Source organism: Diadema antillarum, unplaced genomic scaffold (genome assembly GCF_040938485.1).
Source record: "Diadema antillarum isolate AM-2024a unplaced genomic scaffold, OU_Dant_1.0 seq00002130_RagTag, whole genome shotgun sequence".
Classification (NCBI taxonomy): Eukaryota; Metazoa; Echinodermata; class Echinoidea; order Diadematoida; family Diadematidae; genus Diadema; species Diadema antillarum.
The window spans coordinates 2936-75024 of NW_027272770.1; the positions used below are offsets into that span (position 1 = coordinate 2936).

Genomic DNA, 72089 nt, shown 5'->3' on the forward strand with positions numbered 1-72089 from the left:
ACCACATCAGCTTCAAAGTACCCCAAGTATGGGATTTCTGTCCCGTTGGCTGCGTTGAGGGTGAGCCAGTTGATTTTAGTCAGGTCTGACTCCGGAAAAGATTGCTGGAAACACTCGGCTGTGATAGTCGTCACTTGGGATCCTGTATCTACCACAGCCAAAAGTCCTACCCCGTTAAGTGTTACCTTGATTATGGGGCATTCTGAACATTTTTTTTTTTGTGTGTGTGTGTTCTCTCTTTACGTGAGCCGTCCTCCCGTCCTCCAAAATCTGCACCCAGGGCTCGGCTCCAAGCCCTGGGTGAGGTTAGTTTCCAGAAAGGGGGAACTGCTGGGCAGCTCCTGGTGTTCGCCGTGACTTGGCAGGCAGTTGCTGAGGTCGGGTAGGTAGTTCTGGGGCTGCGTAGGCAGGTGGTGTCCTGATGCCTGGTGTGGCATGTGCTTAAAGGGTGGCATCTGGCATATTCTTGCGTAATGTCCATATTGTCTGCAGCGGTAGCATTGTACATCACGCATGTCCACTGGAGGCCGACGTCCCGCAGTACTTTGCTTTCTCTCTTCCAGCTTAGTTAATCTGAGATTGAAAGCTTCCTGCTGGACTCTCATCTTCTCCAGAACATGTCTGGCTTCGAGTGGCTGCTGTAAGCCCTTCAACCATCGGGCTCATTCCGAGAGATGCCGCCACTGGGATGCTCCTCCTCGTCAGTCTGGCGAAGGGAGGTTTTGGTCTCCTTCCTCCATTTCCACCGTCCAGTCACCCCCCTCTAGATACGCGTTGACGTAGTGGATGGCGTCCTCCTTCTGAAGTCTCCTCAGCTTAATACCAGCTCGTATGTCTTCAACAAAGTCCCTCACTGATGTCCCGTCTTAGCCGTTGAATGGCCTGATTTTTTCTCCTTTGGTGGAAAGTACACCTTCCTGCTCCTCAGTTCTGTTGTCAGTCTCTCTAGCTTCCCCTGCAACTCCTCCACAGTGACCATCTTCCTCCCCTCTTTTGTGTCGTATTCTACAAATATTCACTCCTAAGCCAAGAGAACAGAATTCTCAGTTGAGATTGAAAAGCTGTACCCCATCCGTACTACCAAATATAAGGGTACGCAAATCAATGATGGCTTGAAGCATTAACCTGGGTTACACAGCCCTGTCGGGTGTAAGTTATTTCATAAATGTTTCGCTAACAAAAGAGGGCAGAAGATATACCACACGTACGCTTAGTAACCTGAAAAGCATAAAATAAACAGTCTAGTAACAATGCGTACAAAACGCAAAAATACCTGCACGTATGGTAGGTGCAAGTTCCCGACTAGAAAGTTATATTTTAAGTATGAAACAATCCTCAAACTGTTACACGTCAAACCACAGTTACGCGTTATACACTTTAACCCTAAAAAGGCCGGGGGGGGGGGTTGAATCCCCCCCCCCCGACATTTTTCGCGACTACTCCGCCGCGCGAAATCTTTTGACCGCGCCGTTCGCTGACTTTTTACTTTCAAGTCTCGCGCATCTTTTGACACCATTTTCGCGAAAATCGCGCATACCGTTACGACGCTGCATAACGTTTTATATATGCCTGTCAGACCGAAAATGGCTCAAAAACGTGATTTTGTGTATAAAGTCTATGCAAATGGAGTTTTCTCTTCTTATTTATAAAGATATGATTATTTTCACTTTTTTAAGCTGAAACTAATTAATTTTAGCATAATTCTGCTCGAAATAGGTTCTGTCATAAATTTTGCGGAAAAAAATGATAAAACAAAAGGTCGAAAAAACAAGGAAATACATAAGAAATTCATATAACAAGAAAATACATAAGAAATTGATTTTGATCCCAAATTTTTTTCTCAAGTACATTGTTAGGAATGCTACAAAGAATGTTTTCACCAAAAAGTATGATTCTAGGAGCTTTAATTTCTGATTTAGAGCAAAATGTATGATTTTATGCATATATTAGCATAATTAATTATTATGACGAAAATTTCCATTTCTTTATGTATAGCTTGGTAGATTACGCCACAGGTAATGCACGTGCCAAATTTCATGGCGATTACGCGATCGACGGCCGAGATCTCGGGGGGGGGGGGGGGTGGTTGAATCAACCCCTCCCGGCCACAGAACACCCAAAAAAAAAGCCCGGCCTGGTTAGGGTTAAAGGGGATGGCTAGTAACTGATCAGTGGGAATGCTGGGGGATGATTGTTCCAGTCCTTGTGGGATTCATTTAAGAGTACATTATATATCTATTGTTGTGTGAAAATTATTTGCTTCATAATGGTCTCATATTCAAGTAATGTGCAGTTCAATGTTTCCAGGTTAGCATGCCTGTACAGTGTCGGGGCGATCGTTAACGGCCCCGTTAACGATCGCCGCATTCCCACTGATTCCCACTGATCAGTTACTAGCCATCCCCTTTAACACTTACAAATATCTAAAATTCCACAAGTATCTGAACTTTCAGTAATTCAAAGAGTACGACAGGGTCAGAAGTAGGAGGAGGAAGAAAGGCTGAAAGCAAAGAAGAAGAAGGAAAAGAAAAATAGAAGGAAAGAAGTATAAGAAGAAAAAGAAAAGAAAGAAAAGAGGAAGAATAAGAAGGAAAAGAAGAAGAATGGGGGACAGGAAAAGGAGGGAGAATAGATGTATCAAGCAATAACAGGTATGGCACAAACTATCGTGCGCTCATATAAACACAAATGAATTTGCACTATATACAAGCCTACATTCTACACCACTCGAAATAAGATTATTATCACTCATGTCTTAATGTATGTCCACAACTACAAATATCAGCACTATCTGTGTGAGTACTTGGATATGACTCCCAAGTTTCATGCACTTTTGTGATAATGTTTTGTATTATTCAATAGTGATGTACATATCTTATTTTGCGGAAATAAAATCCATCAATCAATCAATGACCATGAGCAAAGGATTGACTTTGTACTAGTACCTATAAATACACACTATTAAATGTGATTCTGCCTGACACGTGGCTCAGCTGTTGCAAAAATAAGTGCCGAGATTTGACAAACCAATCTTAAAAAATAACATGTGTTCTACTTCTAGTAATCCTTAACATATTTACATAACATTGACCTATCAGCCTGCCAATACACAATTGGATATGTTTACACCTACTACCTTGATCTGCGACCTGTCCATACTTGGTATGCTCTACCTATATACAGTCACGTTCAGCCTCGAACTGACCGTGTCTAAGAATGACTATACTCCTGATCTTTAACATTCAAACACTTCAAAATAGGCATTTTATACATCAGTACACAGCAGCAATACCCACTCTACCCACAATAACACACAAAAATCATGAACCAGCAATATTTATCATAACATACAGGTTATATAATGGTGGTAGGATGCCTCCTTCCAGATACAGCTGTAACCTTTTATCAAATGCTTTCTTTCTTACTGACACTGTTCCAGGATTTCCACACTTATGGCGTATGCTAGTCTTTTGGTAATAGCTACCCCTACATACAATAATGAAACAATCAAATACCAACAAAAACTTTGCATTCTTACCTCGGGGAAGAGGACAATTGGGAACTTGTTGTGGCTTGGTTCAATGGCTGTGACAAAGTGCCGCGGCAGTCACTTTGGTAGATGGCAGCTGTCTTGGGGTCAATCTACACGTACCTATCGGAGGGGTTACCAAGTGGTAGTTGGGTGACTCAAGGGGGAGGTTGAAGATGGGGGGGGGGGGGGGGTTCTCACTCACAGTTCTTCTCCTATGTAGGCCTACTACACATAGGAATGGGAGGGGGTCAAATTAGAATTATTTGAATTGAATTAAAATGATAAATGCAATTATAATTTGTTCCAAAATCGTTAATGCTTGAATCATTTTTGTGATTGGGTGGAATTAGTTGGACTTAAGTGTCCATTCCCTTACACAGTAATAATTCGAAGGGTAGCAAACTAAATGGCCACAAAACGCATGGTAGCCTCGGGGTAGCCTCGGGGTAGCTTCGGGTGAAGAATCTTCCTCTGAGAAGACGCAACACAGTGGACAGCCTCGGGGTAGCCGCGGAGTAACCTCGGGGTAGCCTCGGGCGAAATCTTACCCTGTGATCGACTAGGGTATAGACGCGGGGTAGCCTCGGGCGAACCGCATGAGGCTACCCCGCGATGGTGTCTGTTAAGCTCGCGGGGTGAATCTTCCCCGAGGCGTCACGTGACCAGCGCTAAGTCAGGTCATCAGCGCTGCGCCACACGAATCATACGAACTCTCCCTATGTATTTTTCTTCAGATTACTTGGATACGCCCTCAAAAAACAACAACAACAACAACAACAACAACAACAACAACAACAACTTCCAAACCAAGATTCTGGTTGTGACCTCATCTGTCAATCATTGCTAAAGTACAAGGGGCGATCACACATCGCCGGTTTAGATGGCGGTTCATGGCAGTTCGGCAATTCGCCGTGCTCCGCCAAAGACCGTGTTCACACCGTACACAAACCCTAATCATCCGTCACTCATCCGCCATAAACCCCGAGAACCGCGGGGAACCGCCAGAAAAATTAAGCATGTTTAATTTTTCGTGGCGGTCTTGGCGGCTTGAAATGGACGGTGTTCAAAACGCCAATCACCGTGTAGAGAACAGCATCCTCCGTGTTTGCACCGCAAGATCTGTGATGATATCGTGTTGACACCGCCATAACTTTTCATGCAAAAACAAATGTTGAACTTAAAGAGAATAATGCCTCCTGCGACACTTCGTGGCGGAGCAATGATAAAATAGATTAAAACAAAGCAAAGATGAACCCATGATACAAGATCGGGTAAATATATTGAATGATAAAGTTTCATTTTTTCTTAACACATAGAGTAGCAACGAAAGTTTAATGTTCAAAAAGTTGGTAGGTATGTTGAATAGTACATCAGTTACATTCAAGGGCGTACCGACGGGGGTGTTTTGGGTGTTCAAACACCCCCTTTGCCAAAATGGGGGTGTTTGAGGTGTTCAAACACCTCCCATGGGCAAAAGGGAGGTGTTTGAGCTATTCAACACCCCTCTTCAGCAATGTTTAGATGTTGACAAACAAAAACTGTCTTTACCGCTTTTATTTCCGTTTTGAATTCCCCCTTTCCTTTCTTTTGCGTTCATTTTCTCTCTCACTCTTCCTTGTTTTATCTTAATGTTTGTGTGGATGATACATTATGGAGTTACATAATATTATACGCACTAAAGAACTCGTGTACAGTACGTGTTAATACTACGTTACTGCACCGCGCGCGAAGCTGACGGGCAAACAGTAGACATCGATCCCTGCTTTGCTTTCTGACCGAATCGCGAAGATACATTGCACATAATGTTCACCGTTTACCGTACCGTACGCGGTACCGTAAATTGTGTATGATGCATAATATTATGTGTGTACAATGCATGCTGCGCTGCAGCCTATTATAAGCACATTGCATGCTAAGTTAGTAGTAAGCAAATAATCAACGTTGGTGAAGGTGATGGGACAAACTATCACTTCCGAGGCGATCTGGATGTAGCTATCTTTCCGAAGCGCAGCTGAGGAAAGATAGCGTACACATTCAGATCGCCGAGGAAGTGATAGTTTGTCTCATTGCCTGAAACTAAAAGTTGATTATTTGCATTATATTCCACGTCTAGGGTCCTAGAAATTCCCATTTTATTCCACATCTGAAACCATTTTAGCTGTCTTTAGGTATCCTTAGGGATTAGGCTACGTGTGCGCGTAGATGACAAAACAATGACTTTGCTGCGCGCACCGTGCGGCACCGAAGTGAAAGTGCGTTGCACTGTGTACTATCAAATGACCTAGGTCACATGATAGTCCACAGTGCAACGCACTTTTATTTCGCGCGTACTCATCTTGCGTTAGGACTGTGTGGACTGTGTGGAGATCAGCGAAACAAATGGGACTATCAACATAGAGTGTAACGAACTTTTCTTCTCAGGTGATGTGATGGGCAAAACTACGCTTTATCACGTGATCAGCTCTTGACCAATCCTATAGCAAGATTCTTAGTATGTGGAATATAATTGATATAATTGAAGAACTAGGTCACTTGATAGTACACAGTTCAACGCACTTTCCCTTCAGTGTCGCGCGATGCGCGCAGCAAATTCATTGTTTTGTCATCAATAAAGACAGCTGTTTGTGTTGCTGATCTCTGGCAGTCCATACAGTCTTAACGCGAGATGAGTACGCGCGAAATAAAAGTGCGTTGCACTGTGGACTATCATTTAACTAGGTCACTTGATAGTACATAGTGCAACGCACTTTCACTTCAGTGCCGAGCGGTGCGCGTAGCAAATTCATTGTTTTGTCATCTACGCGCACACGTCGTAGCCTAAGTCCTAAGGCAGGGCTCGACACTAACGGTGGCCCGGTGGCCCGGGGCCACCAAAAATGAAAGTCGGGCCACCAAAATTTTTTGAAAAGTATGTCAATAAATTCGTAACTTTTTGCGCCGGAAATTAGCAGTTAAATTTGTTCAAAGGATGGATGAAAAGGACTGAATGAATGCCTGAGAGTGAGTGTTGCAAGTTTGTTGAAGTTTATTTATGAGTAGATATGTCCAACTTCTAATTCTTATTATCATAAATCTTAAATATTTGACTCATTAAAAAAAAAAAGGACTTTTAATGTTTTTTATGTTTGTTTTTTCGGGACACCAAATTTTTCTCTCGGGCCACCAAAAATTAGAAATTTAGGATTTTGGTAGCCCCATCGGGCCACCAAACAAAAAAGTTAGTGTCGAGCCATGCCTAAGGATACCTAAAGACAGCTAAAACTGTTTCAGACGTGGAATAAAATGGGAATTTCTAGGACCCTTGATGTGGAATATAAAGCAAAAAATCAACTTTTAGTTTCAGGCAATGAGACAAACTATCACTTCCTCGGCGATCTGAATGTGTACGCTATCTTTCCTCAGCTGCGCTTCGGAAAGATAGCTACATCCAGATCGCCTCGGAAGTGATAGTTTGGCCCATCACCTTCACCAACGTTGATTATTTGCTTACTATACCAACAGTGGCGTATCTAGGGGAGGGGGGGGGGGGGCAAGGGGGGCACGTGAAAAAAAGAGAAAAAAATAGTAGAAGAAAAAAAAACCCTCGCCCGGACGGGGGGAAGGAGAATGGGGGGGGGGGGGGGGCAGAAAACCAAATCAACCAAGATAAAAACAAAACATGAATTCCTTGTTTTGTAATGCTGAAATATAAAAATTTTCGGCTCGCTCGCTGAGCCCGCTCGCCAAAATTTATCCCCCCAAAAAATAAGAAGAACAAAACGTAAAAACTCGCTCGTAGTAATTTAGAGTATTTTTTCAAGTCCTTAGTTTGTTGGCATAAATCGTTATCTATGAAGCCGTCACTATGTCACTATATCTTGATTAGAATTGTAAGATTTAATAACCAAAAAATGACAAGAATTCCGTGTTTTGTAAGGTGAAATACAAAAATTGTCGGCTCGCTCGATGCGCTCGCTCGCCAAAATTTATCAAAATTTATCAGATTCTATATCACCCTAAAAAAAAACCCTTTTAAGTGCTCGAAAAAGCATATCAAGTGGACTTTTTTTAAGTCCCTATGTACCGGGATGGGATTGGGGTTGAACACTGTTGGTATAAATCGTTATCTATAAGACCGTCACTATATCTTGATTAGAATTGTCATTCGAAGATTTAATAACCAAAAATGACAAGAATTCCATGTTTTGTAGGCTGAAATACAAAAATTTTCGGCTCGCTCGCTGCACTCGCTCGCCAAAATTCTTCAATATCTATTACATTTAAATCACCCTCAAAAGACCCCTTCTAAGTGCTTGAAAAAGCATATCATGTGGACTTTTTTAAAGTCCCTACCGGGATGGGATTGGACACTGTTGGTATAAATCGTTATCTATAAGGCCGTCACTATATATTGATTAGAATTGTAATTCGAAGATTTAATAACCAAAAATGACAAGAATTCCATGTTATGTATAAAGCTTTAATATAAAAATTTTCGGCTCGCTTGCTGCGCTCACTCGCCAAAATATATCAAAATTTAGGGTTGCCTATTACATTTAAATCACCCTCAAAAGACCCCTCTTAAGTGCTTCAAAAAGCATATCATGAGGACTTTTTTAAAGTCCCTACCGGGATGGGGTTGGGGTTGAACACTTTTTCAGAAATTGGGGGCGCAATTTTCGCGCTTGCCCCGGGCGCCGTTTTCCCTAGATACGCCACTGACTATACCAAGTACAGTCAGTATAGTAGCCTACTGGAAGCAGCAAGCTCTGGAAGCTCTGGGAGTAGCAAGTTACTTGCTACTCAATGTAATTAGTAATAGCACATGGACTTGGTAATCTTTAGTAATAGCAGATATGAATTGTTTCAATGACTGAAAGTTAAAACTGAAAGATAACTGAGTGTGAGTCTACAAATTGTGGTTGGATGACTTTATTGCGCCTAAAATTCACTACATATCTAGGTCTAGGAACAGTGGCGTAACTACGGGGGGCATGGGGGGGCATGGGGTTGCCCCCCTCCCCTCCCCCCCCCCCAATCCGCTGGTAAAAAAAAAGAAAAAAAAAGGGGGAAAAAGAAAAAAACCTACGAAAATGGTAATTCAAGGGTTAGTAAACTGCTTTTGAAATCGACATGAAAGGATGATCAAGAAAAAAAAAGAAGATATTTTTCTAAGATTTCTTTTAACCATATAATTAAAGAGGTATAACATTGTTCAAAAAGCCCGGAGACGACAAAAGATTGTGATTCAGTGTGATTCCTGGTTGGCATTTTGAATACAAGCAGGATGTGCGCAGTGTACTCAGAATATCGGAATGGCAAAAAGAGTCGCTGCAATGTTGCGCAATGTGATGTTTGATAGATTGTACACATTTGCTATCAAAGCTTGATCATTGATTTTGCAGTGTTGCTTTACATACTAGTCTATATTAAAATGCCTTGCATTGCCAATAATAAGACTTGACCTTGGCTATTTCCTAACTTTTCCATCTATATGAAACAAACACACTCACAGACACAAACAAATTAGGGGATGCTCCATATAAAGTGCAGATTTTGGACATCCTTCTCCCGCTTGGTCACTTCGACGCCCCCTCGCTGGTCATATTATCTCCCCCAATCATGAACATAAACCGACACCCTTGACTACCAGTGGCGGATCCAGGGGGCGCACCGGGCGCCCCCTCCCTCCAATGCGAAAAAAATATACATGTAGCTACAAACGACAGTTTTTGGACGGTAAAATGTCAAAATTTTCAAGCTCGCTCGCTTCGCTCGCTCGCATTTAACAGTTATATGCCATTCTCCTGATGTTACTGCCAGTAATTGCCAGCAGTTGCGCCCGGTGCGCCCCCTCAACTTAATTTCCAAAGCGAAAAAATATAGCTACAAACGGCAGTTTTGGGACTGTAATGTCAAAATTTTCAAGCTCGCTCGCTTCGCTCGCTCGCATTTAATCGTTATGCAATTTTCCTGATGTTGCTGTCAGTAATTGCCACCAGTTGCGCCCGGTGCGCCCCCTCAACTTAATTTCCAAAGCGAAAAAATAAAGCTACAAACGGCAGTTTTGGGACTGTAAAATGTCACAATTTTCAAGCTCGCTCGCTTCGCTCGCTCGCATTAATCGTAATGCAATTCTCCTGATGTTGCTGTCAGTAATTGCCAGCAGTTGCGCCAGGTGCGCCCCCTCCCCTTAATTTCTAAAGCGAAAAAATATAGCTATACAAACGGCAGCTTGGGGACTGTAAAATGTCAAAATTTTCAAGCTCGCTCGCTTCGCTCGCTCGCATGTAATCGTTATGCAATTCTCCTGATGTTACTGTCAGTAATTGTAATTGCCACCAGTTGCGCCCGGTGCGCTCCCTCCCCTTAATTTCTAAAGCGAAAAAATATAGCTACAAACGGCAGTTTTGGGACTGTAAAATGTCAAAATTTTCAAGCTCGCTCGCTCCGCTCGCTCGCATTTATTGTACAGTTATGCAATTCTGATGTTGCTTCCATGAGGTGCTCCCCCCCCCCCAATGTCTTGACCCACGGTACGCCACCCCCTTAATTTCCAAAGCAAATATATATATATATATATATATATATACATATATTATTATATATAGCTACAAACGGCAGTTTTGGGATTGTAAAATGTCAAAATTTTCAAGCTCGCTCGCTCCGCTCGCTCGCATTTATTGTACAGTTATGCAACCACGGTACGCCACCCCCTTAATTTCCAAAGCAAATATATATATATATATATATATATATACATATATTATTATATATAGCTACAAACGGCAGTTTTGGGATTGTAAAATGTCAAAATTTTCAAGCTCGCTCGCTCCGCTCGCTCGCATTTATTGTACAGTTATGCAATTCTGATGTTGCTTCCATGAGGTGCTCCCCCCCCAAATGTCTTGACCCACGGTACGCCACTGAACACCCCCCTCTAAAAAATCCTGGGTACGCCTATGGTTACATTAAAAGGTGTGTTCATAATTTTGTTAAAGCTTAACAGCTTAAAAGATGGCCAGCTACGCGAACCTGTAAGTTATACACAGAAGACTTATGTAAATATGTTGGGTTCTGCTGTCGTGATTATGTATGCCTTTTTGTAAGACTGCATGTTGACACAGATATGTTGAAACTTAAGAGAGTAGAGGGAAAAGCGATGCTGAAACTTGAAAAAAAAATTACACCATTAATACGTGAACCTGTAAATAAACAGGAAACTATTTAGATATACTGTATTCTTCTTTGACATGTATGTCTCTTTATAAACTGCTGTTAGAGATATGTGAAAACTTAATTAAGAAAGATTAAAAAAAGAGATGTTGAAACAAGTAAGTACTTGTACATCACTTGATACATGTATATAAACCTGCAAATGAACAAGAAACTTTGTAAACTATGTTGGATTCTGCTTTGACATGTATGTCTTTTTAATGACAGTCAATACAGATATTTCAAAAGTTAAAAGAGAGAGAAAAAAGCGTGTTGAAACAACAATTGCTTATTGCATCACTTATGTCAATCTGTAAATACACAGGGGGATACAACGTTTCGCAATTTCTTTTAAATTGTGTTTACCTAACAAAGCAATACGCTCCTTGTTGTAACCCAATGAAGACGAGTGAAAGGGCTCTGATTGCATCCAACTACAGGGGCTTGGTATGGACTCCTCCACCTTTCGGGGAGATCCGTGTCACTACCGCGCCAATCCGCGTTAGCGACGTGTTCAAAACGTGTTGAGAACGTAGTCACATCGCGTTTAAATGCTTTCCGCCATCGTTGGGACACGCGGTTTGAGAACCACCATGAACCGCCATCGAAACCGGCGATGTGTTATCGCCCTTGAACATTGGAATGCACCCTCCCCGAGACCGAGCACATAGTCCATGGGCCAAGACCCGAAAAATGGGTTGTTGGTACCATCTGTGGTGGCACAACCTTTTTGGTGTCAGTTTGTTTGTCGGGCATAGATATGCTTATCAAGCTATGATAGCATTTCCAAATGAGTAGCTTAGTCATGATAAATGAATTTTTAATCAATTTGGTCTCGTTTTTATATCCCTATACTTCTGAATCGAAACTAAACCGCTATACAAAGAAGAGCACTGCCCTCTGTATGTCCACAGGTGTTCTGTTGTAAACGCGGTGCGCTTAGTCTTTATTCAAGGCAGCGAAGGGAATATCCAAAGAGTTATGATGTCCACAGCTGTCACGCGGTGCGCTTAGTCTTTATCTAGACCAATGTACCGTTATCATATCTAAAGTTCCTCATAAAAGGGATTATCTATACTGTTTTTATACTACCCTATCAACAAATACATCAGTTTTAAACAAACATCACTCTGTTCATTTACAATAATGTATCGTAGTGTACCGGTACATTGTTTTTGCATTATCTTATATTGTTGGAGGGAAATAAAGCGACATTGGCGTGGTATCAGCGTTTTCACCGTAGCGTTTTCGCCGGAAAATGATAAATAATTGAAAGATACGGTAAAATTCACGAGGAATTGCTTTTGTTGTTGTTGTTGTTGTTTTTAGATAAAAGGATATACACTGTATCATACGCTTTGGATACTCCCTTCGCCGTCTAGAATAGAGACTAAGCGCTGTGGACATCATAACCTTTGGATATTCCCTTCGCTGCCTTGAATAAAGACTAAGCGCACCGCGTTTACAACAGAACACCTGTGAACATAAAGAAGACAGTGCTCTTCTTTGTATAGCGGTTGGTCTCTATTCAGAAGTATAGGGATATAACAACAAGACCAAATTGGTTAAAAATTCATTTACTATGACTAAGCTACTCATTTGGAAATGCTATCATAGCTTGATAAGCATATCTATGCACGACAAACAAAATGACACCAAAAAGGTTTTGCCACCTCAGATGGTACCAATATCTGTCCTGGCCCATGGACTAACAACTTGCATGTTCCCTCGCCATGTCTTTTGTTAGTCACATTAATATTACAGAAACATGCATGTCATACTGAGTCGAGTGCATTTCAATGTCTGCAGTGTTAAACATATCAGTACTTTAGCAATGATTGACAGATGAGGTCACAACCAGAATCTTGGTTTGGAAGGTTTTTCTGTGGGCGTATCCAAGTAGTGTGAAGAAAAATAGAAGAAAAATCATTAAAAAATATATGGAATAGAGCTGTTTCTAGATATTTGTTTCATCGCAAAAGTGATGTTGAGGGTATCATGAATCAACCTGCATTTGTATATCATAAAACATTTCATTTTCAGCGTATATGTAATGTGACTGGCCAAGGAGAGTGTATCCTCCCCGGAGAAGATTTTCGAGCAATGCCTGTTTAAACGGGGCACTCGGCATTTAACCCGTGTTTTATGGAATCTGTGGAATGTAATCTTCGCCGGCGATAAGACGGGGCTATTGAGAACGTTCCTCCCCGGAGAAGGTTTTCGAGCAATGCCTGACAAAACGGGGCACTCGGCATTTAACCCGTGTTTGAAAGAATCTGTGGAATGTCATCTTCGCCAGCGAACACCCGGGCGCGCCCAGGGAGAAAGTCTATTATAGTCCATGGGCCAAGACCCGAAAAATGCGTTATTGGTACCACCTGAGGTGGCAAAACCATTTTGGTGTCATTTTGTTTGTCGGGCATAGATATGCTTATCAAGCTATGATAGCATTTCCAAATGAGTAGAAGCTTAGTCATAATAAATGGATTTTTAACCAATTTGGCCTCGTTTTTATATCCCTATACTTCCGAATCGAAACTAACCGTTATACAAAGAAGATCACTGTCTTCTGTATGTCCACAGGTGTTCTGTTGTAAATGCGGTGCTCTTGGTCTTTATTCAAGGCAGCGAAGGGAATATCCAAAGGGTTATGATGTCCATAGTTGTCACGCGGTGCGCTTAGTCTTTATCTAGACCAATGTGCCGTTATCATATCTAAAGTTCCTAATAAAAGGGATGATCTATACTGTTTTATACTACCCTCTCAACAAACACATCAGTTTTAAACAAAAATCACTCTGTTCATTTACAATATTATTCATCATAATGTATTGTAGTGTACCGGTACATTGTTTTTGCATTATCTCTCATTGTTGGATGGAAATAAAGCGACATTGGCGTGGTATTACTGTTTTCACCGTAGCGTTTTCACCGGAAAATGATAAATAATTGAAAAATATTTACGAGAAATTGTTTTTTTTTAAAGGTTGTTTTTAGATAAAGGGATATACAATGTATCATAAGCTTTATATAATCCCTTCACCGTCTTGAATTAAGACTAAGCGCTACGGACATCATAACCTTTGAATATTTCCTTCGCTGCCTTGAAGAAAGACTAAGCGCACCGCGTTTACAACAGAACACCTGTGAACATAAAGAAGACAGTGCTCTTCTTTGTATAGCGGTTGGTCTCTATTCAGAAGTATAGGGATATAACAACGAGACCAAATTGGTTTAAAATTCATTTATTATGACTAAGCTACTCATTTGGAAATGCTATCATAGCTCGATAAGCATATCTACGCCCGACAAACAAAATGACACCAAAAAGGTTTTGCCACCTCTGGTGGTACCAATATCTGGCCTGGCCCATGGACTATTAAGACGGGGCTCTATAGTAACATTGTCCCTTTCACCGAGCTAACAAAAAACTTGATTTATCCATATTTAAAGCCATGACAATAAATTCATCTGAAAATCATTTAAGTCAGGCCCATAGCAAATATTGGTTCGGGGGAGGGGGGGGGGGGGAGGGAGGGAGGTCTGAGGTCATGAAAACGGGCCTTTGATATTGGTGGTCAAAAGGGGGTTAAAGAGTCGATGTTAATAAGCCAGTTCGGAGTTAGCTCATGTGCACATGGGTACCAATGACCTTTCATTTTTCTCAGTTGGTTATAAGCACTTCACTTAATTCAAAGTGACTGAATGCATTAGCTTGCCAAACATAGCATTTTATGGAACTCGTATTTAAATAAAGAATGAACCTGCGTAGATGAAGTGACCAGAATGGTTCGTCAGTCAACACTCTGGGAAGCACCCTTTGTGCTGTTTTGAATACATTATCGGGGTTTTTTTCTGTTAACATTGCCAAATACCTGATAGGCTTGCTGTCAGGTGGATGTACTGTCAGGTGCCATTTATAAGGATTACATGAATAATCATAGCATTACAGATGCTTATCTCAGTGAATTTAAAAACCAGCCTGTCTCGCAGTACAAATGACCTTTTTCTGCTCATGCTCAAACTGGAACCCCGAACTGGCTTATTCTAACCCACACATCGTCCCTCCCGAAGCCGAGAAAGATCACGTGGTTTACAGTTAAGCCTTCTACCACCCATCGTTCTACCGCCACGGAAGCCTTCAAAGATTTCACCGGTGCAAGTTTTATGTGTATAGCAATTTAGTACACATGCCCCTGAGTATGGAAATGCACGTCTGGCTGGTCATCGGTGGTGGGTGTGGCCAGGAGGACCACAAAAAGGACCCCCCAAAATTAGACTAGCCTAGCTGGAAAAGTAACCCCATGAAAACAACTGGAACTTGTTCGTTACACTTACAGGATAAATGAATGACCATTGCCATACGTTTTAAGTGGTGGGGGGTAGCCGCCAGACGCTCTTAAAGGCCCAACTCCAGCTAGGCTAGCCTAGCTGAAAAAGTAACCTCATGAAAACCACTGGAACTTTACACTTACAGGATAAATGAATGACCATTGCCAGACGTTTTAAGTGGTGGGGGTAGCCGCCAGACGCCCTTAAAGACCCAAATTTTTCCAGCTAGGCTAGCCTAGCTGAAAAAGTAACCTCATGAAACCCACTGGAACTTGTTCGTTACACTTACAGGATAAATGAATGATCATTGCCAGACGTTTTAAGTGGTGGGGGGTAGCCGCCAGACGCCTTTAAAGACCCAAAATTTTCCAGCTAGGCTAGCCTAGCTGAAAAATAAACCTTATGAAACCCACTGGAACTTGTTCGTTACACTTACAGGATAAATGAATGACCATTGCCAGACGTTTTAAGTGGTGGGGGGTAGCCGCCAGACGCCCTTAAAGATCAAACTTTTTCCAGCTAGGCTTGCCTAGCTGAACAAGTAACCTTGCGAAAACCACTGGAACTTGTTATTTACACTTACAGGATATATGCATGACCGTTGCCAGACGTTTTAAATGGTGGTGGTGGGGGGGGGGGGGTAGCCGCCAGACGCCCTCAAAGACCCAATTTTACCAGCTAGACTAGCCTATATATGGCTGGAAAAATAACCTCCTGAAACCCACTGGAACTTGTTCTTGTGATACACTCAAAGGATAATTGAATGATTGTTGCCAGACAATAGCCGCCAGATGCCCCAAAGACCAAATTCTTACCAGCTAGGCTAGCCTAGCTGAAAATTAGGAAAGTAACCCCATGAAACCCACTGGAACTTGTTCTTACACTTACAGAATAAATGCATGACCGTTGTCAGACGCTTTAAGTGGTGGGGCGTAGCCCCCAGACGCTCTCAAAGACCCAATTTTACCAGCTATAAGGTTCACATATTTCAGAAATGATAGCAGTGTAATTCCATAACAATACCGCTTGCTTGCGAGTTCACCTGTCTATAATCTATGCATGCCTTATTCTTTTGTTCTGCTTCCTTGAGCCCCAACTCATGCATTCTTATGGTGACTCTCCCATGTCATCATCCTTGTTCATTGCAATTTGTTCTATTTTTTGAAAATATTCTTATTCTTCATCCCAATTATCACAAATTCTGAAACTCTGTCCTCAGTATAACTAATTCATAGTTGTACAAATGTAAAAATCTGAGAATCACCCGGAGGTCTCCTTTAATGGGGGAGTTTCTTGAGCGCACAGGGAAACATGCTTTGAAATATCAATAGGGCAAGTGTTGAGACGAAATACTGTAGAAATATGAAAATATACAGTGCTGCGGTTTTGGTAGAAGAAATAGGGTATCTGTATTTGTCCTCAGTGATAACCAAAAAACTTATTTGGAAAGAATAATAGACATAAAAAAAGAATTGCCCAATCAAACATGTCGGGATTTTTCTCAAACATAAGTGTTCTCATTTTCTTTGCAGTGTAAAACAAAAATAAAAAACAAAAAACAAAAAAACAGGGCCGGGTACAGTATCCGGATGGAAATTGGTGGGATGGGCGTAAACCCGCGGGTATTATAACAAAAAAAAAAAAAAAAAAAAAAAAAAAACAAGAAACTACTTTCTTTCTGTGCCCTGGGGAGAAATATTCATCAATTTTGGAAATGTTGAAAATCACAACTTTTGATGAAATTGTGTCCTACAGTATCTCTTGTTATATGAAGGCTTTTTTTATAATTACTCTCTAAAAAAATCGAGTGAAAATATACACTCTTAAAAGAGTGAATATAAAAAAGAGTGAATTTAGAGTGAAATTGGATTGATTTTTGAGTGAAAATGTTAATTTTCACTCGTTTTAGAGTGACCTCAGGGATCACTCCAAAATCTTCGAGTGATCTCTGAGGTCACTCCAAACTGAGTGAAAATGAACATTTTCACTCAAAATTCACTCCAATTCCACTCTAAATTCACTCTTTTTTGTCTTCACTCTTTTAAGAGTGAATATTTTCACTCGATTGTTTTTAGAGAGTAAGTTTCTTTCCTCTATGACCATGATAAAACAAACCCCTGATGATTAAAACAAAAGACAATAAAAACTTGGCAAATGAACTCTTTGGACATTAGCAAAAGGGAATACATTAACAGTTTTTGCAAACACTTTATACCATTGTCTAATACTCCATCAAGCTCATAAAAAATACAATTCTACTGCAACAAGAAATCCATTCAGTAAGACTTGTCCTCGGTGTACGTAGCTTAAAAATGCCAACTTTTTAAAAATAATGCCCCAGCTCTTAAATTTACTTTAAAAAGGGGAAGTAAAGCTCAACACCTTTGGCCTATGACTTTTTAGGTACCGTATCACCTTACGGTTGAGGAGATGGGTATAGAAAAATTATTAACAAAATAAAACTTATAGGAACATGCTTCACATGACCTCACCGTTTTCTTCTCTTAAGAAAGAAACGAAATCTGAAAATTGTTCAAGAGTGTTTTTGAACATAGTGCATTGCAAAAGCAGAAAAAAAAAATCAGTGTTTTTAACATAACTCACAACAACAAGGAATTCCTGTCGTGTCTAGTATTGCTCGTTTTTGGTTTGGAGGGTTTTGGATGCTAATATTTCAAGACAAGTTTATGCTCTGGCACTTCAATGAACTTAAATGTAAAGTAATGATCAACCTCTCTTGCCAATAAACTCAACATTTGCTGTTCTTCAGTAAAGCATATGACAGAAACATATGAGAAACATGTCTAAAATTCATATGAATAAGCTCACAGCAACAACAAAAATATTGTTATCTATAAACTAATACTGCATGTACTTAGTTTCGAGGGATTAAGATGCAAAATGTTATGACAAAAGCCCCTACGTGGCTACCAGCAATTAAACATCCTTCAACTTCTTTAGCAAATGAGCTCATGTGTATCATCTTCTTGTTGAGAAGACGAAGATGAGTAATGATAAAATAACCAAACTATCAACTTTCCTTAACATGTTTTACATGAAATCATTATTGCCTTCTCGTAACGAAATTGAAAAAACTAGAATATCTGAAATTGTTCAAAATCGCTTCTTGATAACGATGAAAGCAAAGGAAACTTAGTGTTTGTAACCACTGATATGACACGTGTCTACAGATCTGTCATGCTCATAAGAAACGTAACTCACAGGAATATGATTTTATACAGTAAGTACTTGGTTTGGAGAACATTTAGATGCTAACTTTTCAAGAATAATACACCAGCACTGACATTAACTGATGAAACAAAAAAGGAATGCTCAGCTTCTTTATCCAATTAGCTCATAGGTAATTCCTTGTAGTTGAAAGAAAAAACCGAGTACACATAAAAATATAGACTTCCCGTAACATGTATCACAGGTCATGATCTCCACATTTGCTCCTCCTAACTTAAAAGAAATAAATATATATTTAAATTTGTTTTAAATGACCTTTAAACAATATGAAGAAAAAAATTCTGTGTCTGCAAAGGCTTGACACGTGTCTAATACTGGGTCACGCTCATATTAAACGTAGCTCACAGGAACAAGGAATTCACGTGTGTATAAAATAATACTGCAGAGAGGGTGCAAAGTTGAACCCTTTATTGAGGGTGCGAAAATGTTCCCTTGGGTACATCTTTCCACCCACACTAAGAGGTGCTAGATTGCACCTCTTCTTGAGGGTGCATCTTTCCACCCACACTAAGTGGTGCTAAGTTGCACCTTTCTTGAGGGTGCAATCTTGCACCCTTTACCTTTCGGCGCACCTTTCCACCCCGTGTAGCCTTTACATCTTGGTGCAACTTTACATCCTTTCGCGAGGGTGCAAAGAAACACCAAAGGTTCCAAGATTGTGCCTTGTTTTGAGGGTGCAATCTTGGAACTTTGGGTGCTACTTTGTACCCGCAAGAAAGGGTGAAAGTTACACCCTTGGGAGCAACTTTGCCCCCTTGAAAAAGGCGCAACCTCGTACCTTTAGGTGCAACTTTATGCCCGAAGGATGCAAGAATGTACCCTCTCTTGAGGGTGCAATCTTGTGCCTTATTGGTATGATGTTGCACCTATGTGGTGCTTATTTGCTCCATGACTGCTGCAAAATTGCTCCTTTAAAGGAGCAAGTCAGTGTCACTGCCTGCTCCTTTATAGGGACAATATTGCCCATCATCTCAAGGTGCAACTTAGCATCACATAATCGGGTACGATTTAGTTCCTTAACTACTCTAAACCTTGAATAGTGCGAACTGATGTAAGCCTATTTGCTCAGTATATAACTTATGTTGTTGTTGCACTCTGCAAAGTAAATGGGATTAGTGTAACTTGGATCTTGTGAATCATGAAATGTGTGTGCGTGTGGAATTTGTGAGTTGTGAAAATGTTAATGTAAAAGTTAACTTAGTTGTGTTTGAATAATATACTGAAACCAAAAATGTACCCAATTACCTTTTCAATAAGGTGAGCACTATATCTATCAAACAGTTAACCTTCTCGGCAAGAGTATACATCTGCATGAAGGAAGAGGTGAAAATATGATATGCAGTTGTCTGGATACGTTTTATTCAAAACGTTCTTGAATGCGTACTTATTCACATAATCTATAAGAATAGCATATGCTTCTTACCAGTACTCAAAGCCTCTAAAACAAGAGCATGCTTCTTACACTTCTAAAGTATACACCATATCTTAAAAAACAAAATGTAAGAGGATTTAAGAAGCTGTTTGTATGCATTCAAACGAATCCATATTTCTATCTAAAATCTAAAACGTGTCTTGTAAAAGGGGAATTCGTTTTATAATGACGATGCCAATTGTCTTAAAGTCCTTATCACGACATGTCTTGGAGTTCACGCTTATTGAAAACATGAGATTCTTGGCACGTAGATTACAACTATGGTTTAAAGAGTTAGCCTAACTGAGATACGCATACCGTATACGGGCATTTCGATGAAAACATTTAAATACAAGGTACTGTAAATAATATGAAAATCAAACTTGATACCAGCCCTTATCGGCAACCAATACAGACTATGGAGGACTGCAGTTATAATTGTGTTCAGATATTGTTTTGGATGATACACGCATGCCGACTGATTTGGGATCAATTCGAGTCCCTCGAGCTGAGATTCCGGAACTGCAATGAGCAAACCATCATTATGCATAACAAAGTGACTGAGAATAATGCATGCACCAGTTTCTGTTTCGTTGTTCTATACACAGAAAGTTGTTTCGTTTTCCAATCCTGTCCAGGCACACAGAGATTTACAGAATTCAATCATCTTTGGCTATAACGCCATGGTCGCGTGCAAAATGAATGCAGCTTATCTAACTTAACCCGTAGTTACTGAACAGGGGACTACTGTATATTCAATTTATACATTATTAATCGGATGATAGAACCTGTCAAAGAGTAAATTGCGGATATCATATACCATTGTCAAATTCACTTTCTGTTCTATACATAGTATCAATGGAATGTTATGAACCACTTCAGCATTACCAATCATTATCATAATTATTTCCCTGAAACGGCTGCATTTGTATGAGCGGGAAGAGTTTGGCATCATACATAGCAAGAGTCGTGACTACAAAACTAAATACATGTATTATACAAGGTTTTAGGACACTTTGAATCATGCCCCCCCCCCCCAAAAAAAAACAAAACAAAACAAAAAAACAACAACTTAGTGAAATGTTGTACAATGTATGCCCTACTTCCATAACCTATGATCTTTGACCTTTGAATACATGGGCCGCATTTTTTCAACGAATAGGCATTTGGATGCAACGTAGGTATTATATAAAAGAAAAAATCTTTTAGGAAAATACATTTAACCACTTCAGAAATAATTATGGAACAAATAGCAAAATATTGACACCTTCACTTCTTCCGTAATGACATGACAGAAAACTTTCCTCAACGAATCGTTCTGCCGTAATTCATGAGCAAGTCATGGATATATACCTAGTTCGATTAAAAGGATACATTGAGTCATTGCAAAAGCATCTAATGAAAAGTATGCTTCAGAACTACATCATTGTCATTTATTCTATAACACTAATAATATAGAGCTATTGGTCCGCCATATTGCCTAACAGGTCGTTGTCCTCCTACCACGTTTGTTTAGCAAATAAGGCACAGAATTTAATTTTGCACTTGTTGCCAAAGACTCTAATCTTCTTTACCGCTATTCCCAGACATGTATGCTGGTGCTGTATGAATTAGAAACGGAAGCTTACAAATATTCACCATCTAACAAGGCAAAAGCGAAGTGATGTCTCGTCCACGTATCGACTTTGTGATTACAGAGATTTTCAAATGGCATAGGCCTAGTTCATTGACTTTTTGACTGTTGACGTAGTCGGACTTCACCAATATTAACACTTGACAGCAATCATTAGATGATCTGAGGAGTGAATTTGGTGGTCATATAGCTCAAAAGTGTGGAAAGTTATTGAAAGAACACCAGAATACTATGTCGACAGTGTTTATCAGGTGAGATACAAACATAGAACAAGTTCAGTGGGTTTCAGGAGGTTACTTTTCCAGCCAGGGCTATAGTCTAGCTGGTAAAATTGGGTCTTTGAGGGCATCTGGCGGCTACCCCCCTCCCCACACTTCTTAAAACGTCTGGCAACGGCCATGCATATATCCTGTAAGTGTAAATAACAAGTTTCAGTGGGTTTCATTAGGTTATATTTTCAGCTAGGCTAGCCTAGCTGGAAAAAGTTGGGTCTTTAAGGACGTTTGACGGCTACCCCCCCACCACTTAAAACGTCTGGCAATGGTAATGCATTTATCCTGTAAGTGTAACGAACAAGTTCCAGTGGGTTTCATTAGATTACTTTTTCAGCTAGGCTAGCCTAGCTGGAAAAAGTTGGGTCTTTGAGGGCGTCTGGTGGCTACCCCCACCACTTAAAACGTCTGGCAATGGTCATTCATTTACTAAGTATCCTGTAAGTGTAACGAACAAGTTCTAGTGGGTTTCATTAGGTTACTTTTTCAGTTAGGCTAGCCTAGCTGGAAAAATTTGGGTCTTTAAGGGCGTCTGGCGGCTACCCCTCACCACTTAAAACGTCTGGCAATGGTCATTCATTTATCCTGTAAGTGTAACGAACAAGTTCCAGTGGTTTTCATGAGGTTACTTTTTCAGCTAGGCTAGCCTAGCTGGAGTTGGGCCTTTAAGAGCGTCTGGCGGCTACTCCCACCACTTAAAACGTCTGGCAATGGTCATTCATTTATCCTGTAAGTGTAACGAACAAGTTCCAGTTGTTTTCATGGGGTTACTTTTCCAGCTAGGCTAGCCTAATTTTGAGGGGTCCTTTTTTTGTCCCTCCTGGCCACACCCACCACCGATGACCAGCCAGACGTGCATTTCCATACTTACGGGCATATGTACTAAATTGCTATATACATAAAAATTGGTAACCTTTTCAGCTAGGCTGACCCCCGCTGGCTCCCGGACTATTTACTTTCGAGAAGTGGGGTGTCTGAAAGCTTATGATCCTGTGGGTTATCTGACATGCTCGCACACAGACATGTACTAGGTGTTACAAAAACATTTCCCACTTTTGATCCGTAATAGTTAAAAAACTACACATGAGATAACACTGACATTGATATGAGCAATAGTTGAAAAGTGTGCAATTTTGTTGGAGGTAATTTAAGAATGAAGCATAAATTAGTTTCATTAAATTCAGGATTTATCTTTAAAGGAGACCTCCAGATGATTTTCAGATTTTTACATTTGAACAACTATAGATTAGTCAGGGCTCGACACTAACAGTGGCCCGGTGGCCCGGGGCAACCAAAAAAGAAAGTCGGGCCACCAAATTTCAAAAAAAAGGGCAATTTTTTTGAAAAGTATGTTAATAAATTCGTAGCTTTTTGCGCCGGAAATTAGCAGTTAAATTTGTTTAAAGGATGGATGAAAAGGACTGAATGAGTGCCTGAGAGTGAGTGTTGCGAGTTTGTTGAGGTTTATTCATGAGTAGATATGTCTAAATTAAAATTCTTCATATGATAAAACTTAAATATTTGACTCATTAAAGAACAGAACTTTCAATGTTTGTTATTGTTTTTTCGGGCCACCAAACTTTTCTCTCGGGCCACCAAAAATATGAAATTCAGGATTTGGTGGCCCCATCGGGCCACCAAGCAAAAAAGTTGGTGTGGAGCCCTGGATTAGTTATACTAAGGACAAAGTTTCAGAATTTATGATAATTGGGATGAAGACTGAGAATATTTTTTAATTTTATAACAAATTGCAATAGACAAGGATGATGACATGGCAGGTTCACCATAAAAATGCATGAGTTGGGGCTCAAGGAAGCAGAACAAAAGAAGAAGGCATGTATAGATTCTACACAGGTGAACTCGCAAGCTAGTGGTATTGTAATGGAATTACACTGCTACATTTCCGAAATGTATGTGAGCCTCCTATGTCATCAGTGTAATTTGTTTAAGGTTTTCAAAGTATTGTTTGTCTGCTCAAGAACCACATTAAATTCCACAAATCTATACATGGAGCTGTTGATTTATGTACTACATGATGTGAAATTATGAAAATCGTATGGAATGATAGGTTTCAGATTTTGTTCTATTTTCAACCCTCTGTACAAAACCTTCACTTTGCACAGGGATCAATTGGTGTGTATGGGGGTGTGTGGTTAACACCCAGACAATGGTCCTGAACAATGGCCAGGGTTTGAATGCTCTATTACATATTCATGAGAAATTCCACTATTCCAGCTAGTCTTTATTCATCCTGAAATGTAGTGTATGCAAGCACATACACATAGTTTTTTTCATTTGCATGCATTGTACCCTTTACATGAATTCAGACTAGCAGTGCCCAGGGCAATTCATATTGAATTATTTATAAAGCATTCATGTACCTTGGAGCAAGAGACCAGAAGCCTAGTCGGCAGAGCTCTGAAAAGGTTGTATTCGTAGTATTCATGTCATTGTAAGCACACACTCACATACACATCACCGGTTCATTTGTGTATTTCTTTTTTCTTTCTTTTTTTGTACAGAGGGTCCAAATTCGACCGAAAATCTGGAACTGAACTTTAAAATTAATCATGGATCTAATGAAACTGATCGTGCTCTCATATTCAAATCACCTCCGACAAAATTGTACACAATTCAGGTATTACTCATATCATGCAATGACAGTGTTATCTGATGTATAGTTTTTGAACTATTAAGGATCAAAAGTGGGAAATGTTTTTTGTAACACCTAGTATATAAACATCCACAAAGACACACGATACACACACTTATTGGCGAATTGGAACCCAATTTTAATTTGTAACTGGATTAACGATTAAAAAAACTTTAAAGAAGAATTTTCTCCTATTCCTCCGTATGCCCCTGTGAATAACGCAGGAATACTTATCAAAAGAGGCCACTCAAAGGCAGAAAAAGAGGGAAGTAAATCACATACGCATTTATATAAAGCTGATGATCAACCCCTTTGAAAGAATTCTGTATTCACCCCCTTGTCATGCTAGCTCTGCCCACCCAATCACCCTATCGACTCGACAGAAACGGGGATTCCCCCATAGCCAGAGCCACTTCAACTAAAAAATAAAAAAAAAAATCACAACGAGGTAAATCCTCTCCTTCTCGAACTTTTTTTCCCGAATTTTCGATATGAAAAAAGGGGTTTCTTAGTCCGAAATTAAATAATCTGTGTTTAAGTCGGGAGAAACAGGAGGAGGCTGGTAGCCAGAGAGCTAGCGACCACTCAATTTACCCCATCAAGCCCAAAAGGTTTGACCCCTCAGGGTTGCTAAGGCCACCCTCCTCATTAACAAAATGCGCGTCAGCCTGGTCCCGGAGGGCGGGTTCTTCCCCCAGGGACCCCCCAAAAAGGGCCCTCGGCGGGTGTAATTTACCCCATGGAGCCCATGGACCAAACTTGGTCTAAAGGAACGTCCTATGAGTGTACATCATAAACGTATAAAAACTGACAAAATATCTGGTCGGGAAAGGGGTTGCCAGACCGCTAGTTCGTAGGCACAAATCCTTGTTGGTCGGTAAGAAGTCTGCGTCAAGACTACACTTCCCATAGACCCTGTACTGTAGCGTCTCCCAACAGTCTGAGGGACAGTGCCCGTTGAGTGCGTGTAGTAGTCTTGGCGCAGACTCTGTTACTCCCAACAAGGGTGTGTACCTGCAAACTACCCGATGTACCCTGGGACCCAGGGTAGTTTGCAGGCACAAATTGACCAGGCACAGTAGAACACACACACACGAACACACACACACACACACGCACACACACACACGCACACACACACACACACACACATACATATGTGCACACATTCCTTTATGAAAATACATACCGATACACAAAACATGTCACCTCTACAGCTGCCATGATACCTTGGACATAATAAATGTCAAACCTATAAGAAGCTCAAACTTTAAATGGATGCTATAATGGACATTTCCACAGGAACACTATAGAGAATTTAGAATTTGTGTGAAGTTGTATCATGTTTTACTGGCCCCCGTGTCTTCTCATCCTTTATTATGTATTCACCTTATGAGACACAAATGGAGCTTTTCAGAAAATGCTGAAATAAACCTTTCATTGCGAGTTCACTTCAGTTTCAGACCAACCACAGAAGCACTAAAGGCCATTTGTATAACACACTGAAGTGAACATCATCAGTGCCTTAAACATAACTTTAATAAAGTTCATGTTAATAACAGAAAGTTGGATACAGCTTGGAGTATTTCTTTTTCTTTTTTTGCTTTTGAAATGCAAATACCAAGTCTTAATCCTTTCATGATTCTTTTGAAAACGTTAAAATGATAACTTTTTTAATCTTTGGCAGATAAAAACCACCCTTTGTGTATAAAAAATCAGAAACGATATACATCCATTCTCACGCTCAGTAGTGCATGTCAACTACTTGTTTTGGGCAAATATCTGCAAAATAATATCTATAACAGTAATGAACATAATTATGGTGTTCTACATAAACTGTGTACATGCATTGCTGAACTTCCTTGAAACTTTAATCACAAGGTTCACGATAGAATGCTTAACTTTCAGCACTTTTGTCAACTTCTTATTTCTGGAGATACCTTAACTTTAGTTCCAAGCCCCACACAAACACAACTCAAACTAGAGATTGTAATTTGTCATCACTGACAAATTAAGGTGATCCGATTTTTTTTTATCAATGATTCGAGTCCTGGTCGCAATACGCATGACCATACAGGTTTCATATGTGTTTAGAGACATTGGCCGTGTGATGTTTGGATTCTCATTTAGAAAAGGGAGTCACATCTGCCATCTTTGGTGCCAAATTCTGTATACACTAAATAACGAAGATACAACAACAAATACATATGACCTTTGACTCGACTTTACACTCCTAAGTTGGCATCTGAGGAAGAAGTCGTTATTTTGTGAAATGATTCTTCCTACATCGTCTATACGTGTGCAAAATATGGGGAAAATAGGACAGGTGTTCAACAAGATACAAGATGAAACATTTATGACTTTTGACCCTAATTTACATACCCAAGATGGTGTCCGATCAAGTAGTGGTGTTTTATAAAATAAAGTACGTGACATGAACTAAATATGTGCAAAATATGGGGATGTTAAGGGCTGTTTTTCTTGAGTTACTGCAAAGAAAGTTGCAGAAAGAATATCTCAATACATCGAAGTTAACCTTCAGTTTAACCAAGTTTTTAACGCGATTCCGACATCGTGTGAAAAAACGAAGGAGACTCATACGATAGCGCAAAGCCTCAGCTACAACATATCAATATCTGAGAGAAATTCACCGAGGGTTTTGAAGTTAGCCAGTGCTCGATAAAGACAATCATGTCAATTTTCATATCCAGAAAAATTCCCTCCCGTATGTACGTCATAACGAAGATACCTGTAGAAAGAAGTACACCACCTTTGAACGCACTTTGCACAGACAAGATGCCATCTAAGCAAAAAGTGGTTGTTTTATGAAATGATTCTTGTAACATGGTCTTTGCGTGTGTAAAATATGAGAAAGGTAGGTCATGTATTCACCAAAATAGAGGATGAAACATCTATCACCTTTGACCCTAATTTATACATACCGAAAAATGGCAGATATGACTCCTTTTTCTACATGAGAATGCAAACATCACACGGCCAATGTCTCTAGACACATTTGAAACCTGTATGGTCATCCTTTTGCGATCAGGAAACGAATCATTGATAAAAAAAAAATCGGAACACCTTAATTTGTCAGTCATGACAAATTACAATCTCTATGGTTTTGTGAAACGATTCTTGGGCATTGTCTATACGTGTGCAAAATATGTGAAAGATAGGACAGGTGTTCACCAAGATGCAGGGTGAAACATTTATGACCTTTGTGTCTATACTTTACATACCCAAGATGTGTCCGATCAAGAAGTTGTTACGTTATAAAATAATGTATATGATATGAAGTAAACATGTTCGAAATATGGTTGTGGTAGGGGCCGTTTTTTAATAGTTATTGCAAAGAAAGTTGCAGAAAGAAAGAAATATCTCAGTACATCGAAGATAGGCTTTAATTTCAACCAGGTTTTCTAACGTGATCACAACATTGCTTGAAAAAACGAAGGGCACACATGCGATAGCGCAAAGTGTCAGCTACAACATATTAAAATCTGGGAGAAATTCACTGAAGGGTGAATGAGCAAGTGCTTGATAAAGGGGATCATGTCAATTTTCACTTCTAATCCCGACATCGGGTGAAAACACGGAGGACGCTCACACTACATCTCAAAGTGTCAGCTACAACATATTAAAATGTGGGAGAAATTCAGTTAAGGGTAAGTGAGCTAGTACTCGATAAAGACAATCATGTCAGTTTTCATATCTGGAAAAATTCCTTCCCATAGAGATAACACGTACGATCATGAAGATACAGAAAGAAGTACCTGGTGTAGTACGTATGGCGAACTTTGACTCCACTTTGCACAGGCTAGATGGCATCTGTGCAAAAAGCAGTTATTTTGTGAGATGATTCTTGTGAAATGGTTTTTGCGTGTGCGAAATATGGGAGAGATAGGACATGTATTCACCAAGATACAGGATGAGAAAATTGTGACCTTTGTCCCTAATTTACATACCCAAGATGGTGTCCGATCAAGTAGTTGTAGTTATTTTGTGAAATAATGTGCGTGACATGAACTAAACATATGCAAAATATTGGGGTGATGGGGCTGTTTTTCATGCGTTTCTGCAAAGAAATTTGCAGAAAGAAATAATTATGCAGACCGATTTTTCGGCCAACGGCTACCCATGAAAGGGGGAAATGTACCATTCATCGCCGCAGCTTTGAGAATATTACTAGTATGTGAAGACAAAGTTGTGCGTAAATTGTTTCATAAAGCTGTTCGTATATCAAGTTACGAACAACTTACGAGCGACTGGTGATCACTTTTCGATTGATATAGTTATTAGAATTTCAATAATTCAGCACAAGAACTGATCACCAGTCGGTCGAAAGCTGTTGGTGACTTTACGAACAGCTTTATGAAACACCCACGAATTCTCGGGCGTGTGCGACGGGCTTTCCATGGTAGTATCGCGTCTCTCGCAGTGCTCCCTCCGTGATCCACACAGTGCATGCCTGCGTGGAGTGTACGTACCAAAGAGTATAGAAGCGCACGCGTGCTCGTACGCTTATACCAGGGAGGTGGAAGAAAGATGGAGTGTGCTCTTCTGAGTTTCCTTTGAAGTCATGCGTGGCCCCGACAGCGTTTTTTTCCCCCTCCCGTAATCCCATTACTCACGCTCGGCGCACTGCAAGTCGTAAATCTTGTGGCGGAAATCACGACGCGAAATGCATTGTGGTCGGGGAATAAAATGGCGTCCTACGGTGTAACACAGAACTCTAGAGTGTATTCTGTAAAGCAGTGGTGTAAGCAGTGGTGGTGGTTCTGGCGATCGTGATTTTGACGGAGACGAGTTTGTTGAGGAGGAATTGCTTTTAGCAAATTCAAAATCACATTGACACAGCAACTTAACGAAATTTGATTTGCAATTGAAACTGAAACTCAGAAAGTTAGATGGGCCTTGGCTTGGAAATTGGAGGCCAAGGCAAGGGCAAGGCTCAGGACCTCAGGTACGCTGCCTAGCAAAAGCATACCTAACGTTAGTCCTAGCTAGTAGACTCTAGTATTTCACAAACTAGAATCTAACTAGCTCCAGAGGTGTACTCTACTACTTTTTAATTCAATTTTTTTGTAACGTTAGCATGGGGTAGAGTCAAGTAGATTACCGGTATTTACCGATGAATGATCGAGGGAGAGTGAGGCGAAACACTGTATACTAAGCTCTGTTTTTCCCCCTAAAATATACTTACAGCATCATACATCTAGGCTTTTATAGATATCATCTTTAATTCTCTACGGAAAATTATTATAATCAAGGCTGATATGTCTAATTTACACTTTTTAACACTCAACTTTCCATTCCAATATGTATTTACTAGTAACTCAAATTCACCGAAACAACGGCAGCGAACGCTGTCCCGACGCCTACTCGGCGGCCCTACAACAACCCGACGAGTACGCTGAAAAGCCCCAGCTCGCTCGGGTGCAGACGAAAAAAAAAACCCGCCTCGGTCTCTATGAAGCACTACTTTTACACTCGAACTGTGTGAAAACACGCCCGAACACGCTCATGTAACTTATATCATTTTGAAGATCAAGGTCAGGCCTACCTCTCTAACTATAAAAAAATTGCGGAAATGTGCGGGATTTCTCATAATCGATACAGAAACAATATGATGACATCTCTAGCGCACAAAACTTACTGCTCAGTAACTCCGTTGTTTGTGTACCGATTTCGCTGGTTCAAACGGCAATCTCCTCAGCACAGTCTGCTGAACCAGCGAAAGGTATAGACATAACACGCTACCCAATTCTTGAGCCATAAGTTGTAGCTTTCGAAGGGGGACGTCTTTCACTGAATGTAATAGACTGCCAAAATTTTGAATATGACGTCATATTGTCGGTGCCACGCATCGCTTCAAAGCCCGATTTTTACGAGCGTGTGTTTGTGGAAGGCCTGGAAAGGAGATCATGTTGCGTCACTCTAGTGCGCCGGAGGGTGATGGGTGGACCGATAAGGCCAGATTTTGACATATTTATCACAGAATGAGGGTTGGATTTCAAGACGTTAATCGGTGTAAGACCACTTGATTTTTTCTCTGAGGGAAGCTCTCAGAGTGCCATCTCCATCTTTTCCACCTCCCTGCTTATACCATGGCTCTACTCTGTTAGTAGCTCCATGCTTTATGCGTAGTACCTTACCCACATATACAATACGGAGGTGGTGTACGTGTTTGTCAATCATTACGTAACCTACTGCATTGGCGTGGCAGCGCAGCGACAGGCTCACAAATACGACTTCTGAAGACCTTTGCGTGAGACTGACGGTTTGATTAGTTTGGAGTTCGAGTACCAGGTGGGTATTAGTCTGTAAACGCAGGCATGCCTAAACACAGATGTTTGGGTTTTTAGAACAAAATTTCATGTGTGTAGTCGTGGTGCTGTTAGTGTTAGTGACTATAATAAACGTTAGGGTCTATCAGTAGTATCACTCTTATGTGTTCAGTAGTGTCTGGGGACATGCCCATCGTATCACCACAGCTCAGGCCCTATACGTGTACGAAGCTGTTGTAGTGCAGAGACCGTACGTTTAAATGTCAGGAGTATCAGGAAGGAAGTTGCGAAGTTTTTAACGTTAGACCGCGTTTCCTGAATGGACAAGGTGTGAGCCATATCATGATTTGCTATGTAATTACTAGGAAGGCTAAGTTCCAAAGAACCTACTTTAAGAGTTGACGTTGACTAAGAGGGCTTAGCGTTACTCTGGTGATTTGCTTCTGCCAAATCTGGGCGAGATGCGGGCGCCATACTTTAATGCGTAGCTAACACCACGACCAGTAGAGGGCGTATTTTACAGTGCTATATAGCGGTGATTCCTGTCCCCCTTTCCTGTCCCGTAAATATTCCCTGTCCCCCTTTCCTGTCCCGTAAATATTCAATATTGAATGATGCGCCTTTAAGCACCACCAACAACAACAACCCCTTCATTTCACCTTTTTTTATAGGGGGCATGCAGGGGAAGAAATATAACGTTACTTAGCCTGGACCTTGTTTTGTCATACAGTCAGAAGTATCATTCCTGTTTAATCATGAAATGTAACTGAAGAGAAGTCATTTATTTTCCAATATGTAGTCTCACAATTACACATCACAAGCTTGACTTTGACCTAATTTCACTGAGTTATGCTGACCGTGTTATAACAATAGGGTTTCCCTGTACAGATGTGTGCACAGTGAAAAATGTGTTTTTAAGCAAGATTATAAGTTTAAAAGATGGTTTTCCTTTGTTATAAGAATTGTTTAGATTGCAGGAACAGTAAAATAATTTTACAAAGATTTGTATAAAAAATTTGGGTGTTGTGCCTCATATTCCTCTCAAGTACCGGTATGTATTTTCAGAATGTGTGTACCTCACATTATTAGTGGTCTGTCCTTAACACAAGGTCCTCAGGACCAGAAAAATGTGCTTGTTATAATGAAGCCTTGTTATATCAGGGTTACAAAAATAATACAATACAAATTGAAATTACAATCTAGGACCACAAAAAAATTACCTTGTTATAGTGAACTTCGTTACATCAGTGATAATTGTAGAGAGTTCACTGTATAGCCTATACAGGTATTGTTGTAACGTTTGTATTTTTCCTTTCTTTTCTTTCTGCAGGTACTGGTTGCTTTGGAAGGAGATTTATGTTGGTCTTTGTTGAAAGTACGTTTGTGTTTGTGTTTGTTATTTGTTGAATCATCTTCATCCTACATTTCATCTCATACCATTTCACCTTCATCCTTGAATATTCAGTGAATATTCACTGAGATTACATCTGGAAATTCATCCTGGAATTCACGAACTCATCCCTGAAATATCTGAAATATACCTGAAATACCTGAACTTTACCTGAAATACCTTAACTTGAACTTTACCTGAAATACCTTAACTTGAACTTGAAGAAAGCTGAGAACAGAGAACTTCTGAGTGCATGAGAATAAGACAGTATCAGAAGGAGAGAAAGTTTCAGAATCAGAGGCAGAAAGGGTTAGAGTCAAAGAGAAAAAGAGTGAAATCAAAGAGAGGAAGAGTGAGAGTTGACGAAAAAGGAGTAAAAATTAAGCAGAATAACAGAGTTTTAAAGAGTGTTTGAATGAAAGAGTGCATTCTTTAAAAGGATAGTTAAAAACTGGAAAGAGAATTGTCCTAGAGAAGGCGAGAAGTTTGCTGGAAACTTGAAAATAGAAACAGTTAATTTGAGAAAAGGTGTTTAAGAGTCCAGATTACACTGAAAGATTATTAAAGAGTGCCGTCATAAGACGAAAGCATTATAGTGTTGTAAACTAATTGGGGTAGACAAAATTTGCACCTTCAAGGATTATTTGATATTTGATATATTCTGCATTGAAAGTTGCTGCAAATAAATCAACTACAGTTGGCAAGAGCTAATAGCTAGGAGTTGAAATTTTGAAGGAATTGTTAAAAGTGTGAGAAACAATTTATGAGGTGAGGCGAGAAGTATACTAAAAGTTTTATGTAAAAATATTTTTTGGTATCTTGAGTCTTGAATTTTCGTTAATTGTTGATAGGATAAAAGAATAATTGAAGAGCGCCATCTTCAGATAAAAGCATTTTAGTCATAGTAAACGAAGGGAGAGACGTTAATATTGCACCTTAAAGGGCTATTTATAAATATTGGGCTGTGAAAACAAAAGCACAATTAGTAAAAGACATACCTTTATTGCAAAAGGAGTCATCTCAAAACAGAAACATTACTGTTTCTTTAATTGTCAGTGAAGACAAAGAATAATTGGTGAAATTGAAATTTTTGTTGCGAAAAGCCCTACCCTAAGAGAAAAACATATAAGGGAGACCGATTATTGTGCAGTTAAGGCAAAAGCATAATTGGTAAAATTGTAACCTTTTTTACAAAGAGCATAATCTCGAGATAAAGGCATAATTTAGTCAAATCAAATGTTAGAGAATTGAAGCTGAAATTTCTGTTGGCAGATATCGTAAAAGGAAATTGGCATAGCTTTTCTATAAAGTAGGAATTGAAGCACGTAACAGACAAAGAGTGCCACCTGTTGCTAGAAACAAGCAAACATTGTAGAAATATCCCCACCTGTTGGTAGAAACATTATATGGATCGGTGTTGCAGCTTACTGCTGGAATTTGTATTGCAGTGAAATATAGTACATGTACTGTACACATGTATTAGTGCAACTTTCAAAGCTATTCAATCCGACAATTTTGTTACCAATCGCAGTACTAGTGGAGTAGGTGTGATTCATAAAAGTATAGTGATTCAAGGAATATAACTGTGTTGATTGACAGTTGATTGATATACATTTATTTAGTAATAGGTACCATTATACTTTCAAAGATTCGAAAGCCCTGTAGTTTGACAATGGAAGCAAGTGAATTCAAGATTGTTATTGGTGATATCCTAGATATCCTCCATAGTTGTGACTTGATGAGAAATGTAGAGGTCAGTGAATGTGATGCATGCTGCAGTGTGATCAATGAAAATGAAAGCAGAGTACCATGTGAGGATTGTGGCAAGCAGTTTCATGTGATGTGTACAGGAACTATTTCTCATGAGGCTAGAATGTGTGATGCAAGGTTGATTTGGATATGTTCAGCATGTGGAAGCAATAATATTGCCCATCGCATCTTTGACAAAATTGGCATTCCTTGTCATTTCAATAGATACGAACTTCTCGAAGACCTTGGTGATGAAGATTTTCATGTTGATGTTTCACTTACATCATGCAAGAGCAACCAGAGAAAGAAACCAACGAAGAGACTGAAAAAGAGGTATGTGAAAAGAAAGAACAAACGTGGTGTTCTAGGAATGACAAATGTGTGTGTGGAGGAAAGAGCAAATTGTGACAGAGATGAATCAGATCCGACATTCATCTCAAATCTCACTAGGAGGCAATTTGAACCATTAGAAACTGCAGTTGATGATGGTTGGACAACTGTGAAATCAAGGAAGACAAAAGTGATTGAGAAGGCCAAACTGACAACATCCCAAACAATGACTAACAATCCTAAGACCAAGACCAATAACAAGAGCACAGTGAGATCAGTAAATGGTGTGATTCTCCAACCTGGCGTGACCTACATTGGCAAAGCAATGAAAGGCTACTATCTTGAAAAACAGAGAAGAGCCAAGACCAGCAAAGGCAAAAAATCAAAAGTAGAAACAAGGCAAGAAGAACATGGTGAACTCGTGAAGCGAAATATGAATCGAAACTTGGACACAGAACGAAATGATAGTCTGCAGGTGTATACTGAATCTGTATTGAATGTATATTCAAAGTGTGTTCAGTCACCTCATGTTATGGCAAAATACTCTGAGCAAATCTATGCAAAAACACAGAGAAGTTGGGCTGATGTGGCTAAAAGCACTCCGAATATGACTAATGGATGTTTCGTACTGAGTGGTGATCAGGCTACATGTGTCTCTGTCCTTTCCACAGACATTGAAAAAGAAGTTTGGAATGTAAACAGGCTCTATGGAGGTGGAAATGCACGGCAACCAAGAAAGAAAGGTCGTTTCACGAAGATCCGCAACAAACAAAGTGTGCCAGTGGTTAAAAATGCTGACTCACAGGTGCGTAACAATGAAAAGGTGAAACATGACATTTTTGAAGGAGAACTTGCAGCAAAGAATGAAAAGTTGTGTAAGAATGAAATATCTGACCGTGAGGACAGTAATTCCACAAATAGAGACAACACAGGCTCGAATGATATGTCCAAAGTGAAGTGTGACAGAATCCACGATATGCATGAACTAAACCCATGTTACAGCGAAACAAAAGATGTTGAAGGTGACAGTCAAATATCAGTGAATGAATTGTTCTCTGTGAATTCTACTACAAATGTAAATGTTCACTCTCCGTGTCACAAACCTGTTTCAGGTATGCAAAACATGTGTGTTCAAGTTTGTAATGAATCAATATTCCTGCCTGAACGTGAAAAAACTATTAATCCATCTGATTGCATAGTAATGAATGCTGATTCTGCAAATAGTGTTGACCACCATAATTCATATGATGTTCAAGAATCGTCTGTACTTATATTAGATGGTGAACCAGCTGCAAATGATTTAGAGACTGAAGAACGTGTCTGTAAGCCTGTTTCTCTTTCAGATTCAGAATATGATAGAAGGCAATCATATCCTCTGACTAAAACAATCGCACAAGGAAATTTTAATCAAGGTGATCAACGATTTGGTTATACTGCTGGCAAACAATGTGCATGTAATTCTATTGTGGCAGTTCTCTACATTCAAACAAAGAATGGAATCGAAATGAGACCTCGTGATCTTGATCAGATTCTGACACTTGGGAATGAGTTGTATTATTACATAAAGAAGGATTCACAACTGAATGAAGAGCTTGTAATGATAGATGAATTACCGAAGGAACTTCATATTCTGGATGAAAAATTTCAAATAACCTATGGTGAATCGAAATATGGAGTGTTGGAAGGAGATCAAAACAATTTGTCAAATTTTGGTGCTTTGCCATTGAGTCAAGCATTAGAACAAGAACTGTGCCGATATGATGCATGTCTTATGAATTTTGCTGAGAGTACATTTGCAATCATTAGGCATCACAGTGGTTATTATGTGTTTGATTCTCATTCCAGAAGTCATGATGGATACTTGGTACAAGATGGATGCAGTGTCTTGCTTAGCATTTCATCATGGCAAGGTATACAGGTACACTGTTTGAATTTGGCAAAATCTATGGCATGTGATTTACGTACTACTCAGTTTGAATTAACCGGTCTGGCAGTAGAATTCAATTCTAAGAAAAATGTATTGACAAGTAGTGGCTCTAAGAAATCAAAGACCCTAAATACTGCGTGTGGGAATATAAATGATCAAAACAGCGACTATTCGCAACATTGTCATCATATTGAAAGAAATCTGAGTTATAGTGATGAGACTCAAAATGTAACAATAAAGGAAACCAGAGTTAATGTAAGCAGTGATGACTATGGAAGTGAGAATGAAGTTGAATTTGTTTCACTTGAAAAGACAACACAAAGAAGAGATAGAAACTTCAAATTTGCACCAATTACATATGTAGACAAGCAGTGTTTGTGCAATAGATTAAATGTCAATTACTGTGGCGCAGCCAGTGAACCAGTGGAAGATACAAATGAAAATTTGTGTATGAGGAAACCTGTAAATATCAAGAGAGTTATGGGTGATGGCAACTGCTTTTACAGAAGTATTTCTCATGTAGTTACTGGCAGTGAAGGAAACCATTTCATGCTCAGGAAATCCAATGTGGCACATTTACTGGAAACGGGTGATTTATTTAAAAATTTAATTAACACAGTGAAATATCAGAATGTCAGGGACTTTGTACTTCAAGAGAAATTGATGGATTTAGGAACATGGGCTGGTCACACTGATATTAGTTCAATGGCACATATGCTAGATTGTGATATATATGTGTATGATGATCGTACAAAAAATTGGCAAATTTTGTCTGCAAGGAAACCGGGGTACTATAACAAAGTAACAACTGAAAGAGGCATATATATTGTGTTCACTGGAAGCAATCATTTTGATGTAGTTGAAAGTGTAACTGCTGTTCAGTCTAGTACTTTGGATGAAAAATTAAGTGTGTTTCATGTGAATTCAGATGCAAATGTGGAAAGTAAAAAAGAAAGTCATCATGAATCATCTAAGGCTACCGAAAACTTGACATTGAAGAAAGGCAGTGTTAGAGTGAAGAAAATGATGTCCAAACAAATAATGGTGTCAAACTTGCAAGAGACACAAATTCCATTACAAAACACATGTCAACAGACAGTAGTCGATGTTGATGCATCCGAGGTGAAACAAGTGGGAGAAATTAAAAAGATTAATCTCATGTACACACCTGTGAATAAATTTGACAGAGAGAAGTTTTGTTGCAAATTAGGCATAAAGGTTAATGACAAATGTAGCAGTAATGATGTGCAAAAAGATATGGTGGAAAATGGTAATATTACTGTCCTGTCACAACCATTAACTATCTATAAAATTAGTGGTGATGGAAATTGCTTTTACAGAGCTATGTCATATGTCACATGTGGCAAGGAAGATTCACACCGTGATGTTCGAAAAGCAACAGTTATGCATATTTTACAAAACAAGCAAGATTATGTAAGCCTTTTAAGATCAGGATACACAGATGTTGTAAAATACATTGCAAAGGAAAGAGTATTCAACAATGGCACATGGGCTACAGAATTGGAAATAATGGCCTTATCAAATCTACTAGATACTGATATTTATACATATGAAGAAAACTGTTCAAAATGGAAATTATTTGGTGCAAGCAAACTTCAGTTTGGAATTGTTACATCACAAAGAGGTGTTTACTTGCAACACACAAATGGCAATCATTACGATGTTGTAGAGTCTGTATGTCCAAGGATCCAAACATTAAGTTCATGCCAAAACTTGTCAAGACCACAAAACATTACCGCTATGGAAACGCCTGTGACAAGAAAGAGAAGACTCACAACTGAGAGAAAAGTTACGAAACAAGTCGGTGATTGTCAAATCAATGTATTGAACAATGAAGTCTTAGAGGATGACATTGAACGTGCTGTTAAAATGAGTAGGGATACTGAAGAATCTGAAGAAGTTGAAACTACAAGGCAAACTACAAAAAGGAAAAAACAAAGAAAAAAAAGTAATGCAAATATTACCAGACGAAAAAATAGAGATCGAATGAGAGCACAGAGAGAAAAGAAAAAAAAATGAGCAAAGACAGTTAGAAATAGAATGTTTATCAGATGTTCAGCCTTTTCTATTCCGCAAACTAAAAAATGCAGCTGCAAAGAAAGTAAAATATCAAACAGATGAACCTTACCGGTTCGAAAAGAGAAGAGAAATTAAGGAGAGACAAAGAAACAGGTACTTGTTCGATCCTACTTACAGAGAAAATGTCAAGAGAGCAATGAGCAGAAAGATGAGAGCTAGATATCAACGCAGTGCTTTATTAAGAGAAAAAATCAAGAAAATGATGAGGACAAAGAAGAAAGCTAGATACCAAAATGATGCTTCATTTCGAGAAAAAATTAAGAAAAGGATGAGAACAAAGATGAAAGCCAAATATCAAAACAGTGCTTCATTCAGAAAAAGGCTGAAGACAATGAGGAAAGTAAACTATGGGTGCAATGTTCTACATAGAGAAAGGCTTAAGAAAATGAGGAAAGCTAGATATCAAAACAATGCTTTATTCAGAGAGAGGCGTAAGAAAATTATGAGGAAAGTTTCAAACATTAAGTACAAGACAAATTTTTTGTACAGACAGCAGGTTGCAATGAGAAACATGAAACGAAAAAAACAAGAAAAAATGAATATGAGAAATTGTGACCATGTTTTGAAAAAATTTAGGGAAATTGTTTCACACGGCCCTGAATATGTATGTTGCGTATGTTTGAAATTATTATTCAAGAATCAAGTATTGAAGTGTACAAAAGCAAAATATAACGATTTGAGGTGCTTAAAGGAGGAGTATTTACATACATGCAGCGATGACTGTGATATTGACTGTCAAATAGTAAAGTCATCAAGAAATTTTTTATGGGTTTGTTACACTTGCCACAGGAAATTATTAGCTGGTAATATGCCTGCTGAAGCTAGCAGAAATAATTTAGAATTACGTGCTATTCCTGCGGAACTTGGAAATCTGAATCAGTTGGAAACACATTTGATTGCACTAAACATTCCATTTATGAAAGTTTTGAATTTGCCTAAAGGAGGACAATATGGAGTGCATGGCCCAACAGTTTGTGTACCTTCACGCACAAATGAAACTGTAAAGATATTACCTCGACCGGAGACTGATGATCAATTAATTCGCGTAAAGCTAAAGAGGAAACTGTCATATAAAGGACATTATGAATATCAGTTTGTCAAGAAAAACAATGTCCTAGCTGCATTGGAATATTTGAAAAAGAATAATAAGTGGTATTCTGATATTGCTATTGATAGCGAATGGGACTCTGATTTATCAGACAAAAATAGTAAAACAGCTTGTGGTAAACTATTTGATTTAAGTGAAACTAATGATGATGATGATGATATAGAGGATGATCAAGATGGACGATTACAAGGCATTCAGTTGGGCACATGTTTGCAGAAGGTTGATATGAGACAAGAAGTGCTTGATCAGTTTTTTGATGATATTATATGCTGTGCTCCTTGTGAAAAGAATAGTCCTGTGTCACTATTGATGGATGAGAGTAATGAGGCAAAATGTTTTCCTGCTCTGTTTCCAACAGGCCAGCCAACATTTCACGATACCAGGTACATTAAAGTAACACTTGGTCGTTATTTGCATAATCGTTTGATGCATGTAGACAACAGATTTGCAAAAAATACAGAATATATTTTCTATGCTCAGTGTATTTATGAACTGCAACAAATACTTTCTAGTGTTTCTATAGCTGTCAGAAAAAGCTCAGAGAAAATAGATAATTCCACATTGATGCGATGTTCAGATCTAAAGGATGCAAGAAAACTTCATGAGATACTGGATTCGAATAAAGGATATAAATTTCTGAAACAAATACGAGGAACACCTCCATACTGGCAATCTACACAGAAAGATGTATTAGCAATGGTTAGACAACTTGGAAAGCCTACATGGTTTGCATCATTTTCATCAGCTGAAATGAGATGGCCTGAAGTTATTAACACATTGCTAAATCAACAAGGTGATGGGAGAAAAGCAAGTGATCTGGATTGGACAGATAAGTGTAATTTATTAAAATCAAATCCAGTGACAGTAGCTCGTATGTTTGATAAACGCTTTCATGCATTTTTGAACAGAGTGATTCTTTCTGAGGCAGAACCTATTGGCAAGATAATTGACTATTTTTACAGGATTGAATTTCAACAGAGAGGATCTCCACATACACACTGTTTATTCTGGGTTGAAAATGCACCTAATTTGGGTGTCGAGAAAGATGAAACTGTCATAGATTTTATTGATAAGTATATTTCATGCAACATTCCATGTGAGGATGAAGATGAAGAACTGTATGAAATAGTGAAGAATGTTCAGCTTCACTCAAAGAAACATTCAAAATCATGCAAGAAAAAGGGAACCTCCTGTAGATTTAATTTTCCAAGACCACCTTCTGAGAAAACATTTGTTGTGAAGCCTGATGATAATCCAGAAGTTACAGATGAGGCTCAAGATGTTCTGTCTGCAGTAAAGAATTCATCATGTGTGGAAGGCAAATATGATAATGCTAGGCAGCTCTTTGAAGCTCTTGGGATGTCTCAAAAGGAATTTGAAGATGCCTATAATGCTGTAGCTACAAAAGAAGATGTAGTCATGAAAAGAGATCCAAAAGATATATGGGTTAATCAATATAATTCATTCTTACTCAGAGCTTGGAATGCCAATATGGATTTGCAGTATATAACAAATGAGTATGCCTGCATTGTTTATGTTGTGTCATACATGTCAAAAGCAGAAAGAGAAATGAGTTTGCTCTTGAAAAATGCTGAAAGTGAAATGAGAGAGGGCAATGAAGATGCTCGAAAGAGTATGAAAGAAATAGGACATGTGTATATGCAAAACCGTGAAGTTTCAGCACAAGAAAGTGTGTATCGTGTTTGTGGCCTGAGATTGAAAGAGTGCTCAAGAAAAGTAGAGTTTATACCTGTTGGACCAAACCCTGTGAGAATGAGTCTACCACTGAGTGTTATTCAAAGCAGACGAGACGATGATGATAGGAGCCCATGGATGCCAAGCAGAATTGATAAATATAAAGCCCGACCTGATGGTTTTGAATTTGAAAATATGTGTTTAGCCACATTTTGTTCAAAGTATAGACTACTCAGTGAATCTGATATAAAGGGTAAGAAACAGAAACAGAGTGTGTTTAAATTGAGAGATCAGCTGGGCTATATACAAAAAAGAACAAGAACCAATGATGCTGTAGTGAGATACCCTCGTTTTTCACCGACTGTAACCCCAGAAAAATATTATCAGAGTATATTGCAACTATTTTTGCCATATCGTACTGATAAACAGTTAAAACCTGACCAATTTTTGACATATGAGGAATTTTATCAAAATGGATCTGTTCGAATGTTTAATAAGAATTTGGAAAGTGTCAAAAGTATTGCCAATGAAAATCTCAGGCAGTATGAAAAAAACGCTGATACAATTGATCAGGCACAAGAATATCTTGAGAAATTTGGTGCACAAGAAGATGCATGGGGATTACTCTGTCCAGAAACAGAAGTTGAAAGACATGAAACAGCTAAAATCCATGTAGAAGTTGAAGATGCTGACAATGAGTTTAGAATCCCAGATCTTGAATCTAAATCTCAGGAGAAAGAGTCATATGGCATAGAATTTCGATCATGTAGCATTTCGAGAGAAGACAGTAATGTCTTATTAAGAACTTTAAACAGCAAGCAGCAAAAAGTGTTCTACAAAATACGACAATGGTGTCTTGACAGAGTTAATGGAAAAGAAGCCACACCGTTTCAGATATTTGTGACAGGTGGTGCTGGAACAGGAAAAAGTCATCTGGTGAAATGCATATGTAATGAAGGGACAAGAATTCTAGGTAAAATGATGCATAATCCAGATGATCTTTCAATTATGAAAGTAGCTCCAACTGGAATTGCAGCCTACAATATTGATGGTAGTACTATTCATAATGCACTGTCCATACCCATTTCTGCTTCATTACCTTATCAACCCCTTGGAGAAGAAAAGATAAGTCATTTACGTACTCAGCTGGGCCAATTACAGATACTAATAATTGATGAAATATCCATGGTTGATCAGAAGCTACTGTGGTATGTACATGGACGTTTAAGGCAAATAAAGCAGACGCGTGATGATGCTCCATTTGGAAAGGTTTCAGTTATTGCAGTTGGAGATTTTTATCAGTTACCCCCAGTAAAAGGTACTCCTTTGTATAAAGATACATTGCAAAGTTCTTTATGGACGGACAACTTCTCTATGATTAACTTGGATGAAATAATGAGACAAAAGGATGATGCAGACTTTGCTGTTCTTTTGAACAAATTAAGGGTAAAAGAAAAGAAAGATGAATTATCAAGTGATGATTTTGCAGTTCTTCAATCATGCCAAACTGGAGAACAATGTGAGGATGCACTGCATATATATTCTTCAAACAAACAAGTAAATGACTGGAATAAAATAATGCTTCACAAGAAATGCACAAATATCATCTGTCTTGATGCAGAAGATTTTGAACTTGGCGATAAGGGTAAAAACAAAGCATGTGACAAGCCACGGAGATGTACTAAAGCTTCTTTGCCAGCATATCTTTGGGTTGCTGAAAATTCTAGAGTGATGCTGATCAAAAATGTGAATGTGACCAAAGGTTTATCAAATGGCTGCATTGGCACTGTAACTGACTTAGTAAGAGTAAATGAAAATGCCAGACCCTCAAGTGTGCTTGTGAAATTTGATGATGAAAAAGTAGGAACACAGTCAATAGAAATGCAACAGGAATCAATTGGGAAAAAATATACGAGGAAACAATTTCCCTTGAAATTAGCATATGCATGCACAATACATAAAGTACAGGGCATGACAATGGAAAAAGCTGTTGTTTCTCTGAAAAATATATTTTTGCCCGGACAAGCATATGTTGCTCTGAGCCGTGTCACATCAATACGTGGACTAACTATTGAAGATTTTGATCCCAAAGTTATATATTGCAATCCAACTGTTAAAGAAAGTTTAGAAAACATGCCAACATTTGTTGATGAAAAGAGCTTTCATAATGATGTTTCTGTTGCGACTCTGAATATAATGCTACATAACATTCAAGGTCTTAAAGCACATTTCAAAGATATCCAATCAAACCTCCTATGTAGAAATTCTGATATTATTTGTTTAACTGAAACTTGGCTTAATGATGACATTTTTGATGTGAATTTAGATCATTTTAAAATGTACAATCAACCTCGGTCAAAATCTTATTCAGATGAAAGTCCCTTATTTTCGGCACTGAAAAATCAAGCACATGGTGGAGTTGCAGTGTACAGTAAAATCAAATCTATTAGTAGGCTGGATTTACATGTCAATAATCTAGAATATATTACATTTGCAGTAACTTGTCCTTCATGTCTCATTTCTGTGATATATAGACCTCCCAGATATGATAAGAAACAATTTTGTGAGAAACTGAAGAGACTACTCGTAGAATTGCAGCAGAGAAGTACGAAACGCATAGTTATTGGTGACTTCAATGAAAATCTCAGACAAGGTTCAAGTGATTCATGTGTGCATAAATTGATGTATTCTTACGGATATCAACAACATGTATTTGATGCTACAACAGAAGGTAATACATTGATTGATCATGTATATAGCACAGGTATAGACTCACTTCATGTTGAAGTTATTCCACTTTACTACAGTTACCATGAGGCTATCAGAATACAGTTCTGATGAGTGATGTCTTGAGTTTACGCAAAGTAATGTGGCACATATATTCAAATCAATTGATATTTATTTTCTTTTGTCATCATATTTCCTTTTGTAATACAGAATGAGGAAAATAAAAAAGTGTGAATAGGACAGAGCATACAGCAATTCAAAAACAAATGAGTAGAAGTGATACTTATGATCAATACTGAGGTGTTTGAAGTTAAAAAAAAAAAATTGCAATGAGTAAAACATGTGAAGTATGGAGGGTTCCACTGGGAAGATTATGCTTGTGAATATGAAACAAGACTTCAACAAAAGTATGACTACTAGTACTACAGAAAACAGCGACATTATGAGACAGAAAGTGACAATTCAGTGATTATAGACTTCCTAAATATGACCCAAAAATAATGTGAGAAATTATGGAAATTAGTTGTTGAATTGCACCAAATAAGTACAAAAAGCATAGTTATTGGTGAATTTAATGAAATTCTCAGACAAGGTTCAAGTGATTTGCTTGGCATAATTTGATGTGTTCTTATGAATATCAACAACATGAAGTTGATGCTACAACAGAAGGTGACACATTTATCGGTCATGTATGTAGTATAGGTATTAATGATCTCACCATTGAAGTTATTCGCCTTTACTACAGTTACCATGAAGCTATTTGAATACTGTTTCACTGAACTTGTTTTTACTAATAACATTAGATGTTTATTCAAGGTTTTTTTCATAATGCTGAAATCAAATGAAATATATTTTCATCTTTCATCATACATATTTTTATGATGTTATGGAGAATAGATGAAATATGATGAATGAAATGAACAGAATGTACAACAGTAGTGAAACCTTATGATAATATTAAATTGTAATGAATACTGAAGTGATTGAAGTGAGGAAAACAGTGTGCCATGAGCAAAGTGTGCAAAGGGTGGAGAGATCCACTGAAGCGACCTTGATTGTGCACAGGAAACAAAACTTGGGCAACAATAAAAGTACTACATAACACATTGACATTATAAAGAAAAAATAAATAGACAACGACAAGAGCATGCAACAGAAACAATGATCTTTGATTGCTTGTTGAAAGAAATGTGGGCTTGCATGTCAAGAAGAAGGAAAAACACATAAATTGTGTAATTGCAAAAATGATTTAAAGGACTGTAATTATAATGTTACATGTATGTCAGCAATAGTGGTGATATTAAAAATTTATGAAGTGGTAATGCTGAATCTAGGTGAGAATTATCAACCCTTTTCACAAAGCAGTAGCTGAGCTGGTAGTTGCTCTTCTCTAAATATCATTGTTGGAAATGTAACTATAAAAGGAAGATACAAGTTCAGTATGGAACAGAAATAAAACAAAAGACAGAAAATGGAATTGAAATAGAATAGACAAAGAATAAAAATAGAACAGGCACAACAGAAATAAAACATAGCTCAGAAAATGACAGTGCAGAAAGGTAGATTTTGGCATAATAATCATTTTGAAAAATATTTTTTTTCAGAGAATTAAATGCTGATAATGATAAGTTTGTGTTACTATTTGATGAGCGTTTAGAGCTGAGGAAAATCAAATTGTAAATGCTGATGAAAGTGCTTTGAAATAAATGGAAAAAGTAGGAGTTGCATTTATTTGTGCAAAACCTGATCAATAGGCACATGTTGTAATTGATAGAAATGAATATTTCACCAGAGAAGATAGAGTGAAATCCATGAGTGATCATGTATATGGTGCAAGAATTGTATTTATTACGTAAACATTATGAGCTACATAGCACAAGTTTTGATTGATTTCATGCAAATTTATGAAAAATGTTTTGAGTTTTCAAACCCCTGTTTCTCAAACATTTGCTTTCATTGATTGATGTCATTGTTTCTCTTTAGCACCCATGGTAGTGAGAATAAAGCACTGGCCAAAATGAAAAAAGCATCAATTAGGTGTATTTCATCTAGGTGTTTATGGCTAACATCTTTATGTCTTTACATTTGCCTGGTGAATGATGAACTGGTCTGTGCTTGTGCCGCAATCATGTCCAGCCTTGTACCCAAGTGTTTCCACCGGTGAGTTTTATTTCTTTTTTGCTTTTTTTTCCCCCTACTTTTTGTCAGATTTGTATGCATTTAACTTTTCACACAACTTTTTGACAAAATCAGGCTCAATCATACTCAGTGTTCAAATTAAATTCTCACAATAATCTCTCCAGGTGTGTTTTTAAGCTGTATTAGCATAACCCGTAGAATTATGCATACACAGGTGTTTCTTCAGAATTATTTTTTTTCCCCCTGAAATGTTTGTAATATATGTTCTATCATCTAAAGTCTGTGATCTGAAACAGTTTGTTAATTCCATATTACATTTATGAAATGTTATTCACATATTCCTTATTCTTATAAATGTGACTGTACAAGTGTAGTTTTGTTCTGTCCAATTTACATTGTAGCTAAACATGATATACATCCAGAGAACTATAATGTATATGCTGTACTCCTGTAAGAGAAATAGGTATATGTATTCATGAAAAGAAAGGTTAACATAAAAGGTGATGTGATGTTATGTGAAGTTGTGAATGTTTCAGTACAGTTGTGTTCGCAAGTTATGACTACAAGAAATTGGTTGTATCTGTCTAAAATATGTAAAACATAATGTAACTTTCTTCGTAACATTTGTGATAATGATATTTATGTTCTCCCATTCTAACAACACATATTTCAGTTCTTTCATTTTATCGATGTTAAAAGATAAGCAGTGTACTTCATTTGTAACAGTATGTTGTTTATGTCTTTTAAAGCAGGGTCTTGACCAACAGAGAGAACACACCAGCTTTGCTTTGCAGCGTTGGTGTAGCACAGGGAGTAGAACTCTACTGGTTAAAGGCTCAAAACCAGTCAATTGGACCAGGTGTGGATCGCATCTATTTCAACTGTGTGGACAGCTGTCAATCTTGGATCAAACTTGGTTGACATGCAAGCACTTCATATCAGATGATAACAGATGAGCAACGTAATAGTTTCTCAGGACTTCCACTCTCTTCCATCTACAATAATTCTAAGCACAGTGAACAGTATGCATGATAAATGCAAAAGCAAAGGGTATAAATGTAATTGAAGTATTGTGGAATGATTTACGCAACATAAAATACCTCAATAATTATTAATTTTATGTTTATGTGGTGGTAATCAGATCATGTGTAGTATTGGAAGGTACGGTAAGTTAGCCATAGTGGCATGTTAAGCCACCGTCCCTGGAGACACTCAAGTGGTAACGTGTTAATGACCCATAGCATAATCATTTACACCACCATATTGTTTTCGTGATTGACACAGAAACGTCTTTGATTAAGGGCAAAACCAAAATGTAGACCATAAAAGTAGAAGTATGTGAAATGCAAATGTGCAGTATTTTTACATTTTTCCATTATGGATCAAAGCTATGACTTAGATATTAGATGATGATTGTGAGAAGCAAGTGTGGGTCTTTTTTTCTGTTTTATCCTTTGAATAATTGCAAAGATGCAAAGTTTAAAAAAAATTAACAACAAGATTTTCATGACTTAGCGTCTTTGCGCTCGCGCAAACGAGAAGGGTATTCCCCCTCCCACAGTAAGGAGCCTTTTTTAAATTTGTAGCTGTTAATAAAGGATCTGGTGCATAATTAAGTGACTATTGTTTGCTAATTTGGCATGATGAAGGGAAATACACCTTCAATTGCAAGCATCACTTCAATCCTTTTAGCTACACTCCTCAAGTTGCAATTTCACTTGATGTCTGAGAAAAATGGGTACTATGTGTGAAATCGTGAGACAGACCCTAAATGCATGAGTCTCACCATAATGAGAGACTTGGTCTGTAATTGATGCATATATTTTGTGTATGCACATATATGTAAACCTTCAGTAATGCTCTAGGTGTGGGGTTAGTTGAGGAAGACTCTATGACCCTGTTTACAGTGTGGGGCTGCACCATGCTGCGGCCAAGCCGTGGTTGAGCATAACCTCAATTGCGAGGCCAAGCCCCGCAATTTTGTTCCTTTACACTACTGGGCTCGGCCGCGCTTTTATTTCAAACCTTTTAATATTTTGTCATAGTGGCGCTCTACTTGTAAACAAACACAATTCGGTGTTGTCTGGTTTTCAGACCCTTTGCCAACTGAATTTCATGGCAACGAAATCACCGTTCGGGCAAAGGCCTTTTCTGAAGGGAAAGATCCTTTGCAGGACAAGATCACATTAAACTATGCTAGTTTTCGATGTTGAGGGGGTTAATATCCTGAATAGTGAAATAGTACAAGTACGGGGTTTGGAAACCAGAATAAAATTGGCAGCGCATTTGGCCCCATTTGCGTTTACACAGAGAAAAAGGCCAGGCTCAGCCGCGGCTTAGCCACCTCCAGAGCGAGGCCAAATGCAAGGCCAACTTTGGCCTTGCATTTGGCCTTTTGCACGTTTACACTGAAATGGAGGTTGGCTGGGCTATCGTTGAACTGCGGCCAAGCCTCGCATCGTAAACAGGGTCTATGTGGCAAATTGAGCTATGGCTCAACTTGCCCTAAAGACCTGCATTCATGTCCATGGTACAATTGAAAACATAGTTGAGACCATGGACAATTTGTATGGAGCACTAGGCGTGGTGTGGCCTATTTTGTTAGGAAATTAGTCATTTGTCAACGTAATGACCATTTCTTTAAAAAATGTTCATTTCATTCAACATTTTGAAACATTACAAAGTGACTGATTTTGTAATGAAATAGGCCATGCAATATTTAAGGCTCTATTCAAATTGTCCATGATTTCAATTTTACCATCTTCATAAATTTATGCCATAAAGTCTAGCACATTTTACTAAATATAATGCGTGTAATCACTTCATACTTTTAAATACTTCTGAGATATGAAACTAAAAAAAAGAAGTCCATTTGATTTATGTTGGATAGTAAAAAACAAAACAAAAAACAAAAACATGTTTTTTAAAGAGAGTTTCAAAACTTACACTGCTTCTCTGTGTGGGAGTAGCAAGTAAGCACTACATGTAGCTACCTCGAATTTTTCCAGAGGATTAATTGCAATGGCATGACACAAATTTCTGCAAGACACTCAGTTATTTCTGATGCATCATGCGAAAAACAAAAATTGACCCATAATACCTTACATTCACCAAGTGCAGATAAAGTAAAATTTTAAACCATTTGAGGGTTTTCATGAAACAAGAATGGAATTTGTGTGTAGAATATGTTTCAGTGGTAATTCTAGATGCTGCATTTTTCTGGGGAAAAATATATTTGAAGAGGTTGCTTTGTCATATTTAGAATTGTTGAATATTGTCATTTGAATTGAATCAAATGATGGAAAAATCTTTTGTGTTATAAATTGTACATTAGGAAATTTAGTGTCCATATAATATATTGTCAATGTGACTTGAAAGAAAATGATGGCCATGTTGAAAGTAGCTCTCATTGCTTATTCAATATTTTGTTTCATTGTAAGTGTAATCAATTCCAGCAGTATTGATGTTTTAGTTATATGTTTTAATAGATATTTATTGCCTACATATCAGATATGACCTGTGACAAAAGTGGTGCCATTTTTGTAGCTGCTTGCTTTCTTCAAGAAAGCTGCCATTGTTAATTGATGTTTTTTGATATTGTTCATAAAGGTTTAAAGTTGAAGGGAAGAAATGTTTCTCTTTTGTATTATAAATCACAGATCAGCAGTTTCTACTGTTTTTATATTCAGCTGAGCATTGGTTAGTGTCAAAAAAGGCTGCCATTGTCATAATGATTGCCATTGTTTATTTGAAATTCTTTGACATTGTCAAATCAATTTAAGGATTGGAACTATTTGTATGTGTGAGTGTGTGTGTGTGTGTGTGTGTGTGTGTGTATAAATCAGGAATTTCATTGTCCATGTTTTAGTTAAAGTGGCAAATAATTGAGTCAATATTGTGACAAGTCAATTTTTAAAGCCATGATGCGCCAAGTAATGGACATCATGAAGACTGTAGTTGATGTCCTGAACCCCGGTCAGATTCCAGTCCTTACATGTAATCAAGCACTCTACACTATGGCAAAGGGGGTCCAATGGAGCAGCCCTAGAAGTTATATTCCAGGGATTATTCCATAGTGATTTTTGGTTGACGATGCGTTTTGAGGATATCCTGACTCATATCACATTGTGTCAGATCTAAACACACATTGCAGCAGATAGGATCAACCCAGTCCTGAATGCAGTTTGCAGAGCTATCTCTGGATGTCTGCGACCAACAAGAGTAGATGACCTTTATTAACTGTGTGGTATTGCCCCACCACACATCAGGCGAGAGGTCTCAGCACAGATGGAGAAAACCAAGCAAGAAGTTAACCCTCGCCACCCACTCTACAATCGCGAACTTGCTAAAAAGAGACTCAAATCCAGACGCAGTTTTCTCCATTCAACCGAATCCCTTGATGGCACCGCCCACGGTCGAAGGATTACCCTATGGTCCAACCACCTCCAGTCTGTGACGAATAAGCTCTCCTATGGACCAAGTGAATCACTCCCTCCGGGTTCAAGTGAGGCATGGCCCACCTGGTCATGCCTGAATCGCCTACGGACAAGAACAGGACGATGCAAAGTCCTCATGCAGAAATGGGGCTACAATAGGGATGGAGAAACTGCTTGCAACTGTGGGCAGGATCAGACAATGCAACATCTTTTGGTCTGCCCCCTCCTACCAGAGCCATGCACTGTCAATGATCTGGAGACTTTCAACACCAAAGCCGGATCCTGCACTCTGCGCTGGGCAGGACTTGTGTGGTGACTCGAGAAGAAGAAGAAGAAGAAGCAGATAGGTTGCAGACAGATTCTTGCAGCATGAGAGCAAACTGAGCAGGAGACAATTTGAGCTATCAACTGTGGTTACTAAAATGGCAACATTTTTTGCATAACATAATTAAAACCAGACGACTCTGCTGTACTTCTTGGTCTCTAATGGAAGAGACATTAGCACCAACAAAGATCTCATCACCACACAAGGTAGTGGCATTCTTTGCTGCGATTGTCCGGACATGTCAGATGATAGCACCGTGCACGTGTGAGGAGGCAGACACTGGTACATCATATACTTGTGCACCTATAGGATGCCGTACATTCGCAGATTAGCAACGTGCCAATATGCACTGTTCATACAAGTGTTGCACCCTTTGAGCTTGTCCTAGCAGCAGCCATCACCAGAATATCCATGAACAGTGGATTGCCTTTGGAGCTGGGAAGAACTTCAGGTTCATAGCTTCTTTATGGGATCACCAAAACTTGGCTGATGTGTTGCCATGCCAATGTTTCATGTTTTTAGTGGCTGTGGCTTAGCGTCTTGTTTTTGTAACAAGGCAGAAAGATTGCGTGGGTACCTGGACTACCTATGAACAAATCACAACCGTATTCAGCGCCTTCTATGCTATGCAGACTTACATACTATTGAGGAGTAGATGCAGCTCAATGGAGCAATTTGTAGTTTGTTGGAGTGTCGCTGAAAGAAAAGAATAGATGCAGAGTGTTAAAGTTGACAATGCCAGAATGTGACTTTGCAGTGTGCAGCTCCTTATTTGTTGTTGTTGTTGTTGTTGTGTTTTGTTGTTTGTTTTGTTTTGTTTTGTTTTGTTTTGATTTTTTTTTTTTTTTTTTTTTTTTAGTGCAGGGGGAATTGGCCTGAGTTTCAAACCCACAAAAAAAAAAGGGTGCTGGCAAGCATCTTGAAAGGTAGCTATTTTTGTCACAGGTCAAATCTGAGATGTTATGCACACAGTAAAATTACTGATGTTTGACTGAAAATACCACAGGAAAACATTTGCACCCAACAATGTATTTAATCTCTAATATCAAAAACTTGCTAATAAAGATATATAGCCATTTTCATAATGGTCACCATTTTTGTCAAAGTCAAATTTGCCTAGCTCTACATCCGTATTTAAGCTAGTATTTTCACGTACAGTTATTTTGGTAATGAGAAGATCACATGAAGTGTATTAACAGGGTATTATACAGTAGAAATCAGTGTGTGACCAGTTGGACTGTCTGTTGCAAATGTTGCGTAGAGAATTCTTACAGTTTTGAAGCAATCTTTATGGAAATAGGGATACATCATGAAATTGAGGCTTCTTGGCTGAGCAAAACTGGAAGGGTGTCATAATTTTCTTGTTACTATTTGCTGTGTTTTTCACTTTATATTGAAAGATACAACAGAGGTTAATGTTAATTGGGCAAAATTGTATACCTCATTGGAAAACATCGAGTGTTGTTGTCTGGGAAAGCTGATTTTTTTTTTTCAGCCTTTTTTTACAGGAATCTGCCACATATTGTCAGTTGAGAATGATAAGGGCTTTAAGGTGCCACTGAATCCATAATGTTCAAGACAACTTAATGCCCTTCTCATTCTCAACAGATGAGTATGATGGATGTGTGTCAGTTGAAAGTTCATGTCACAGAAGGAAATCCCCCAAATATGCAAATGGAAGTGATAAATCAAGGGTCTTTTGTTTGATATTGGTATGTAAATGTTACATGTAGAATTGCACAGATGCGAATTATGAGGTATGCAACAATGGAATGTTGTGTGAGCAAAACATGCCATTCTAAAAATGTCTGTCAGTGAATGTGCTTAGACTGTAATTGCACAGGTATTATTATTGTTATTGTTACTATTTTTGTTATATTTATTTGTTTCATTCATTTACTTATTTATTCATTCATTTATTTATTTGGCCATGCAATTGCAATTTAAAGTACAATTTCATGTTACTTTCAGGGTATAAAGACTCATGTATAAACCCATAATTGCTGGAAATTGCACATGTAAACATAAATGTCAAAGTTGAGTTGAAGCAAATTGACCAAGTTTGCAACTGACATGAAAGAAAGTTAAGTCACATGGTACAGAAATTGGGGCATGAACATTGCATGTTTTGTAGACATGGAAATGGAAAAAATGAGACTTCCTGTGATGCAGCCATAAATAATGAATGAGTTGATGAAAGTTGAGAATAATTGCAGAAATCAATTTAAAGCTCTGTTGTAGTTGATGCAGCTGTATTGTGTCAGTTTAGTTCAGATTTCAGAGTTCTACGCTTATTCATACAGTGGTGAAAATTATGGATAGATATTTCCCTTGGAGCAAGACTGAAGGTGTTATGTCAACGGAACTGTAACACACAAACTATGAATCAGTTTGAAGCTGACATGCACTTCAGAATGTGGTAAAATTATTAATACCGGCACATGTATGCAAAAGTTGCAGCTACCGTACAGTGTAATTGTGTACTTGCAGCCTTATTTCAATAAAAATTGGATTAGTTTCATGATTTGAGAACAGACACAGTGCATAAATTATGTATTTAGTGTTGATATTTTGGGTGCTTGTTTGTTAAAATTATTCCCAAGGTTCGCTATTCTGAAGGGTCGTTAATCCGAAACACACAAATTTCCTGCACCGAAAGGTTCGTTAATCCGAAAATGAAAAAGGGTTCATTATCCGAACATTTGTGGCGTTATTCCTAAGGTTTGTTATTCCAAAGATTCATTAATCCGAAATGAAATTCGGAACAATGAACCTTCGAAATACCAAATCTTTTGACTAAAGAGCCTTCGAAATAACGAACCTACACAATAACGAGCTGTAACCAATATTTTAAGTCTTGAGATCAAATACTTGATTAGTTCATTTTGTTCATTGCATGCAAGGCAGGTAGTGATATAACAGCGGAGTAAAATATACCTGTACATGTGCCACTTTGACGTAGAGATACAGCAATACATACAAAAAGTGCATTGGCTGTTAATCCCCAACCATTGTATGTGACAGTGTAAAGGGATGGCACAGTATTGGTGGAGATGAGGATCGTGCTTTTAACTTTTCGCAGGATACCTAGTAACTTATGAAGTAGTATGTAGCATACCATTTGAAGAGGAATTCAAAGTTTAATTGAAGAAAATCAGGTTTGGAATGACTGAAACTTGAATTTTTCATGGATTTACATGTTCTTTCATATTTCATAAAAGGTTTCTCATTATCTTACCAAAAAAAAAATGTTAGAAAGCCTGAAATTAGGTCTCGAATAAAACTTTATTGCACAATCATTTTAATGAGTCAGAGCATGCATTCATCAAGAGTAAGAGCAAAAAAGCTTACACACGTATGCACATAAGAGGTTGAATGTGTGGTTACAAAGTAAACTGCTTTTTTCATGTGACAACAAATATCTGGTGTATCAAATAGGAATAGTAAGATAATTTTCAGATGATAAGAGTAGCCGGTTCAATATCATTCATAAGAGCATGCATTAAGCATACAATGGTGATTGTGCTAACTACAGGTATGTGGGTGGATAAAAAGGAATACACTGTATATGCAATAGCAAAGTACAGTTGTATGAGCTATACATTGTTTAACAGGCAAGTGTTAAAAGAATATGCACACAACAGAAACTGTGTAACACGAAAGCAACATTATTTATGGAATATGAATATTTCTGTTGTTCACCTATGTGTACGCAGATGGAATTAACCATGACCATGACCATGAGAGTAACCAGAGTAGCTGACCCTTGGTGAATCTTTTAAGAATGCAATAAAGAAACATATCACAACAATCAAAATATGATAAGAATCTACTTTCTTCCTAAGCTATTCAGAGGCGTAGATATGCAAGGCATGTTGCTTTTGGGGTTTTTTTCAAACGTGTGTGTCTGTGTGTGTGTGTGTCTGTGTGTGTGTCTGTGTCTGTGTGTATGTGTGTTTGTCACAAAAGATGTTGCTTTGGTAATCACAATTGTCCAGAACCTTAGCTTGTGGAGCAAAATTCTTCTACAGTATTAAAACATTTTTTTTTTTTTAAAATACAAATCAGTGATTCGAGTCTTGATCGTAATAGGCATGACCATACAGACTTCATCTGTGTTTAGAGACATTGGCCGTGTGATGTTTGGATTCTCATTTAGAAAAATGGAGTCATATCTGTCATCTTTGGTGCCAAATTCTGCATACACTATAACGAAGATACAGCAACAAGCACATATGACCTTTGACCCACCTTCATACTCCCTAGATGGCATCTGAGCAAAAAGTGGTTGTTTTGTGAAATGATTCTTGCGACATCGTCTATACGTGTGCAAAATATGGGAAAGATAGGACCGGTATTCACCAAGATACAGGATGAAACATTTATGACCTTTGACCCTAATTTGCATATCCAAGATGATGTCCGATCAAATAGCTGTTATTTTATGAAATGATGTACGTGACGTGAATTAAACATGTGCAAAATATGAGGGTGTTTTGAGTCATTGCAAAGAAAGTTGCAGAAAGAAAGAAATAACTCAAAACATCGAAGATAAGCTTTAATTTCAGCCAAATTTTTTAACGTGATCCCGACATCGTATGACAAACCAAAGGGAACGCATACGATTACAACATATTAAAATCAAGGAGAAAATCTCCGAATGGTAAGTGAGCTAGTGCTCGATATTTAAGACAATCATGTCAATTTTCACATCTAGAAAAATTCCCTCCCACAGAAATAACACGGCACAACGAAGATACACAAAGAAGTACATATGACCTTTGACCCCACTTCGCACAGACAAGATGGCATCTAAGCAAAAAGTGATTATTTTGTGAAGTGATCCCTGTAACATGGTCTTTGCGTGTGCAAAATATGGAAGAGGTAGGACATGTATTCACCTTGACCGAAAGATCGGTCTGTATCTGTCCGTCGGGGAATGTTCCGCGGAGACTGCGTCTGGCTTCACGGATCCCCTCCGACAGCGTTAATGGCAAAACATAAAAGAGTCCTCCGGACAGACGGATCTTTCTGTCTAGTATTCACCAAGACACAGGATGAAACATTGATGACCTTTGACCCAATTTACATGCCCAAGATGGTGTCTGATCAAGTAGTTGTTATTTTATGAAATAATGTACGTGACATGAACTAAATATGTGCAAAATATGGGGATGATAGGAGCTGTTTTTCTTGAGTTATTGCAAAGAAAGTTGCAGAAAAAAAGAAATATCTCAAAACGTCTAAGATAAGCTTTAATTTCAACCAAGTATTTTGACGTGATCCTGACATCGCATAAAAAAACAAAGGGCACATTACGATAGCCCAAAGTCTCAGCTATAACATATTAAAATCTGGGAGAAATTCACGGAAGCATAAGTGAGCTAGTGCTCGATAAAGACAATCATGTCAATTTTCACATCTAGAAATATTCCCTCCCATGAGATAACACGTCATAACGAAGACACACAAAGAAGTACATGTGACCTTTGACACCTGGGGCTGTTTTTCTTGAGTTATTGCAAAGAAAGTTGCAGAAAGAAAGAAATATCTCAATACATCGAAGATAAGCATTAATTTCAACCAAGTTTTTTGACGTGATGACGACGTCGTATGAAAAAACAGAGCGAACATTATCGATAGCCCAAAGTCTCAGCAACAACATATTCAAATCTGGGGGAAATTCACTGAAGGGTAAGTGAGCTAGTGTTCGATAAAGACAATCATGTCAATTTTCACATCTAGAAAAATTCTCTCCCATAGAGATAACACGTCATAACGAAGATACAGAAACAAGTACATATGACCTTTGACCCCACTTTGCACAGACAAGATGGCATCTGAGCAAAAAGTGATTATTTTATGAAGTGATCCTTGTAACATGGTCTTTACGTGTGCAAAATATGAGAAAGATAGGACATGTATTCACCAAGATACAGGATGAAACATAAATGACCTTTGACCCTAATTTGCATACCCAAGATGTTGTCCGATCTAGTAGTTGTTATTTTATGAAATAATGTACGTGACATGAACTAAACATGTGCAAAATATGGGGGTGATAGGGCGCGTTTTTCTTGAGTTATTGCAAAGAAAGTTGCAGAAAAAAGAAATATCTCAATACACAGAAGATAAGCTTTAATTTCAACCAAGTTTTTTTATCGTGATTCCGACATCGTATGAAAAAACGAAGGGCAACTTGACGATAACGCAAAGTCTCAGCTACAACATATTAAAATCTGGGAGAAATTCACCGAAGGGTAAGTGAGCTAGTGCTGGATAAAGACAACCATGTCAATTTTCACATTAAAAAAAATCCCTCCCATAGAGATAACACGTCATAACCAAGACACAAAAAGAAGTACATATGACCTTTGACCAAAATTTGCACAGACAAGATGGCATCTGAGTAAAAAGTAGTTATTTTGTGAAATGATCCTTGTAACATGGTCTTTGCGTGTGCAAAATATGGCAAAGATAGGACATGCATTCACTAAGATACAGGATGAAACACTTATGACCTTTGACCCTCATTTACATACCCAAAATGGTGTCCGATCAAGTAGTCGTTATTTTATGAAATAATTTACGTGACATGAACTAAACATGTGCAAAATATGGAAGTGATAGAGGCCGTTTTTCTTGAGTTATTGCAAAGAAAGTTGCAGAAAGAAAGAAATATCTCAATACATAGAAGATAAGCCTGAATTTCAACCAAAATTGTTGACGTGATCCCGACAACGTATGAAAAAACGAAGGGCACACTTACGGTAGCGTAAAGTCTCAGCTACAACATATTTAAATCTGGGAGAAATTTACCGAAGGGTAAGTGAGCTAGTGCTCGATAAAGATAGTCATGTCAATTTTCATTTCCAAAAAAACTGCACTCCCATAGAGATAACACGTAAACTGGTCAAATTTGACAAGATTACTTTCAACCCATTTTTACGAGGTGATACCGTTATCCAGTCAAAATTTTGTAATTTTATGTTTGAAAGAACATTAAATAAGCTACAACATACTGAAATATGGGTGAAAATTGACAAAGGACTAGTGAGATACGCTCAAATAAACTTGAAATTTGATGACGTCATTTTGAAAATTTACTTTTTTTACTTTATTAAGAAATTTGATATCTTTTAATCATTTTGTCAGCATTGCCACCCTATGAAATGACACGTACAACTCATCAGCTTTCAAAATATGTAAAGAAAATGGGGGGTCACCGTCCATCCTGACGAGTAAAATCGGATTTAAAATTGGTGGTTTTTTGGCATAGTTGCACTGTACATCGCCATTGACGTGCGCGCGGAATTTCAACTTTGACGGGCCCGTATGACGTCATATTGAGTTGGATTGAGTTGAAACTTGGTAGAAATATTCCTTGACATTTCAGACATCCGATCAAAGTGAAAAAAACGGGAAATTTCAATTGCATATGAGCTGTGCGTGCGTATATGCGCGCGCGCGTACGCGTCCGTCCGATTTTTTCAATTTTTCAAAAAATGCTCCAAATGGTCTGAAACGTGTGCAAAAAAAATTTGAGCTCGATTGGAGCATACAAATATTTTAACGCGCGCGTACGCGCACGTTTTAAGAGAAAATATGAATTTTGAGAACATGAGTAAAATGCGCATAACTTCAAATATATGTGACGTAAATTTCATTGAAAATTTTTATTCCATTAATGAGATATGATTGAGAATGTGTTTTCATATAATGACGTCATAGTGACGTCACGGTCAACTGATCACATTGATACATTAGATTTGTCGTCTTTGGGACATGATGCATACATGGTATGATTTTGAAATTGATAGGCAGCGGACTTTCTGAGCTAACCTCTGCACAACTTTTGCGGAGAAATAAAGAAACAAAGAAGAAGAAAGAATCCGTACAGATACAGAAGGTGATCCGAAGGATACTCGGATCACCTAATTATGGTGTCACATACTGCAAAGACTGCCATTGACCTTGACCAGTACACAAGTTGAAACATTGACTGAGTATATATACATGTAGCTCTCTTTAAATATACGTGTAGCATGCAGCCTGAGAGTGTGAACTTGTTCTCCATACATCAGCACTTTTGTCAACTCCTTATTTCTGGAGATACATTTTCTTCAGTTCCCCAGCCCCACACAAACAAAACTCAGCCTGTGGTGTCACATATACTGCAAACATAGCATACGATTGCCATCAACCCATGACATTACACATAAAGTTGAAACATCAAATTACCAACTGAATGAAACGCTAGCTTCATTTCTTTTCTTTAACTATAGCATGGATGCTGAGAGCATCTATTGTTCATGACTGTTCTTTGTGTTCTCTTTTATGCAGCGCTTTTGTAAACTCCTCATTAATGAGATACTTTGTTTACTCCCCCCCCCCCCCCCAAAAAAAAAAAATCAACTTTCAGGGTGTCACATATTTTACAGTTACAATGTAGTTCATGCTTTTATATGACTTAATTGCCATTAACCCTGGCAATTACACATAAAGTCATGCATCATACTGTATGATAGACAACAAAGGGCTTGTTTCAGCATTTTTCGAAAAACTATATGTGGCATAAGATATGGATACATAATGTAATACACTGTATAGGATAAGCAGCCTGTGTGGCCAGTAAAACATGATACAACTTCACACAAATTCTAAATTCTCTTTAGTGTTCCTGTGGAAATGTATATTGATAGCATCCATGTAAAACAATCGAAAGGTATGAACTTCTGGTCTGACATTTATTATGTGCAAGGTATCATCTGATGGCTGTACAAACTATGTGACATGTTTTGTGTATCAGTATGTATTTACACTATAAAGTAATGTATGAGCGTATGTGTGTGTGGGGGGGGGATGGGGTGAGTGAGGGTGTGTGTTTGTGTGTGTGTTCCATTGTGCCTGGTCAATTTGTGCCTGCAAACTACCCTGGGTCCAAGGGTGTACCGGGTAGTTTGCAGGTACAAACCATTGTTGAGAGTAACAGAGTCTGCGCCAAGACTACTACATGCACTCAACGGGCACTGTCCCTCAGGCTGTTGGGAGACGCTACAGTACAGGGTCTATGGGAAGTGTAGTCTTGACGCAGACTTCTTACCGACCAACAAGGATTTGTGCCTACGAACTAGCGGTCTGGCAACCCGTTTCCCGACCAGATATTTTGTCAGTTTTTATATTTTTATGATGTACACTCATAGGACGTTCTTTTAGACCAAGTTCGGTCCATGGGCTCCATGGGGTAAATTACACCCGCCGAGGGCCCTTTTTGGGGGGTCCCTGGGGGCCGAACCCGACCTCAGGGACCAGGCTGACGCGCATTTTGTTAATGAGGAGGGTGGCCCCAGCAACTCTGAGGGGTCAAACCTTTTGGGCTTGATGGGGTAAATTGAGCGGTCGCTAGCTCTCTGGCTACCAGCCTCCTCCTGTTTCTCCCGACTTAAACACAGATTATTTAATTTCGGACTAAGAAACCCCTTTTTTCATATCGAAAATTCGGGAAAAAAAGTTCGAGAAGGAGAGGATTTACCTCGTTGTGATTTTTTTTTTTTTTTTTTTTTTTAGTTGAAGTGTTAGCAAGGGAACCACATTTGCAAATTTGACGGGGTGATATGATATGATTAGAGAAAACAAAAGAAATATTTCATAAAGATCTATGACTCTATCAGAAAGAGGCTCGTGATACATACTCATCTCATCTGATACCCATAATCATGGAGCTGGAGGCAACATCTCTGTTTCGTGAAAACATAGCATATAAAACGTTGAATAAAATATCTTCAAAATACAGTTATCAAATTCATGCACATCCGTTTGTTTGATTTTACCCTTCGTCTTCTAGGGTCAGCTTGAGGCCATATTGCCATCACACTTGAGGGATTTTTTTTTTAAACAATATGAACTACACTTTAAGAGTTGACGGGTTTTTTTTTTCTCGGTTTTTTTTTTAAGACTCCTGAAAGTCGTTACTTCCAGCAATTGCTGGAATTGTAAGAGCAAGAGACTTTCGTAGATATTTTTTTTTTCCAGCGGAAAAACATAAACAAGTTTGCGACCCTCAACGATGCGCGATCGCGTTTCACCATGAAGAAAAAAAAAAGCAATTACCTTGATCAGCGAAACATCTTCTTGCAAATCTTTATTTGCTGCGACGTATAATAGATGTTTTTTTCTCACGTTGCATGTTTGTTTAATGGCAAAACTTGTGTTCTGATTACTATGCCGTAAACTGATCAGGTTAATTTGATGTATGAACCGCCTATGCGTATGTTTAAAAGGTCATACCGAAATAGCGCCCTCTTTAAGACTTGACACGATGAAGACATCATTATTTTTGTTGGAATAAATCTTACACCAAGGCACCTTAACTGCTCATGGTTTTCGATACATTGAGACTTCCGGAAAATAATTCTCAAAATGAAATGCAGTGTTAGTGCTCTATAAAAACCACACACACAGACACACATCTACAATTACACACACACACAAACACACACACACACACACACACAAGGAGAAAACTCGCATCATTCATTTTATTCTCACTATTTGGTTGCATTATTTGAAATCAATGTTATGTAACTTTGAAAAGGAGCTAATTTTAGATAAAATCTATCACATACTTTATTTTTTTCTAATGATATTGTTTGAATCCTGAGTAAAAAAGACACACACACACACACACACACACACACACAATAATAATAATGCGACATCGATGTACTAGGCATACAGCCTGGAGTTTGTTCGAACATTTCAATCAATTTCAATTTAGTTCAGTTCAAATTATCATTTTTTATAGCACATATTGTCTTGTGTCGATACACGTTCGAGGAAAAAAATGTACAATGTATTACAACAATATATATACATGTAGGCCTACATTGTTTTTAAAATAATTGTGTTGTTGGAAAAGAGACTCCCACGTAAAAGACAAGCTTGTAGAAATATGGACCACTGAACAAATCGAATCTACAATAGAGAAATGTATCAAGGAACGGAAACACACAGTCACAGATGCTCACGGTAAAATAAAGACATAGACAGGAAGAAACAAAAGATAATCAAGATCCACAAGATCAAGATAAGATCCACTTGTTTATATATTTAACTTGTCAATTTTTAACGGTGTATTTCCCGATAAAATGAAATTGGCTTAAGTAATCCCAATATCTAAGAAAGGCGATAAACTTGTAGTCAGTAATTATGGCCCAATTTCATTATTCTCCTCATTAAGGTTTTAGAAAAACTTATTTACAAGAGAATGATCAATTTTTTGAAGGTACATGAAGTTTTTACGAATTCTCAGTTTGGTTTTCGCGAAAAACATAGTACTTCGCATGCTCTTTTACATTTCATTGATAGAGTAGTTCATGCAATTGATAGTTATTCTCATTTAGTTAATATTTTCTTGGGCTTCTCCAAGGCCTTCGACACCATCAATCACGACATTTTACCTTACAAGTTATCGCATTATGGAATACGTGGGAAGGCCTTGGAGTGGTTCAAGAGTTATTTAGTTGATAGAAAACAATTTGTTACAATTCAAAATAACGATTCAGTTATCAGAGAAGTCAAATGTGGCGTCCCAAAGGGAAGTCTTTTAGGGCCGTTACTGTTCATTATTTATTTAAATGATTTTTGTCGTGCATCCGATGATCTCTCTTTTATTCATTTTGCAAATGATACAAATGTATTTTTTGCCCATAATGATATTGATTTTCTTGCTCACAAAATCAATAGTGAATTTAATAAAGTGACAAACTGGGTCAGAGCTAACTCAATGCTCAAAAAACGAAATATATGATTTTTAGTAATACTGTTGACAGTTTAAACGCAAATATAGTTTTAGATGATTCTCATCTACAAAGAGTATCAAATATCAAATTCTTGGGGGTTATTGTAGATGATAAACTTTCCTGGAAATCACATGTTGATAATGTTTGTAACATAATATCGCGTAATATAGGTGTTATGAATAGATTGAAATTTCAAATTCCACAAAAACATTACTTATGTTATATTCGTCGTTAATAATGTTTTGCTTTGTCGAAAAATGAAATAAACTTTGAATTGAATTGAATTGAATTGAATTGAATGGGAAGGGGCAGGTTAGAGGGAGAAGAAAGAAAGGAAGGACTATTAGTAGTAGGGGTTCGCAGCACATGCAGAGCTATTGCCAGACACTATCCATTTGCATGGGCAAGGCAATTGACATCAAATAAATGAGATGGTAAAAAATGTCATTCAAATGTTAACCCCCCCCCCCCAAAAAAAAAAAAAAAAAAAAAAAAATCTTTTAGATCATCGTTAATTAGTTGATTACAAAAGTTTGGTCCTGTAAAAACAAAAGTATTCTGGGCAAGGATGGTGCGGAGTAAGAGTGTAGAGCCCACAAATATCAAAATCGACCACTAATGTCAAAATTACCACAAATGTCATAATACGTCAACCACAAAATTTGAATGTCATAATTACCACAAATGTCATAACACGGCAACCACAAGTGTTAAAATTACAACAAATGACATAACACGGCAACTACAAATGTCAAAATTACAACAAATGTCAAAATCTGATTAACCACAAATGTCATAACACGTCGACCACAAATGTCAAAATTTCCATTTTTACTGCAAATGTCATAACGCGTCAACCACAAATGTCAAAACTCATTGTTTGCATTATAATAACGAAAAAATAGCAAATCAGACTATAATTTAATCAACGTTTGTCTGTCTGTCCGTCTGTCTGTTTACTGGGATGAAACTTGGTGGGTGGATGAAGGTTGATCCCAGAATTACCCGCAAATGTCACAACGCGTTAACCGCAAATGTCAAAACTCATTGTTTGCATCATAATAATGAGAAAAATAATGTAATGAAATAAAACGGGTTAAAATACAATCGAATCAAATCAGTGCCTCTGTTTTATGTGTATACGGATATAATAATCGTCTGTTTAGAGCAAGGGTATTTAATTCATTTTGTTAAAGACCCTGTCACACCTTTCCGGGCAAGCCGTCATATTGGAATATTGCTATATATTGTTGAGATGTGCTGTAGATTTGTTGGGAGAGCCACATTTTGTGCTGAGGGTTTGTTGTTTGGTGCTGACTTTTTATGTTTTTTTAAGGTTTTTATGTATGAATTGTAATAGGTTAGGTGTGCATTGAAAATTGATGGATTTTTAGATATCCGTTTTTTCTTTTCTTTTCAATAACGTGCATGTTCTTTGAATTGGGCCTGGTTGGGGGGGGGGGGGGGGTGAGCACTCAACACCTTTGTGATAAATACAACGCTTTTTTTTAATGTTTTGTCAATTGTGCGGAATGTTGTTATATATTGCTGAGATGTGCTGTAGACTTGTTGGGAGAGCAACACTTTGTGCCATAGCGACACTTTGAGTTTGTTTATATTCATATGTTTTTTTTTTTCTGATGTATATTCATAATTGAATTTCATTATTTTATTGTTTAGGAATTTAATTATTCCGTGCTTAGTTCAGCTACTCAATGCTTTGTTTAATTATTTGTTTTTATAAACGTAATGTACAATATTTTTCAGTATCTGTAAAGCATTATTTATAATCTTAATCATGTTAATACATGTATTTTTATTGAGGGTTAAGAGGTCAATGGTTGTAACTAATGAAACAAAAAAATATATATGTTTTTTATGCATGTACTTTTTGTCGATTATTTTCTTGGTAATCTCTGGGTCTGGGGTCCAAGGTCAAAGATTTGAGACCGGTTGAAATATCAAGGTTTCATCTGTTTGTACAGGCCCTGAACAGTGTTTCCGTCATATTCACACAGTATTCATTTTGATACCCAATTTCAATTACATTTGTATATATATATACATATATGATTTTTTTTTTACAATGTCGTATATGTGTTTTAATTGTAAAATGAACAATTTCAGCTATTGAGCTGCATGTTCTTTTTATTGTCAATAAACCTATATTGAATTGAATTGAATTGAATTGAAGCCTTGTGTGTGATTTTCGGAGAGCAATTTTTGCTACCCGGAGATCCCCGCAGATGACCCGCACATGACAGTACCTAGCACGTATCTCGCCCGTAGTTGCCCGGAGGTGCGTACACAAATCCTATCGACCCGCAGCCATGTTTAGGCCCTGTCATACCTTTCCGGGCAAGCTACGTGGGCTTTTTGCGTGTGAGAATTTTCCTGCATACAGGACAATTTCTGAGAGCGGACAAGGATTTGAGCGAGTTTTGCATGCGTCTTACCTACTGGACGCGTGCTACTTAAGTTCTACTCGCGGGTATTCTGTGTGACCTGTGTGCCAGGCGCGTGGGGGCTAACAATCAGTAAAAAAAAAAAATCTGTGTATGACTATTTATTTGGCAGAGGTCCCAGAGAATGTCATTAACCTTGCCGCAACCGACTCTCAACTAAGTAGCAGAATGGCAGTAACTGACCCTCAACATGCACGCAATTTGCTCGTATATATATCGCTCCACGCCTGTAAAACTGACCTGGTACACGGATGTTGGCAGTATCGACACCGTTCTTTGCCAGTAAAACATCCGTATTATGCTCGTAGAATGTCGTCTCCGTGGACCTCTGCTGGCAATCTCCGCGACTCACCCGGAACAAGTTTTGAGCATGCTCAAAACTTGGCTGCGGGTAAATCGGACTTGCGTGCGCAACTACAGGCAACTACGTGCTATAGGTACTCTCACTGTGCAGGCCATCTGCGGGGACCTCCAGGTATTGAAAATTGTCCCCCGCAAGTCACAAGCAAGGCTTGCCCGGAAAGGTGTGACGGGTCCTTGGGCATGCCCAAACTTGATCTGGGTGAGTCGAGGGGGTTGCCCGCAGAGGTCCACGCAGAACACCAGTAGAAGAGCCGTAACTCCAACGCAACTTGCCCGTAACTAGTGTAGAAGTAGTAGAACGTAAGTTGCACACGTCCAGCAGGTAAGACGCACGCGAAACTCGCCCAAATCCTTGTCCGCCCGCAGAAAATTATCCTGCGTGCTGGAAAATCCATACATGCATATACTGCTTGTTCTGCGTGGACTTCTGCGGGCAACCCCCGTGACTCATCCGGAAGAAGTTTCGATCGTGCTCAAAACTTGGCTGCGGGTACATCGGACTTGCGTTCGCACTTCCGGACAACTACGGGCGAAATACGTGCTAGGTACTGTCATGTGCGGGCCAACTGCGGGGAGTTCCGGGTAGCAAAAAAAAAAATCCCGCAAATCAACCCGCGGGGTTTGCCCGCAGAGGTACACGCAGAACACCAGTAGGAGACCCTTAGCCGAAGCACCTAACGTATGTCGTTCGTATCTGAAAACGGATGGTTTTCGAAGTTGTCACGCAGGTCACTCGGAATACACCCAAGTAGCAGGTAAGTAGCACGCGTCTAGCAGGTACGGAACTCGCCAACATCCTTGTCCGCCCGCAGAAAATTCCCACTCGGCTACAAACCCACGTTGTGACATTTGCGGGTAAGTCTGGAATCAACCTTCATCCACCCACCAAGTTTCATCCCAATAAACAGACAGACGAACAGACAAACAAACTTTGATGAAACTATAGTCTGATTCGCTATTTTTTCATTATTATGATGCAAGCAATGAGTTTTGACATTTGTTGTTGACGCGTTATGACATTTGCAGTTAAAATGGAAATGTTGGCATTTGTGATTAATCAGATTTTAACATTTTTGGTTGACGTGTTATGACATTAACAGTAAAAATGGAAATTTTGACATTTGTGATTGCCGTGTTATGACATTTGTGGTAATTTTGACATTAGTGGGCGATTTTGACATTTGTGGGCTCTACAAAGGGTCTCCCTGACGGTAATCAGCAATGTAATATTTCAAATAGACAAGTTTAAGGTTGCTGAAAGTATTGAGAAATGAATTTTATTTATGATTGTTATAAATTAAGGAAGCCTGTAAGTCAACTGTTGCAAGTTGTGCCGTGCACGTGCATTTGTGTGAATTCGTGTCATAGCTTTGCGTGAAGTTCAAGTACTGGGTATCCACTTCAACATCCACTTCAACAAAATTTCATTCCATGAAATTCCATGAATACAATCGACAGAAATCGATTACTTCAAGTAAAAACTGCCAAACATTGGTACGTATGCATGTTGGGAATGAACTATATGAATATGATACCAACGTTTCTAAAAGTTTTGCTGGTTTCGCAGCATATTGGAATGTTTCCTTGATACACAACTCGTATTTCTTGCGTGTGTGTGTGTGTGTGTGTGTGTGTGTGTGTGTGTTTGTGTGTGTCTACGCTCGATTGTTTCTGTGATGTTACCGTTGTTTGAAATTACGCTCATTGTAGGATAAATGTAGCTTTGGTATTTGTTCAGTTTGTTCTTATGGGGAAAAGTAGAGATACAAATTATCTAGTGGTATATAAGAACGAGCTTTGTCGATCTGAAAATCATTAATACAGATTCAATAAGTAACATCACATAATAATAATAATAAAAATGATAATACAAGATACTTAAAATGCGCCAATTCCACATGACAAATGTGCTGAAGGCGCAGTAGGAAAAGTAAATTATGAAATACAAAAATCATTACACACACATATAAATGAAAATGAATGAAACAATAATGATGAAAAAAAAATAATGTACAATTCTACGGGAAAGCGGTTACGAACAAATGAATCTTGAAAGCAGTTTTAAAGGAGTCAACATTCGAAATGTAACGGATAGCATGAGGCAACTGATTCCACAGGTAAGGTCCAGCATGTGCAAATGGTTGATCCCCCATGATTTCTTTTTCTTCCTTTAATGTTTATAATGTCTGGGCAGATCTACGTAGCATCTTCCGTTAGCATCCTTGACTAAAAGCTGTACCGTGTAATGAAAGTTTTACTCTCGTGTTTGCGTGTCAGACAGAAGAAACAACCCAAATATAACAAATCACCCAATGTTTAGTGTAAGAGTTTTTGCAGAATTAGAGCACGATTGTTCACCAAACTTTCTATTAAAAATCCTCCCCACCCCTTGCTGACTTAACCAGGGCTGCCATCACAAATCACACGATTCTGGAATCGTTGATCAGATGTTACGCCCACATCTAAATGAATCTGATCATCTTATCATGCACACACAATTAATATGTTTTATATGTATATGATTATGTAGATACTTTCTGCGTGTGTAGGCATCTGCATTTACTAATCAAGCTGTATGTTATGAAGTGGAGAGTGTGCAATTTTGTTATTCTGAGATTTTAAGAGTTCAAGTTCAGTTCGAGTAATGTTCTCTGCAACATCTAAATGAATCTGATTGTCTACGGCTCTTCTTTGTCTCTTTATCTATACTCATTTTTTCTTTCAACATTCAGTTGTTGCCACCTGACTCTTGCTTTGAATCGAAGATGATGTGGCTTCTTCTTTATGCATTTAATCAGTCACATTGCCCTGTATCACTTCTTTCGTTACATTCACTTAATGTTCATCAGCCAACATTGATTGATTGCATAGTGTTTTCGTGTAATTTTCGTTAAGTCAGATAAATAAATTATCAATTCCTCTCAAAGGAGGGTTTTTTGTTTTTATTTTTGTTTTTTGCCCCCGTAGTTGCCTAACAACCTGTCACGATAAATTAGAATGTGTAAAAACTACAGTTTTCGGTGACACTATAAACAGCCCTATTGTCACTTCTGACATTCAAGAGTTCAAGTTCAGTTCGAGTAATGTTTTATGCAACATCAGGAAATGATATAGTCACTAAGATGTTCCTTCCATATCGCATTGAAAATGTCAATGAACGCAGTGGACCTGAAAAACATTTCGTCAATATGGCAACCTGCTGTACATGCATTATATTAAAGTTCACTTAATCTACGTTGAATGTGTATGAATTAACCGCTTTGAAAAAAAAAAATGCCATTATTTATCTATTGATCAACTGTCCATAAGTTTATGGTTTCATCTTGATAATCTAATATTGTAATCAACAATTATCATTGGGGTACACTAAGCCTATAGTTAGTTGCAAATATTGTAATTAACAATTATTAGCAGATTGATATTGATAACGAATTTTGCACTATTTTGCGAATGTATAGGACCTACATCTTTTTTTTTTTTTTTGGTTGTTGCAATTACGTTGTACTTAAACGTCTTAAAATTTCTGAGCTCGTTCTCACAACAAGATTGTCGTATCAAACTTATGTCCCTGCAAGTGTTTGACTCAGAAATGAGGCCAATTTATTTTTGTTATAATGTGAAATCATTATTGAATCATTGCAAACCAGAGGTGAATATATGCAATTCTCACTAAAAGGAAAACGAAAAGGTACATGCTTCAGTTTGGAATATAATCATGAGGTCAGTTTGTTTGTTTTGTTTGTTCATTTTCGGTCTGAGAAGACGGCTAGAAAGCCCATATTCAGCTACACTAAGCTGGTCTTCCATGGTGTCCAGTGGATCTTATACGTGCATGAGTTGTGACTTTCTTACACACGGGACCTCCATTTTATGTCCTATCCGAGGGACAGAGTGTTTTGCCTCTTGCTAGAGGGGACGGTATGATTACACACAACATTGCTCAGTCCAGACTCGGGTATCGAACCCAGGTCGCTTGGGGAGGCAGACGCGCTACCAACTGAGCCAACTCACCGCCCTCACAGTCACATGGTAGATGAGAGCTGCAAATGAGGGCGCCACCTTTGTCGCGCTATACATGTTAACCCGCATTCGACGTTATCGAGTAGGGGCATGAGCAATGCGTGTTCACTACCATAAACGTAAGTTCTGCTACTGCGACTATGGGAGAATAGGTAAAGAAGTGAATTGGAATATTCTGTTGACTCACGCTAGTCTAGTAACATATAAATAAGATAAAAGAAAGGAAAAATTCTCTCAAATATATTTGAATTACTTTCATTTGGAAAGTTTTAATTTTGCGGCGAGATCAAAATATTCCTGTGAATCTCCTTTTCCTCTGGTGCTGTGTCCACCCAGATACGGTGTTGAATGGTTTAGTAGGCCAACGCCCTCTTATTAAAGTTCTTATAGCGCTTGCTCCTTTTGCCCTCCTCCAAGGGAAGTTGACTCTCTCGCAAGTGAAGAAATCGGAATTTTGATGGGAGGTTGTGCTCTACTGTGATCGGCGTCCCTTCACGTAAGCATAGTCTCTGAGGATGTGAAACTTCGCACGCATGTCGCCTGTACCTGAAACCAGTCATCAAATAGAGCTGCCAAGGCTGTGTTTATGACAGAAAGCTTACACACTTGAGAGGTATAAACGACTCTCAGGCAAACGTGAAAGCCCGTTGCGTAGTGGGGATTCTCTAACTGCGACCAAATGGATGCTTTTAAACTCCCGTTCAGCTGGAAATTATATCAGAAGTACAGAATAGCGGACTGATGAGCACGAATCTTTAAGTCATTTCAGAAGGTGCTTTTTCTACCTCTGTGAATTTGTATTGTCGTCGTGTGACATCACCTGTACAGATATACTACTTTGGAAAAATTGTGATCTCTTTGGTGACATCGCGGAATAAGTCACTGAGATAGCATCTATTCGACGGGAAAAATTGTTGACTAACAATACTTTCGAATTTTGAGTTCCTCGTTAGTGCAGGGGATTAAATTTGGAAGCTTCCACAGTCATCTTGTTAAAACTGCTCATCTTTACTATACTCTGAGTTTACTCATCCGGACCAATCGATCTTGTTGCATTAAATATCACAAGCAAGGCTGTGCTCCCAAAGAGTTTTTAGCGACGTTCCTCTCTACATAGCTTCCACCCAGTAGGAAATATAGAAAGCGGCGATCTGATTTTCGTCGAAAATGGCTTCAGTTAGGATATTCGGCTGCTTACTGGGTCTCATTTTGTTCCTGGCGTGTTTATTAGGGCGCGGGGAAGCTGGATGCCCGCCCTATCCCATTGGCTGTGCGGGAAGAGTGGATCCACAGCGGTGGGGAAAAAGATCATCGTCAATATCAGATTCGGCTTTCATTCAAGACATCAGGTGAGATTTCATTCAGGCGTGTTTTATACATCTGTCCGAGTTTTTTGTAGAGGTAGAATTTTTCTTTCGTCTTCTTTGAAATCTGCCCAGCATTTCGTGGTGTACCCTTTGCTTAAATGGCTATAAACAAAGCCAAATAATAATCGTAGTCCAACCAGCTGTTTCAACTACATTTTGTGTTGTTTCCTTGCATGATTAATGAAATTACCTCAGTTTGCGTGTACAATTTCCTACCATTTTCCTGTTTCCAATTCACATTTGATGATTGATTGATTGATTGATTGATTGAGATGTATTTAACACTTCCATACAACAATATATTACAGAGACAGACGTATTACAAACCATAAGACAAAGCATCGGAATTACAACATCCATGAGTAATACGAGAAAACAAAATACTTGGATAGTGCTAGGATACAAGCAGGAAGGCACCGCCTTATATTTAAGCCTGTCTCCGAATCATGAGTCACGTTATAGAAATATTGTTTGATATATATATACATATATATATATATATAAAAATCTCAAATTCAACAAATTAAAACAAGGTTATACACGCCTACATGCACATGCACACACACATCCACACACCTACACACAAACAGCCTAACAATAAGAAAATTGTATTGATTTACGAAGTATAGCTTGTATACCCTTTGAAATAATCGTAATAACTTCCTTTTTCGTATATGTCTGAATATCTTCTAATTCCGTTCTAATTTTTGGTCCGTGGACAAAAGTTTATTTTTGGGACGGCAAGGTTCTGACAAAAGGAACAGCGTATATATTAACATATCTCATACTATAATTTTTTTTTCTCCAATTAATATACAACTTTCAGGAATCATATGGTTATAACATAGATACACAAATATTGCACATTGATACATATTAATATCTTGAAACATTAAAAGTTTTAAGTGTTGAAATATTGGGGTAATATGGGCATAATAATTACTGTGATTAATAAGAATTTTCTAATTGATAAACGGGTTTCTTCTGAAACAATAATACTCTATTTGCATTTGACATACTAGGATTGGCCTATATTACAGAACAATAATTCAAATGAAGGAGAACTGAAGTATTGTACAATATAGCCAAAATATTTTCGGTAAAAATATTTTTGGCAAATTTGTTGCAGATGACACGAGTGTGCTGATGACATGGGTTTGCTCATTCCAACTCAATATTAACTTATTATTTTTTTTTTTAGTTAACGCTCGTGTGAATTTTCACTGGTTTAGATGTCTTCTTGTGACTGAAGCTAATTGGCGTAAACAGAGTTGTACTATTAGCAGATTACATTCCATAATTCGGTTATGTGATGATTATTCACTTTTATATGGTAATACGACTCTGCGAAAAATATTTGTCAGGGCTGTATAAAGGGAATCTAGGGTTGGCATGAAAAGTGAGAAGAGAAACACAAGTAGCGGATTGATTGTTGCCCTGCTGTTTTCAATTGAAACCCATTGTTCTGCAATATTATAAAAGGGTTTCATCAAATTTATCAAACTTTAAAGTGGCATCATTTCATGCAGTCTCATATGATAATATGAGTATTTCTTGGATCTCTCGAAATATGAAGGCCGC

At 38.3% G+C, this 72089-nt stretch overlaps 1 long non-coding RNA gene across 3 annotated transcripts; it reads left to right on the forward strand.

Annotated features, from left to right (window-relative positions):
- The first annotated feature begins 30476 nt into the window (after positions 1 to 30476).
- Positions 30477 to 47187, forward strand: LOC139714010 (uncharacterized). 3 transcript variants are annotated; one of them, XR_011709670.1, is made up of 7 exons: positions 30477 to 30588; positions 31897 to 31941; positions 33931 to 34038; positions 34707 to 34840; positions 35881 to 35953; positions 45729 to 45752; positions 46484 to 47187. It is a non-coding gene; the product is annotated as an uncharacterized lncRNA (long non-coding RNA). The 3 variants fall into 3 exon arrangements; XR_011709669.1 differs by having other exon boundaries at positions 35881 to 35945; XR_011709668.1 differs by lacking the exons at positions 45729 to 45752; positions 46484 to 47187 and having other exon boundaries at positions 35881 to 36026.
- Positions 47188 to 72089: the final 24902 nt, after the last annotated feature.